Genomic DNA, 71,203 nt, shown 5'->3' with positions numbered 1-71,203 from the left:
CTGCTCCCCTCCTGCAAACACAGCTGCTGGCAGCAGAGCAAATCCTCTAATGGGAACAGTTTAAGTAAGCAAACAGGCAGAGACTTTCACGACACGCTCACAGGATGTCAGGAGTTGGAAGGGACCTCCAGAGATCATCCAGTCCAACCCCCTGCCAGAGCAGCACCATAGAATCCAGCACAGGTCACACAGGAACACATCCAGATGGGGCTGGAAAGGCTCCAAGGAAGGAGAGTCCCCAACCTCTCTGGGCAGCCTGCTCCAGGGCTCTGGGACCCTCACAGGGAAGAAGTTCCTCCTCATGTTGAGGTGGAACCTCCTGTGCTGGAGTTTCCATCCATTGCCCCTTGTCCTATCCCAGGGTGCAAGTGAGCAGAGCCTGTCCCCTCCCTCCTGACCCCCAGCCCTCAGATGTTTATAAACATTGATCAGATCCCTCTCAGTCTTCTCCTCTCCAGACTGCACAGCCCCAGGGCTCTCAGCCTCTCCTTCCCAGGCAGTGCTGCTGTCTCTTCAGCATCCTTGTAGCCCTTCCTTGGACTCTCTCCAGCAGATCCCTGTCCCTCTTGAACTGGGGAGCCCAGAGCTGGATGCAATATTCCATGTGTGGCATCACCAGGGCAGAGTAGAGGGGAAGGAGAACCTCCCTGGCTCTGCTGGGCACACTCCTCTGAATGCCCCCCAGGATACCCTTGGCCTTCTTGGCCCCCAGGGCACATTGCTGTCCCATGCAGAACTTGTTGGCCAGCAGCACCCCCAGGTCCATCTCCTTGGGGCGGCTCTCCAGCAGACCACCTCCCAGCCTGTCCTGATGCAGTTTATTCTTCCTGCCCAGATGCAAGACTCTGCACTCATCCTTGCATTTCAATTAGCAGGCTTATTCCTGACTTCAGCCATGAGCTGCTGCTGCAGAGGATCTGTCTTCACCCTTCAGATGTCACTTCCAAGAAGTGCTGCCTGCTACCACCACTGCCTGCAGTGCCTCCTTACAGCTCCTTGCAGGGCCACCAAAAGGCTCCTCTGGCCAGCAGAGGATGACACAATGCTGCTGCTGCTGTCTGTTAAACCAATTGAGGAAGATGTTAAAAGAATCAAGTGCTTAAAATATTCATCAGTTGTCAGAAGCACATATATCTCCTTAATTAGCTTTGTTGCTGGATGGGATTAACAAGGTTTTAATGACAGTTAGTAAGTGATACATTAATTAATGTAGGAAATGATTCATTTTGCCCTGACTTTGAAAATTCCCTTCCAATAAAACAAGTCCTGGCATGAGTTCTTTCACTCAGGCATGATGTCCTTATTTCACATGGTCTAATGCTGCAGCTTGAATACCACCATGGGATGAGGACATTTGAGGGGGGGTGGTGGGAAATAGTGTGATTAATTCCAAATAATTTGTGACTGCTGAAGTCTAAATTTGCTTCAATTAAAAAAAAAGAAGAAGGTGTTTGTTCACTTCTGGCTAAAGATGTTTTAGCACCTTTAGCATGGAATTCTTCTGGGCCGAACTAAAACACACTGAAGTGTCACCTGATGGACTGGCTCAAGTTGCCCAGGGAGGTGGTGGAAGCCTCATCCCTGGAGGTGTTTGCAGCCAGGCTGGATGTGGCTGTGAGCAACCTGCTGTAGTGTGAGGTGTCCCTGCCCATGGCAGGGGGGTTGGGAGTGGATGATGCTTGAGGTCCCCTCCAACCCTGACAGTTCTATGCTGATTCTATGATTGTATTTCTTAGGCACTTTCACTGGCTGGCTGTACACACAACATCAGGGCTCCATCTGGGAGTGCTGGTGGGCAGCAGGATGACTTTGAGCCTGCAATGTGCCCTCACCATGAAGAAAGCCAACAGTGCCTGAGATGCACTAAGAAGATTGTGGCCAGAAGTTCAAGGAAGGTTGTCCTCCATTTCTACTGTGCCCTGGTGAGGCCACACCTGGAGTATTGTGCCCGGTCCTGGTCTCTCCAGTTCCAGAAGGCCAATGGCATCCTGGGCTGCATCGTAAGAAGTGTGGCCAGCAGATGGGGAGAGGTGATTCTGCCAGCTCCAGAGCCTTCAGCACTAGAAGGACATGGACCTGATGGAGAGGGCCCAGAGAAAGGCTACAAAAATAATCAGAGGGCTGGAGCACCTCCCTTACAAAGGCTGGAAAAGTTGGGATTGTTCAGCCTGGAGAAGAGAAGGCTCCAGGGAGACCTTAGAGCAGCCTTCCAGTACCTAAAGGGGGCTAGAGGAGAGCTGGGAGGGGACTAGAGAAGGGCAGAGTTAGATTGGACATAAGGAAGAAGTTGTTTACTATGGGGGCAATGGAACACTGGAACAGGTTGCCCAGAAAGGCTGTGGAGGCCCCATTCCTAAAGACAATTGAAGCCAACCTTGATAGGGCTCTGAGGAACCTGATCTAGTTGAGGGTGTCCCTGCTGACTGCAGGGGGATTGGACAAGATGAGCTCTAGAGGTCCCTTCCAACCCAGTGCATTCTATGATTCTATGAATAAAGCAACTGAAGAGCAAGGATCATAACCAAGGGGCATTACTTCAGCAGCACCTGGCTGGACCAACCTCCTGTCCAAAGCAAACTGTTCACATTAGTGCCAGCTAGAGCTCAGTAAAGCCTCTGTGTTCAGATGCTGCAGCTGGTCAGTATTTCTGCAGCAGGACGGCTCTGTCCTGGCCATTTGAAACCCACAAACTATTCTGATTTGTGTTTGAGCCTCTGGTGTAAGAAAAAAGTCAGCAGGAGACAGACTGCTCTGTGAGGGTCAGGGATTCACCTGCTAACTGCAGCTCTATGTACAGGAATGTGGGGTTACTGTTTTCCAACAAATTAAATGGAGAAGAAGAAGAGAAAGGCAGGGCATTAGCCACAGCATCAGCATGGAAATAGCAGCAACACATTGTGAGGTTGCTCTGATGAGCCAGAACATTTCTGTTTGTAGAAGATGCTTTCCCTTTCACCTGCTCTGGGCTCTTTAATCAGCCTTTACTCAAAATATGAAATCTTAGCCATAAGTCTTGGCTCCAGGAATCTGCAGTACCTCCCAGATGGCTCTAAGGTAGCATCAATCATCTTTCCAGCCCTGAAAGACTCTAAATAGTTAACAAGCTCTGGTGACTGATTCCTGAGATCTTAACTCTATTTCCAGGTTTTGGTGAGTGCTTCAAGCCTAAGTAGCAAGATGTAGCCATGTGCTGATGCTTCTCCTAAGTACCTCTGGGTTTGCTTTTGGGCAGATGAGCAAGGACCTGCATCCTGACTGCGCAAAGCTGTATAGAGGCTGCTTTGTATGAAAGCCATCACATGGAAATGGGGAAGATCATTTCACCTAAGAAAGTTTAAACCTCTATGTCCTACCGTCTAGAGAAGCATCCAGATCACAGTTCATTAGAGAAATCTTTGTTACATGACTGGAGGGCTCACCTAGGTTGTGGTTCCTCACAGTGGCAACAATACAACAGTGAATTGTGCAGAGGAGGACGGAGAGGGAGAAGGAAGGGGAACAGCTGATCACCGTGGATACAGGCACTGCGGACCATAAATGTCCCTCGTACCTCCAGGCGCTTTGGGTCTGCTGTAGAACAAAAGCAATAACTTAAGAAACCAATCCAGGAGCAGAAGAGGTGAGCACAGGCTGTGTTGAGTCTGTGGTGCCTTACAATAGCGAGTAACCCAACATCAGCTCTGAAAGGGGAGTAGGAACCTCTGCCACACTTCTCTCCCTATTCTGGTTCTCAGTCCCGAGCCCTTTACTCATATTTGGGTGCTTCATTCAAGTGACAGTTTGTGGAGGGGTTCAGGACCCTGCCGCAGGACTAGAAGGCATCCAAACATTGAGCAAACGTGAACATCAAGACAATACGATGCCCTGAATGTCCTCCTCCCCGCCCCCTCCACCCATTGTACTCAAACCATGAAAAGCTCCAACTGGCAGCCCCTGCTGAGAGCTCAAACTCTGGAACAAGATCACAGGATTTTATGATCCCTTTCCAAGCAGGGACAAAGATCTTCACCATCTGAAACGTGGAGCTGCTCTGACGCTTGCTGCAGCCACACATTAGCCCTTCCAGTTTCATGGCTGCAGACTTCTCAGCAGCATCCTCACAGCAGCTCTATGCCATGCCTTCCAATGGCTTAAATGTAGCTCCTGGAAAGCAGGTCCCTTTGAGACCTTTTCTGCTGTTACAGGGACCATTGGAGCTCTCAGGAATAGAATCAGAGAATCAGAGAATTGTCAGGGCTGGAAGGGACCTCAAGGATCATCTGGCTCCAACCCCCCTGCCATGGGCAGGGACACCTCACACTACAGCAGGTTGCTCACAGCCACATCCAGCCTGGCTGCAAAAACCTCCAGGCATGAGGCTGCCACCACCTCCCTAGGCAACCTGTGCCAGTCTCTCACCACCCTCATGGGGAACAACTTCTTCCTAACATCCCATCTCAATCTACCCATTTCTAGTTTTGCTCCATTCCCCCTCAGTCCTATCCCTCCCTGACACCCTCAAAAGTCCCTCCCCAGCTTTCTTGGAGCCCCATGCAGGTACTGGAAGGCCACAATTAGGTCTCCTCAGAGCCTTCTCCAGACTGAACAACCCCAGCTCCCTCAGTCTGTCCTCATAGCAGAGCAGCTCCAGCCTTCTGCTCATCCTTGTGGCCCTTCTCTGGACACCTTCCATCATCTCCAGATCCTTCCTGGAACAGAGGCTCCAGAACTGGACACAGAGCTCCAGCTGTGGTCTCAGCAGAGTGGAGCAGAGGGGGAGAATCCCCTCCCTGGCCCTGCTGGCTCTGCTTGGCTCTCTGGGCTGCAAGAGCTCACTGCTGGCTCCTGTTGATCTTCTCCTCCCCTGGCACCCTCAGGTCCTTTCCTTCAGGGCTGCTCTCGAGCCAGTCCCTGCCCAGCCTGTGTTGGATAATTCTTGTTTCTCTCATAAAGAAAGCAGAAAGAAAACCAAATACAAATGTTGGGAAGCAAAGTAATCTCCATGCTTTCTCAGGGTAGTTTCTCCACCACAGAAGTGGAAGATATTTGTGTCCTGTAAACTGCAAGAAGCTGACTTGAAAACAATTTCCTGAAGGTATTTTATTTTTCAGTTGGGGGGGAGGGGGGGGGGCGGAGAGGGGATTTGAAGCCTCCTGAGTAGAAACAAAGCACTGCTCACGTGTGCAGCAGTGGTTGCAGCCACCTGTGACACCTTTTAGTAGTAGGTGGAGTTTTTAAAAGCCTCTTCTCCAACCACTTTGGGCAATGTACCTCAGGAGCAGCTTCACTGCACTTGGAAAGCCAGAGCTTGTAGTATGCATCTAGGGGAATGCTGGCAGAGCAATGCTGACGTAGCCAGGCAGATCAATACAGCAATAATTCTAGAAAGCCATCACTGGCTGAGCTTTAGAGATGGCTACATTTGCACCTAGTTATTAAGGAATTCTCCCTACCGATTCACCAATAAAGAAAGATTATTTTTCAGTGTTTTGCTGTGTTACATTTTCCTGTAACACCTCCACAGGGAGCAGTGAACAAGAGAGCATCTTTTTGACTGAAAGGGACACTGCTGAGAAACAAACCAGGGCTTTGTGCTTGTTAATAAAGCTTCTGCTCCTCTCCAAAGCATTCAGATGAAATTATGTTCTTCCTGAAGTACAAGTGATTGACTCTTTAATTGGGATCTTCAGGCCATCCTGTAATACAGGAGGCAAGTAAGAATGAGAACTGAGCTGGAGATGCAGAGGCACCACCATGCCTCTCAGCACAACTTGGGTCAGCTTCTGCTCAGAGATGTGAAAGCAGACCTCCAGACATCCACCAGCTTTGTCCAGATATATCTCAGTCTGCTTGAAGCTCTATTTTAACTTGCCTAACTGTAGCTATCTAATGATTAGGTCCCAGGCTCACAGGTTGTTAGGGGTTGGAAGGAACCTCAGGAGATCATCCAGTCCAACCTCCCTGCCAGAGCAGGACCATGGAATCCAGCACAGGTCACACAGGAACACATCCACACAGGGCTGGAAAGGCTCCAGAGAAGGAGACTCCACAACCTCTCTGGGCAGCCTGCTCCAGGGCTCTGTGAGCCTCACAGTGAAGAAGTTCTCCCTCCTGTTGAGGTAACTATAATCCACCTTGATTTAGCTTTTGCTTAGCCATGTAGGAGTGTGTGGTGCCTCACCTGCATCTTTCTGTACCTAACAGGTAGTGACCAGCAGGAGTTATCCTGTGCAAAGGGAACTCTCTGCCACTGTAGGATAAAACTGCAGCCTGCAGGAGTGCAGGCATGGGAGACTCAGCACCCAGCTCCTAAACCACACCGTGTATGGCTCATTCACATGCAAATTAATCTTGCAAACCAAGGAAGAAAAAGCCAGGTGTGCAGCATGCGCTCAAAGGATGCTAAGCAGATCCTGAACTAGGCTGAAGCCAGGAGCCCTGTGCTCCTCTCCACACAGGGCTCAGGGTGCTAATGGCTCCCTGCAGCCACCCCTGCTGAGTGCCACATCTAAGTGCCAGGTTCTACACATTGGCCACAACCACCCCATGCAGTGCTAGAGGCTGGGGTTGGAGTGGCTGGAGAGTGGCTAGACAGAAAGGGACCTGGGGGTGCTGGTTGACAGTAGGCTGAACATGAGCCTGCAGTGTGCCCAGGTGGCCAGGAAGGCCAATGGCATCCTGGCCTGCATCAGGAATAGTGTGGCCAGCAGGAGCAGGGAAGTCATTGTGCCCTGTGCTCAGCACTGGTTAGGCCACACCTTGAGTTCTGTGTCCAGTTCTGGGCTTCTCAGTTTAAGAAGGATGTTGAGACTCTTGAACGTGTCCGGAGAAGGGCAACAAAGCTGGGGAGGGGTCTGGAGCACAGCCCTGTGAGGAGAGGCTGAGGGAGCTGGGGTTGCTTAGCCTGGAGAAGAGGAGGCTCAGGGGTGACCTCATTGCTCATTACAGCTCCCTGAAGGGAGATTGTAGCCAGGAGGGAGTTGGTCTCTTCTTTCTAACAACCGGCACCAGAACAGGAGGACACAGTCTCAAGCTGTGTCAGGAGAAGTTTAGGCTGGAGGTGAGGAGAAAGTTCTTCACTGAGCGATTCATTCATCATTGGAATGTGCTGCCCAGGGAGGTGGTGGAGTCACCGTCCCTGGAGGTGTTCAAGAGGGGATTGGATGTGGCACTTGGAGCCACGGTCTAGTCATGAGGTCTGTGGTGACAGGTTGGACTTGATGATCTTTGAGGTCTCTTCCAACCTTGATGATACTGTGATACTGTGATGATCTCAAAGGTCTTTTCCAACCTGGTTGATTCTGTATTCTGCCACTGAAACCACATCAGGGCAAAGGGGGCAGTGGGAAGCTGAGGCTGAGGAAGGGAGAGATGCTGAAGAAGGAGAAATGCATGTTAATAACTGCCCTGATGTCACTTCTCCATGGGATCTACTCTCTCCACACCAAGGAGCAGCATCTGGAAATTACACTGCTGCATGGTAAACGTAAGGAGATCTGCAGAGGAAGGACCAATGTAATCAGAAGGTGCCTGATTCAATTTTTATTTGTTTTTATATCCAGAAGCCATAAAAAATTGAATTTTTTTAGGGCTTCTGTCCTGCAAAATGCAGGCTAGTGCTGCTGCAAATTGAATTGGACCCAGGGAAAGGAAGAAAATCTCCCTGCAAAGATTAAACAAATATGGGATAATGTTAGAAGTGACCTGCTAAATGCCTCATGAAGCCAAATTTCACGATGCATCTGCTGCTTAACCAAACAACAAGGCTGCACTGCATAGCAAAGCAGAGAGAAGTCAATCTGATCATTGTCCTGCTCTCGTTCCTCACCACCAGCTGCCTCCTGTTCCAGCACCTAAGGGCCTTTAAACCCAGAGGAAATCAGCGAAGGTTGATGCCAGGGCAATCCCTCCCCCACCCACAGGGCTCAAAGGGAGATTCTGGAGGGTAACAGTGTCAGCTGAAGGGGAAGAAGAGTGAGACTGTGACTTGTTGTAAGGTATCACCTGCAGAATCTCAGAAATTCTGGGTGAAGAAAGCTCCCCTCCCTTCCAGGCACAGAATCACAGACTGGGCTGGGTTGGAAAGGACCTCCAAAGCTCATCCAGTCCAACCCCTCTGCCCTCAGCAGGGACATCCTCAGCTAGGTCAGGTTGCCCAGAGCCCTGTCCAGCCTCAACTTGAGTATCTCCAGGGATGGGACCCCAGTAACCTCCCTGGGCAACCTGTTCCAGTGTTCCACCACCCTCATGGTGCAGAACTTGTCCCTAACCACTATGCTGATGGTAAAGAATGTCAATCCAGCAAGGCAAAAGCCTGGGTGAGAGGGTCAGAGGACAGCAGGGAAGCTTCTTGCTTTGGCATAAAGACTGGAGAAGCATTTTCCAATAGCCTGCAGAGAGAAGGTGACCTGAGGCCCCCTTCACAGGCTGGGGAAATGGGAAGCAGAGCCAGACCTGGAGAGGGCTGTTGTATCTGCAAGGCTTCTGACCTGAAGGAATTTCATGTTATGACTTTCATGGCCAGTTTGGCAGGAAGTGCCTGCTGTGAAAGAACAGCCTCTGAGGGATACCTTTGCTGCAAAACTACTTTTCTTTCCCTCACGCATTCTCACACACACACTTGCCCTCAGCTCTTTCTCTAACACCCCAGCCACACCTGTTTGAGTTGATCAAGTACAGAATTGCATCATTGTGGAGGTCTTCACATCCTTGATAAGCCCCTGTGACCCCCAGCAAGACAACAGCATTCTGAAAGCTGTGCTGGATCATGCAGCAGGGAGTCTGTGATGTGCCCATGGGCCATCAAAAGTACCAAGGCTTTCCTCTCACTGTGTTTGAACTCATTGACCTTGGCTAAGTCAGAAGAACAAATCCTGTAGGATAAAAGACAAGGGATAGCTTCCAGCATCAAGACAGGAAGGACATGGTACTGTTCCAATCACAGCTCAACAAGCTTCATAGGAACCAGCCAGATGTTTGGGGAGGCTTGGTCACACCTGCTGCTGCTGTTAGAAGACTGCTCTGGTGCCTCCTTCTCAGCACCACAAGGCAAATGTACCCAGATGGATGCAGCCCTGTGTTTGCTCTGCCCACGCTCCCAGCCAGCTGCGTGCCAACCACAGTGCAGAAGCCACCTAACTCCATTAGCACTGCCTCTGCCTGCGAGGGAGATGGGCTCCTGAGCCAGGGCTGTGCAATTACCAACAGCTTCCATCCTTCTGAGGAGCAGCAAAGAATGGCTCAGGCAGGAAGGGACCTCAGAGTTCATCTCCTCCAACCTCCCCACCATGCCCAGGAACACCTCTCAGCTAGACTCAGCTGCTCAGGGCCTCATCCAGCCTGGCCTGAAACACCCCCAGGCAGGAGGCAGCCACAGCCTCCCTGGGCAGCCTGGGCCAGAGTCTCACCACCCTCCTACTGAACAACTTCTTCCCCAGCTCCACTCTAACCATCAGCTTCAAACCATTCCCCCTTGCCCTTGGTCTCACAGAGGTCAGTAAAGAGCATCTTAGCTAAAATCCTCCCAAGTCCACAACAAAATCTCTCCAACATAAAGAAGCTTGATGGGCTAGGATGTGCCAGCAGATGATGAGATTGGACAGGAGTCTTAATGGGTGAGGTGTTTGTATTTAAAATACCAAACCATTAGCATTTTAAAAGCCCAAATTTTTATCCTGAAATAGGGAAACCATGTGAGAAATTTCTGCAAATGTGTAGGAGCAAATTGGTTTATTTGTTTGTTTGTTTTTAAAGGAAACCGTTACCTGCTGCAGCTTGAGTATCACAGGATCAGAGGTGCACAGGTTGTCAGGGGTTGGAAGGGACCCAAAGAGATCACCCAGTCCAGCTCCCCTGCCAGAGCAGCACCATAGAATCCAGCACAGGTCACACAGGAACACATCCAGATGGGGCTGAAAAGGCTCCAGGGAAGGAGACTCCACAACCTGTCTGGGCAGCCTGCTCCAGGGCTCTGAGAGCCACAGAGGGAAGAAGTTCCTCCTCATGTTGAGATGGAACCTCTTGTGCTGTGTGTCCCTACAGTCCTAGACACGAGACGTACTCATGAGCATAGATTTTGGGGTACCTATACAATGTGTAAATATCTTTAGGGCACTGTGCAAGAGAGTTCCCATTTTTGTTTGCATGGACTGCATAGAGGCTCCAACGGTCAATACAGAGGCTCCATAGGCCTACACAGAGGCTCCCCCGGGCTCATCAGAGGCTAAATAGGCCTCTATAGAGGCCCCCAAGGTCTATAAAGAGGCTCCCATGGTTTATACAGAGGCTCCATAGGTCTATAGAGTCTCCATAAGGGGTCTATAGAGGCTCCATAGGCCTCTAGAGAGGCTCCCACAGGCTCTACAGAGGCGCCATAGGCTCTGACTGAGTTAGCCGTGGTTGCTTTGTGTGTGGGGGGAGAACTGAACTTTCTCTCACCATCATACCATGGTCTACTCAGAGGCTGCAATGGTCAATATAGAGGCTCCATAGGCCTCTATAGAGGCTCCCATTGGCTCAATATGGGCTCCATAGGTCCCTATAGAGCCTCCTAAGGTCTATATAGAGGCTACCATGGTTTATATAGAGGCTCCCACGGGTCTATAGAGTCTCCATAATGCTCTATAGAGGCTGCATAGGAGGGAATACCATAAGGAACAGGTCAGCTGCTATAGTCAACAGGTGGCTTAGAGGCTGGTGCAGTCAAAAGAATTTTGGGGTTTTCAACCTTGAAAAACTTTCTACTGCACCCGGTCAGCTGGCAACAGATGGAGCACATCTGTCCCAGAGGAGGGGAAAGATCAGAGTGTATGAGAATGGCCTATCCCTCAAAGGGAAAAAGATTCTAGGAAGGGAATTGGCAGGTCTCATTGATAGGGATTTAGACTAGATTTGAAGGGGGAAGGGGCTGGAATCAGTCCCCCCAGGCAGGAGTCTGAGGGTGGTAAGCTGGAGCCAGAGGTGAAACCAGCAGCCCAGCTGCAGTGCATGTAGACTAATGCACGAAGCTTGGGTAACAAGCAAGAGGAGCTGGAAGCCTTGCTGCAGCAGTAAAGTTATGACGTAGTTGCCATCACAGAGACGTGGTGGGATAGCTCACATGACTGGAGTGCTGCAATTGATGGCTACAGGCTCTTCAGGAGAGACAGGCAAGGAAGAAGGGGTGGAGGGGTGGCCCTGTACATCAGGGAGGCACTAGATGCCATTGAGCTGGAGATCAGGGATCATCAGGTTGAGTGCCTATGGGTGAGAATTAGAGGGAAGACTGGCAGGGCAGACATCCTGGTTGGAGTATGTTATAGACCACCCAACCAGGAAGAAGATGTTGATGAAGCATTCTATAGGCAGCTTAAGGCTTTCCCAAGATCGCCTGACCTTGTCCTCATGGGTGACTTCAACCTGCCTGACATCTGCTGGGATCTCAACACAGCAGAGCTGAGACAGTCTAGGAGGTTCTTAGAGTGCATGGAGGACAGCTTCTTATCCCAGGTGCTGCAAGAGCCTACCAGGGGTAAGGCTATGCTTGGCCTCCTCTTCACCAACAGGAAAGGGCTGGTGGGTGATGTGGTGGTCAGAGGGTGTTTAGGGGCCAGCGACCACGAGATAATTGAATTTTCAGTATTTGGTCAAACTAAGAGGGGCAGCAAGAAGACCTCCACTCTGGACTTCCGGAGGGCGGACTTCAGGTTGCTCAGGAACTAACTCAGAAGGTTCCTTGGGAAACAGCCCTTAAAAACAAAGAGGTCCAGGAGAGCTGGGACTGCTTCAAGGAGGAACTCTTGAAGGCACAGGAACAGGCTGTGCCAATGTGCCAGAAGATGAGCCACCGGGGCAGATGGCCAGCCTGATGGGTAATCAACTTTTAATAGAGCTAAGGGAAAAAAAGAGGGTGTATCATCTTTGGAAGAAAGGTGAGGCAACCCATGAAAAGTTTAAGGATGTTGCTAGGTCTTGTAGGAAGAAAATTAGGGAGGCAAAAGCACATTTGGAGCTTAAACTGGCCTCTGCTGTGAAGGACAACGAAATGTCCTATAAATACATGAACAGCAAGAGGAAGGGCAAGGACAACCCCCACTCCTTGGTGGACATGGAGGGGAATGTTGTAACAAAGGATGAGGAAAAGGCAGAGGTACTTAACACCTTCTTTGCCTCAATTTTTACAAGCAGGACAGAATGTTTTCCAGACAGCTGGCCTGCAGAGCTGGCAGGAGGAGCCAGGGAGCTGCATAGTTTCCCTCTGTTCCAGGATGAGCCCGAAGAGCCAGAGTGTCATCTTGCAATTGTCCACCCTCTGGAAGGAACCATAAGCTTTGCTTGGAAGCTGAACTGTGTTTCAGTTGGCCCAGACAAGGCAACAGAGACCCCTCACTGCCTCAGCGTTGTAAAGCCCGGAGGACAAACACACGTCTTGCCGGGTCGAGAGGTGAAACCCCAGAGGAGCCGAGTCCCTGGGACAGTTTCATTTGACTGGATGTGCTAGGTTGAGAGAGGGCCTAGCTCTCTCCCCCCCACAGAGTGAGAAACCACAGCTAACCCAGTCGGAGGAGCAAAGCTGTATATTTACAAGCATATATGGAAAGCAGGTTATATATAACACAATATATACAGGTATTTACAATATATACACAGAAATACACAGCAAAGAGAAATAACACAACAAAAATCCCTCCCCGAGGAGGGATTCCCTCCCTGTAACCCCCTCTCTCCCCCCCTACCTCCCTTTTTCCCCAAAAAGGGGTTAGAGAGAAATAAAGGCAAGTTATTAAGGAAAAGAATCGTTATAAAGCTTTCAAAAGCCCATGCAGGATTAGTTTTTGCTTATCTGAAGGCCAACTCCAGCTAGTTCACGAAGAAGCAGGCAGGGAGAACAGGCTGAAACCCAAACTCCCCCAACTCCCAAACCAAACTCTCAAAAAATTCCAACTGCTCTACAATTTAAAGTTGCATTTTATCCATCCACCAATGAAATTCGTTTAGAATATCAGAATGTTTTTGTTCTAGTACCGAAAACATTTAGCCAGAGTGTCCCAGCACTGTTTGTTCCTTAAAGGCGCAGCCTCAAACGGTCACACTGGAGCAAAGAGCGAGTGCTGCTACAAAAGGATTACAGCCAAGAAACCTCCTCTCTACAAAGCTTTCAGCTACAAATCCTTAGGGAACAAATCCTGCCTCAGTAACAAGCTGCAGACACCAACAGAACGTGAAACGGTGCTCCGGCAGCTTCCACGTGGTCGATGCCTTTTTGGTTTGTCTCGATCTTAACGTGTGCCACGAGGTATCAGGATCAGTGAGGAATTACACTGATTTTTATAAGCATCTATTGAGGGTCTGTTGCCTTAGGGAATTCTGGAGCTCCCCCCACCCCCCGTTGTGGGCAATCGCCGGCTGCATTGCCGAGGTTCCTTTTCTTTACAGTTTAAAGTGCTGTTTGTTGGTTCAGGATTCTTGTACATATTGTTCAGATTGTTACTTGTTCCTGCTGGTGAGGGATCTGTTCCACAACAGAACACCTTGAACCTGGAAATAGGTTTTAATCAGTGTTTTTTGCGGGATTTTTGTGATTAATAAAATTATTAATATTTTTATTAATCGCTCCGCTTATTGAACATTAAAATATCCTTTTATAGACCACAACAGTGACCCGCCTGTGGAGTGTATGTGGGGAGGCCTGTGGATGTAGTCTACCTGGACTTCAGCAAGGCCTTTGACACCATTCCCCACAGCAAACTCCTGGCCAAGCTGTCAGCCCATGGCTTGGATGGGAGCACACTGCAATGGGTTAGGAACTGGCTGGAGGCTGAGCCCAGAGAGTGGTGGTGAATGGTGCCACATCCAGCTGGCGGCCAGGCACCAGTGGTGTGCCCCAGGGATCAGTGCTGGGCCCTGTGCTCTTTAACATCTTTATTGATGATCTGGATGAGGGCATTGAGTCCATCATCAGTAAATTTGCAGATGACACCAAGCTGGGGGCAGAAGTTGATCTGCTGGAGGGTAGAGAGGCTCTGCAGAGGGACCTCGACAGGCTGGACAGATGGGCAGAGTCCAACGGCATGAGATTTAACACATCCAAGTGCCAGGTTCATGCACATTGGCCACAACAACCCCATGCAGTGCTACAGGCTGGGGTCAGAGTGTCTGCAGAGCAGCCAGGCAGAGAGGGACCTGGGGGTGCTGGTTGAGGGTAGGCTGAACATGAGCCTGCAGTGTGCCCAGGCAGCCAGGAGGGCCAATGGCATCCTGGCCTGCATCAGGAACAATGTGGCTAGCAGGAGCAGGGAGGTCAATTCTGCCCCTGTACACTGCACTGGTTAGGCCACACCTTGAGTCCTGTGTCCTGTTCTGGGCCCCTCAGTTTAGGAAGGATGTTGACTTGCTGGAAGGTGCCCAGAGAAGGGCAACGAAGTTGGTGAGGGGTTTGAAATACTATGAGGAGAGGATGAGGAGAGGCTAAGGGAGCTGGGGTTGCTTAGCCTGAAGAAGAGGAGACTCAGGGGTGACCTTCTTGCTGTCTACAACTACCTGAAGGGAGGTTGTAGACAGGCAGAGATTGGTCTCTTCTCCCAGGCAACCAGTACCAGAACAAGAGGACACAGTCTCAGGCTGCGCCAGGGGAGGTTTAGGCTGGAGGTTAGGAGGAAGTTTTACACAGAGAGAGTGATTGCCTATTGGAATGGGCTGCCTGGGGAGGTGGTGGAGTCACCATCACTGGAGGTGTTCAGGAGGAGACTTGATGGGGTGCTTGGTGCCATGGGTTAGATGATTAGGTGGTGTTGAATGACAGGTTGGACATGACGGTCTACATTGAGGCTCCAACGGTCAACATAGAGGCTCCATAGACCTCTGCATGGGCTCTTCAGAGGCTCCATAGGCCTCTATAGAGGCTCCCACAGGCTCTATAGAGGCTCCCACTGGCTCAGAATGGGCTCCATAGGCCACAATAGAGGCTCCCAAGGTCTATCTAGAGGCTCCCATGGTTTGTATAGTGGCTCCATAGCCTCTCTAGAGGCTCCCACGGGCTCTACAGAGGTGCCACAGGCTTCTGTAGAGGCTCCATAGGTCTTTACAGAGGCTTCCACTGTCTATATAGAGACTGCATTGGCCTCTATAGAGGCTCCAATTGCCAATATTGAGGTTCCTTAGGGTTCCATAGAGACTCCCAAGGGCTCTACAGAGGCAACCACAGTCTATCTAGAGGCTCCATCAGCCTCTCTAGAGGCTGCCATGGTCTACATAGAGGCTCCAACAGTCAATATAGAGGCTCCAAAGACCTCTATAGAGGCTCCAACAGTCTCGATTGAGCCCCATGCAGCCTCTGTAGAGCCTACATAACCTCCATAGAGCCTGTAGGGAGCACAACACAGCCTCTATATTGCCCTATGGAGACTCTATAAAGCCTCTATAGAGCCCAATAGAGCCCTACGGAGCCTGATAGCACCCTTTGAAGCCCTATGGAGCCTCTATAGAGTCTATAGAGAGCCTAATGCAGCCTCTATAGAGCCCTATAGATCCCTATGGGGCCTCTATACAGCCTCTGTAGGGGCTCCATCAGGCTGTATAGAGGTTCCTTAGCGCTCTATAGAGGCTATCGTGGTCTATATAGAGGCTCCAAGAGTCAACATAGAGGTTCCAAAGGTCGATATAGAGGCTCCAGAGGCCTCGACAGAGGCTCACACAGGCTCTATCAAGGGTTCCACAGTCTATAGACAGGCTTCACTGGTCAATGTAGAGGCTCCATCGGCCTTTACAGAGGCGCCTTAGACCACTATAGAGGGTCCATAGGCCTCTATAGAGGCTTCCACAGTATATATAGAGGCCTCAACAGTCAATAGAGAGGCTGCAACGGTCAATAACGATGCCGCGGTTAAGAGACGGGATGCAACCTGGTTCAGGTCACGTGTCTGTTTATTGTACACAGTCTTGTCTTTATGAAGGCTAACACCAGACAGAAGCAGTTTGTGACTGGTTATGAAACCCCTTCGAGCAACAGTTGTAAACTTAGGAGCTGGCAACAGAAAATGCATCACACTAATACCAATATCTTCTCAGGGTTTTTAGGAAGTGCCAGAGAAAAGAGATCAGGGACTCTGGGACAACCATCTATGATACTTGCGAGTTCTTGCACTTTCAGGTCACAATGACCATTTGTCATCAGCTCTCTGTGCTCTTTCACCTACCCTGCTGCATTGTGCTCCCATGCATTACCACCCAGCAAGGCTAAAACGACTCCTTCCACCAGCCGGGTGGTGCCTGGAGCTCTGCTCTCCAAGTTTAACCCTTCACATAGAGGCTCCATAGGCCTCTAGAGAGGCTCCCACAGGCTCCATTGGGGCTCCATAGACCTCTAGAGAGGCTCCCTGTAGGGCTCTATAGAGGCTGCATTGGGCTCTATAGAGGCTCTGTAGAGGCTCCATAGGATGCTCCAGAGGCTCCATAGGGCTCCACAGGGATCTATAGAGGCTCCCTTAGGCATTACAGAGGCTTCATTGGCCTCTATAGAGGCTCTATTGAGGCTCCATAGGGCTCTACAGAGGCCCCTTAGGGCTCCATAGAATCTCTGTAGAGGCTCTATAGAGGCTCCTTAGGGAACTATAGAGGCTGCATTGGGTTCTATAGAGGCTCTATAGATGCTCCTTAGGCCTCTAGAGAGGCTCTATAGAGGCTCCATAGGGCTCCACTGGGCTCTATAGAGGATTCTTAGGGCTCTATAGAGGCTCCCTTGGGCTCCATGGGGCATTATAGAGGATACATAGGACTCTATAGAGACTCATTAGGGCTCTATAGTGGCTCCATGGTACTCCATAGGGCTCCATAGAGACTGCATTGGGCTCTATAGAAGCTCCATGGAGCTCCATAGAGGCTCCATAGGGTATTATAGAGGCTGCATTGGGCTCTATAGAAGCTCCATGGAGCTCCATAGAGGCTCCATAGGGTATTATAGAGGCTGCATTGGGCTCTATAGAGGCTCTATAGAAGCTCCATCGGATTCTACAGAGGCTCCATAGGGCTCCATAGGGATCTATAGAGGCTCCATTAGGCATTATAGAGGCTTCCTTGCGCTCTGTAGAGGCTCTATAGGGCTCTATAATGGCTTCTTAGGGCTCTGTAGAGGCTCTCATGAGGCTCCATAGGGCTCTACATAGGCCCCTTAGGGCTCTATAGAATCTCTGTAGAGGCTCTATAGAGGTTCAACAGGGCATTATAGAGGCTCTTTAGGGCTCTATAGAGGCTGCTTTGGGCTCTATAGAGGCTCTATAGAGGCTCCTTAGACCTCTATAGAGGCTCTAGAGAGGCTCTATAGGGTTGCACAGAGGCTCCATGGGGGTCTATAGAATCTGTATAGAGGCTCCATAGGGCTCTATAGAGGCTCTAAAGTGGCTCCATAGGGATCTGTAGAGGTTCTGTAGGGCTCTTTAGGGCACAGTGGAGGCTTCATAGGGCTCCATAGTGGCTCCTTAGGGCTGTATAGTGGCTCTCTGTAGAGGCAGAGATGTTAGCAGAGGGAGATTGGCTCAAGAGCTGAAACTGACTGCGAAATATTTTGCCAACTTACTCACCTGTGCCAGTTCTAGGCAAGTTTCATCCTGCCTCCCTTCACTCTGCATTTGCTTCTACCCCACTGTACTCCCAGTCACTGCCCTCTCCTCTGCTGCCCTTCCAAGTTGTGTTTAGGTCCTGCAGCTGGGTCTGGGCAATCCCAAGCACTGATATAGGCTGGGCAGGGACAGGCTTGAGAGCAGCCCTGAAGAAAAGGCCTTGGGGGTGCTGGGGTATGAGAAGCTCAACAGGAGCCAGCAGTGAGCACTTGCAGCCCAGAAAGCCGACCAGAGCCTGGGCTGCAGCAAGAGAAGTGTGGCCAGCAGGGCCAGGGAGGTGATTCTCCCCCTCTGCTCCACTCTGCTGAGACCACACCTGGAGCACTGTGTCTAGTTCTGGAGCCCCTAGTACAGGAAGGATCTGGAGGTGCCTGAAGGTGTCCAGAGAAGGGTCATGAGGATGAGCAGAGGGCTGGAGCTGCTCTGCTATGGAGACAGACTGAGGGAGATGGGGATGTTCTGTTCGGTGCAGAGAAGGCTCCAAGAGACCTTCTTGTGGGCTCCCAGTAGCTGAAGGGGGCTACAAGAAGGCTGGGGAGGGACTTATGTGGGTGTCAGGGAGGGTGCCTCAGTGCCACTGTCCATGGCACCAAGAAAGATGCTAGCCAAGCCTGGTCCCAGTACTGATCCCTGAGGCACTCCACTTGTCACTGGCCTCCACTTGGCCATTGACAGCCACCCTTTGGGTGCAGCCCTCAAGCCAGTTCTGTATCCACTGAATGCTCCATCCATGGAACCCATCCTGCACCAGCCTGGAGACCAGGCTGTGATGCGGGACAGTGTTGAAGGCCTTGCTCAGCTCCAGGTCAATGATGTCAGTATGAAGAAGTTAGAGAAAACAAACAATGGCTAAGTTTAGTTTAGCTTCTTGGGACTGTTTTTTTATTCCATTTGTGTGAAGCAGTACATTCCTTTGTGAGATGGGAAGTGACAGTTAATGCTGAACATTTTCACATGCCACCTATTCTAGTGTGCTAACACAGAGGCCTGCAACATTTCTCTGCAGTGTGTTGGCCAGTTTAGGACTCAGACTCAGTCAGTAGGTTTCTGAACAAAAGCCCACCTGGATGTAAAAATTCTTTCTGATGTGTTTCATGAGTTTATCCTCTCCGCTGATCTCTCGTTTGGCATTCTAGCCTACAACACTTTAAGTCAATGTTAATCTGCCATCAGCTTCAGAAACAATGGCATTAGCTGTATATGATACAGACAGTATAACAGTGAAAAATCCTCCTTTTCACATGCCTGAAGCCCACTAGTATCACAGCATCACAGTACATTACAGGTCGAAAGGGACCTCCAGAGATCATCCAGTCCAACCCCTCTGCCAGAGCAGCATCACCCAGGGCAGTCTGCACAGGAATGCATCCAAGTGGGGTTGGAAAGGCTCCAGAGAAGGAGACTCCACAACCTCTCTGGGCAGCCTGCTCCAGGGCTCTGGCACCCTCACTCTAAAGAAGTTTCTCCTCATGTTGAGCTGAAACCTCCTCTGGTCAAGTTTGTCTCCATTGGTCCTTGGTTTATTGTTGTGCATCACCCAAAAGAGCTTGGCCCCCTCCACTTGACCCCCAGCCCTCAGCTATTGATAGACATTGATCAGATCCCCTCTCAGCCTTCTCTTCTCCAGACTAAACAGCCCCAGGGCTCTCAGTCTCTCTTCACAGGGCAGATGCTCAAGTGCCCTAAGCATCCTCCTGGCTCTCCCTTGGACTCTCTCCAGCAGGTCTCTGTCTCTCTCGAACTGTGGAGCCCAGAACTGGACACAGGATTGCAGCTGTGGTCTGAGCAGGGCAGGGCAGATCAGAGGGGGAGCAGAACCTCCCTAGCCCTGCTGGACAATATTTACTCATTTATTAAACAAACAAACAAACAAAGCAAAACCAACCAAAAAATCCCTCCTTGTTTAATATAAACAATATTTACCACAAAAATGTGATGTGAAGAGCCATCGACTTCCTTGCAGGTTATTAACTACTTGTATGCCATGAATCTCCTCTGAAGAGACAAAGTGCTAAAGCAGCCAGGGCTTTATTCTTAGCACTGACTTGTTAAGCCAGCGGTGAAGAGTCACCCTTTCAAGTACAGAGCCGTTAGGATCCATATTCAACCAAGTCTGTAACTGAAGGTGCTCTAAATGCTACTACAGGAGATAGTGTAGGGTTTAGCAGGGAGCATCGTGCATGTCTATATTCAGAGCAGGTAAGATCAATACTTCTAGCACTGAACTCCAGGCAGTCCCTTCCCCAGGTCCACCATCAGCTTGTTTACAACTAGCAAGCTGCCTATTTAGAAAGAAAACCAAACCAATGCTGAAAATAACTTGATTAAAGGATGGCTCAGATCATCTAACTCCCTGTGTTGCCACTGGGACTGGTGGAAGCTGTGGGCCCATGGCACATCACAGAATCATAGACTTGTCAGGGTTGGAAGGGACCTCAAGGATCAGCCAGTTCCAACCCCCTGCCATGGGCAGGGACACCTCACACTACAGCAGGTTGCTCACAGCCACATCCAGCCTGGCTGCAAAAACCTCCAGGGATGAGGCTGCCACCACCTCCCTGGGCAACCTGTGCCACTGTCTCACCACCCTCATGGGGAACAACTTCTTCCTCACATCCAATCTCAATCTACCCATTTCTAGTTTTGTTCCATTCCCCCCAGTCCTAGCACTCCCTGACATCCTCAAAAGTCCCTCCCCAGCTTTCTTGGAGCCCCCTTCAGCTACTGGAAGGCCACAGTAAGGTGTCCTTGGAGCCTTCTCTTCTCCAGACTGAACAACTCAACTCAGTCTGTCCTCATAGCAGAGCAGCTTCAGCCCTCTGCTCATCCTCATGGCCCTTCTCTAGACACCTTCCAGCACCTCCAGTTCCTTCCTGTAACAGAGACTCCAGAATTGGACACAGTGCTCCAGGTGGGATCTCACCAGAGCAGAGCAGAGGGGGAGAATCCCCTCCCTCGACCTGCTGGCTATATCCCCCTTGCCCTGCTGGCTATGCACCATTCTCCAGCAGAGAGCTGCCCAGACAGGAATGCTGTCCCATGCACTGGTGGCAGAAACATTCAGCAGCTTTCCCTGCTCTTGTTTGGACATTCTTCCTTCTGATGGCACCTCCACCTGTGTGGAGGACTCCACAAGTCAGGGCCCCAGGAGCAGGGGGCAGGGTTGGCTGATGCCACTCAATCATGCTGACAGACCTTCCACTGCTCTTTTCCTGCAGCACAATACAACAGAAAGCCTCTTCCCATGCTTGAGATGGTGTTACAGTTCAAAGGGGGAACTTTAACCTAGTCCCTGACTGCAAAAACTGAAAGTAAAATAAATTACCATTGGATGTAAAAGGAAAATCATGCTGACGTCTGTAGAATTCATTGGCTTCCTAATGAGGATATAAAGCAGTGGCAGAAACAGTTCTCTTCTGTAATTCGTGCTTGCAACCTTGCTCTCTCTCTCCTGTGGCCTTGCCAGGGGATCTCTGTTCTGACATCTGTGTGAGGTAACAGGAAGGAGGGAGGGAGTGGTGCAGGAGGTGAAAAGTCCCCCTGGATCCACCCAGGGGGGTCTGAGGAGTTTCTGTGTTGTTTATCAATGGTCAATATCTATCTGTGGTCCACCTATTGGATATTCTGTACATAGTCACAGCATTTCCTATTCCTAGGTTGTAGTTTGCTTGTAAACAGAGCTTCATTTGCTTCCACCCCAAACTGAGCAGCTCTGAGTGATTTTATTGTGGGGGGTAGATCTCCAAATCAGTTTGGGGGATGGTGGGTGGTGGTGTTAATTTCAACCCACCACAGATGGTCTGTACAAAGACAAATCTGAAGGCTGCCTAATGACTACCATATGAACATACACCAAGTTCTGATGACCTCACCTACAATGCTTTGGTTATCTGGAGTCACTCAGCAGAGAAGATGCCAAGAAAACGACTACCGGAAAGCTCGCTTGCGACAAAATCAGGACAGGAATTTCTCGAGCACATCAAGGAAGTCCATGGATGAGCTAAGCCCTTCCAAGTCCAGGAGATTGCTCTTTTTGTCCTGAAAGTGGAATAATTCGTTCTCCTCCTCTCTCAGTTCCTCCTGAAACAGGTTGGTCTCTGAGGTAGGGATGATGACAATGCGGGGGACGGTGGGGCTGACGATGGAGCCCAGCAGGCCGTTAGCTGCGCTCTCCTTAGTTGCCATCTCCGAAGCAGCTGAGTCTCCTCCTCTGCTGACACTGTGGCTGTTCAGACCAAGAGGCAGAGAAGCTGTTCTCAGGGAGCAGGTCACCAGTGTCTCTGGGAAACTGTGCACAGCTGGCTGCTCAAGCACCTTCTCCAAACAGCTGGAGGAGAGTGAAACCTGAAGCAGAGATGTGAACATTAGTGCTGTCATACAGGATATAGAGTCATAGAATTGTCAGGGTTGGAAGGGCCCTCGAGGATCAGCCAGTTCCAACCCCCCTGCCATGGCCAGGGACACCTCACACTATCACAGTATCACAGTATCACAGTAACTAAGGTTGGAAGAGACCCCAAGGATCATCAAGTCCAACCTGTTCCAACAGACCTCACAACTAGATCATAGCACCAAGCGCCACGTCCAATCTCCCCTTGAACACCTCCAGGGACGGCGACTCCACCACCTCCCTGGGCAGCCCATTCCAATGACGAATGACTCGCTCAGTGAAGAACTTATTCCTCACCTCGAGTCTAAACCTCCCCTGACACAACTTGAGACTGTGTCCCCTTGTTCTGGTGCTGGTTGCCTGGGAGAAGAGACCAACCCCCACCTGGCTACAACCACCCTTCAGGTAGTTGTAGAGGGCAATGAGGTCGCCTCTGATCCTTCTCTTCTCCAGGCTAAACAATCCCAGCTCCCTCAGCCTCTCCTCATAGGGCTTGTGCTCAAGGCCTCTCACCAGCCTTGTTGCCCTTCTCTGGACACGTTCAAGTGTCTCGATGTCCTTCCTAAACTGAGGGGCCCAGAACTGGACACAGTACTCAAGGTGTGGCCTAACCAATGCAGAGTACAGGGGCACAATGACCTCCCTGCTCCTGCTGGCCACACTATTCCTAATACAGGCCAGGATGCCATTGGCCTTCTTGGCCACCTGGGCACACTGCTGGCTCATGTTTAGGCGGGTGTCAATCAGCACCCCCAGGTCCCTCTCCGTTTGGCAGCTCTCCAGCCACTCTGACCCCAGCCTGTAGCTCTGCATGGGGTTGCCGTGGCCAAAGTGCAGCACCCGGCACTTAGACTTATTAAATGCCATCCCACTGGACTCTGCCCATCTGTCCAGTCGGTCAAGGTCCCTCTGCAGAGCCTTTCTACCCTCTAACTGACTAACATCTGTTCCCAGCTTGGTGTCATCTGCAAACTTGCTGATGACTGACTCAACCCCCTCATCCAGATCATCAATGAAGATGTTAAAGAGGATGGGGCCCAGCACTGATCCCTGGGGGACGCCACTGGTGACTGGCCGCCAGCCGGATGTGGCACCATTCACCACCACTCTCTGGGCTCGGCCCTCCAGCCAGTTCCTAACCCAGCACAGAGTGTTGTGGTCCAAACCACGAGCTGACAGCTTAGCCAGCAGTTTACTGTGGGGGACGGTGTCAAAGGCCTTGCTGAAGTCCAGATAGACTACATCCACAGGCCTCCCCACATCCACCAGACGGGTCACCTGATCATAGAAGGAGATCAGGTTGGAGAGGCAGGACCTGCCCTTCCTAAATCCATGTAGGCTGGACCTGAGCCCTTGGCCATCCACTACAGCAGGTTGCTCACAGCCACATCCAGCCTGGCTGCAAAAACCTCCAGGCATGAGGCTGCCACCACCTCCTGGGCAACCTGTGCCAGTCTCTCACCACCTTCATGGGGAACAACTTCTTCCTCACATCCAATCTCAATCTCCCCACTTCTAGTTTTGCTCCATTCCCCCCAGTCCTATCACTCCCTGACACCCTCAGAAGTCCCTCCCCAGCTTTCTTGTAGCCCCCTTCAGATACTGAAAGACTACAACAAGGTCTCCTTAACTGATATGGAAACCAATATTTGGTATATTCATTGCTACCAGTCACTGAGCCAAACACTTGAGTTATTGACTACAGAGAGGGACAGTGTCACTGGGGCATCCTCAGCAAGCTTGCTGACAACACCAAGCTGTGTGATGCAGCTGAGAGGCTATGAAGGGAATGGATCCATTCAGAGGGACCTGGACAGGCTGCAGAGCTAAGCCCATGACAACTTCATGAGGTTCAACAAGACCAAGTGCAAGGTACTGCAGCTGGGTCAGGGCAATCCCAGGCACTGAAACAGGCTGGGCAGGGACTGGCTGGAGAGCAGCCCTGAAATAAAGGCCCTGGGGACACTGGTGGATGAGAAGGTCAACAGGAGCCAGCAGTGAGCACTTGCAGCCCAGAAAGCCAAACCAGAACCTGGGCTGCAGCAAGAGAAGTGTGGCCAGCAGGGCCAGGGAGGTGATTCTCCCCCTCTGCTCCACTCTGCTGAGACCACACCTGGAGCACTGTGTCCAGTTCTGGAGCCTCTGTTCCAGGAAGGATCTGGAGATGCTGGTAGGTGTCCAGAGAAGAGCCACAAGGATGAGCAGAGGGCTGGAGCTGCTCTGCTATGGAGACAGACTGAAAGAGTTGGGGACAGACTGAAAAGCTGGGGAGGGACTTTTGAGGGTGTCAGGGAGTGATAGGACTGGGGGGAATGGATCCAAGCTAGAGGAGAGGAGATTCAGATTGGATGTGAGGAAGAAGTTGTTGCCCATGAGGGTAGTGAAAGACTGGCACAGGTTGCCCAGGGAGGTGGTGGCAGCCTCATGCCTGGAGGTTTTTGCAGCCAGGCTGGATGTGGCTGTGAGCAACCTGCTGTAGTGTGAGGTGTCCCTGGCCATGGCAGGGGGGTTGGAACTGGCTGATCTTTGAGGTCCCTTCCAACCCTGACAATTCTCTGATTCTGTGAAATTCAGGTTCTGTTGATATCTACAGCTTGGGAAACATTTTTTTAGATGTTTTTTGAGGTGGTTTTCTTAATGAAAACAAATGAAATAATTGGTTTTTGTTAAATGCAAAGGTTAGGTGACTCCCCACCAATTTCACACTTACATTTCTATAACCAAGCATTTTTGGAAGTGCTATAACTGGAATTCAGTTTTAGACTGAATAGTCATGCTATTAAAACTTAAGAATTGGTGGACAAGAAGTTGTGCATGGGACAGCAATGTGCCCTGGGGGCCAAGAAGGCCAATGGGATCCTGGGGTGCATTCAGAGGAGTGTGTCCAGCAGAACCAGGGAGGTTCTCCTCCCCCTCTGCTCTGCCCTGCTGAGACCTCACCTGGAATACTGCATCCAGTTCTGGGCTCCCCAGTTCAGGAGGGACAGGGATCTGCTGAAGAGAGTCCAAGGGAGGGCTACAAGGATGATTAGGGGACTGGAGCACTGTCTGGGGAGGAGAGACTGAGAGCCCTGCAGCTGTTCAGTCTGGAGAGAAGACTGAGAGGGATCTGATCAATGTCTATCAATATCTGAGGGCTGGGGGTCAAGAGTGAGGGGACAGGCTCTGCTCAGTTACTCCCTGTGATAGGACAAAGGGGCAATGGATATAAACCACAGCACAGGAGGTTCCACCTCAACACCAGGGGGAACTTCTTCCCTGTGAGGGTCCCAGAGCACTGGAACAGGCTGTCCAGAGAGGTTGTGGAGTCTTCTTTCCTGAAGAGTTTCAAGGCCCTATCTGGATGTGTTCCTGTGTGACCTGTGCTGGATTCTCTGGTCCTGCTCTGGCAGGGGGGTTGGACTCAATGATCTCTTTGGGTCCCTTCCAATCCCTGACACTCTGTGAGATATAGGTAGAGATATAGATATAGATATAGATATAGATATAGATATAGATATAGATATAGATATAGATATAGATATAGATATAGATATAGATATAGATATAGATATAGATATAGATATAGATATATGCAGCAGTGTTTCTTTAGGGTTGGTTGGTTGCTGTTTTATTTAAGGGTGCATGGGTGGCCTCAAACACTCTGACCTTTGACAAGTAGATATTTATTCTCCTAGGATGAATAGGGATGCATTGCACGTAGCTAACACACCACACAGAAATCTTTGCTGAAAATACCATGTAAAGTAAATGAGGCTTTGAACACTCAGAGCAAACAAAGTCCATTCACCACTGAAGGCCTCAGCATGAAGGGACTCTGTCAGAAAGTTACTTATCAAGATGATCCAACAGATGTCTTGCAAAGACAGAGTTTGCTGTTTGAGCCTCCTGGTGGGCTAGGCAGTTATGAAATTCCAGAATGCTGAAAGATTTCATTACTGAACATGCAGACCTCCTCAAACTTGTTTTCATCCTTCCTCCCTGAGAGAACAAAAGCTGGTGGTTCTCCAGGAGCTGGATACAGCATCTGGGCTTTGCCACTTACCTACAGTCTTGGACACATTGGGCTACTGATGGAAGGCAACAGTTGGGACATAGGTTTTAGTCCATGTTGCCTGCCACCACACTTGAGGTTACTGCTTTTCCGTCAATAGTATTCATAACAATTGCAGAAAAGGAGCAAGGTTCCTGAGAACTTGATCTTAAGGAGAGACATGAAAGAAGGTAGGGCAGATGTGTGCAGGGTTATCAGAGGGCTGGAGAAGTCCCGAACAGCTTCTTCTTTAACTATGCTGTCTCTAGACAACTAGCTTCAGAGCTGGAAGGGAGCACAGGGCACAGAAGCAGATACTGTGCCTGCCCAAGATGTGAGTGCTTGGTTGCACAGATCAGAGCAAACCCACGAAAGGGTGCCTTGAGCAAATAGTGCATGCTCCTCAGCCCAGCCACACACAGGGGCTTGTAGGCCTACATCTGTCTCAAAGATGCAGCACTGGTATGCGCCGGACCTTCTGCCACCCCTGCAAATCCTCATTTTGGACCTGGTGTTACAGTTATGGCAGAAGCTGACTGACAGGTGACCTACTGCTGCTCTCCTTGGCATTTCCTCAGGACTGAGGCATTCCTCAACAGCATCATGCCAAGCACCAGCAAGGAGCATGATGCATCCACAGAAGGTGCACCGAGTACTCACCGACTCCTCTTTCAGTGAGGGAAAGGTGGCAGCTGCCAGACTCCCCCACCCTTAGGGAGGGATGGGAGTTTCTTTCTCATCTTCCACCTCAACAAAAATAAAACATTTTAATGTACACTGATAAGAAGGAAAAGGGTGGCTTCTGTCACATCAAGCTCTGCTTTGCAGCCCTGGCTACAGAATAAACAGAGACTGTCACAACGTGGGAAGATCCAGAGCTGGGTGTGACCGTTTGACACTGTGCCTTTAAGAAAGGGGCACACTGGCTAAATGTTTGTAAAATATTTTGGTATTCTAAACGAATTTCATTGGTAGGATTGTGGGAGGTGAGATTGTTAGACCCAGCGCAGCTGGAACTTTCTCTCAGTCTTCCTTCCTTCGCTGTCCCTTTCGGGTGGATCTGCTTCTGGGCTTCTTGCCAAGAGATAAGAACTAACTTCTCCCTGTAACAGGCCTGTCCGCTTCTTCCCCTGTCCTGCTAACCATCCTCGTCTCTTCTTCTACCTCTCGGGGGGAGAAGGGAGGTAGGGGGTGAAGGGGGGCTCAGGGGGAAGCCCCCTCTGTGGGGGGTCTGGTTTCTGGTTGAGTTCATTTGCCGTATATTCCTGTATATATTGTAAAATACCTGTATTTGTTGTGTTACATAGAATCTGTTTCCTTGTAAAATATAATCTCTTTTCTCCGACTGGGTTTAGCTGTGGTCTCTTTCTCAGTGGGGGAGGGAAAGCGGAGCCTTTCCTTTCAAACCACCACACTGGGGTAGACAAAGAAGGCAGCTTCATAGAATCACAGAATCAACCAGGTTGGAAAAGACCTCAGAGATCATCAAGTCCAACCTATTACCTATCACCCAACACCTCCTGATAACTAAACCATGGCTCCAAGTGTCACATCCAAGCCTTTTTTGAACACCTCCAGGGATGGTGACTCCACCACCTCCCTGGGCAGCACATCCCAATGGCCAATCTCTCTTGCTGGGAAGAACTTTATCCTCACCTCCAGCCTAAACCTCCCCTGGCACAGCTTGAGACTGTGTCCTCTTGTTCTGGTGCTGGTTGCCTGGGAGAAGAGACCACCTGGCTACAACCTCCCTTCAGGGAGTTGGAGACAGCAAGAAGGTCTCCCCTGAGCCTCCTCTTCTCCAGGCTAAGCAACCCCAGCTCCCTCAGCCTCTCCTCACAGGGCTGTGCTCCAGACCCCTCCCCAGCCTCTTTGCCCTTCTCTGGACACCTTCAAGTGTCTCAATGTCCTTCTTAAATTGAGGAGCCCAGAACTGGACACAGGACTCAAGGTGTGGTCTAACCAGTGCTGAGCACAGGGCAGAATGACTTCCCTGCTCCTGCTGGCCACATTGTTCCTGATGCAGGCCAGGATGCCATTGGCCTTCATGGCCACCTGGGCACACTGTTGGCTCATGTTCAGCCTACTATCCACCAGTACCCCTAGGTCCCTTTCTGCCTGGCTGCTCTCCAGACACTCTGACCCCAGCCTGTAGCTCTGCATGGGGTTGTTGTGGCCAAAGTGCATCACCTGGCACTTGGACTTGTTGAATGCCATCCTGTTGGACTCTGCCCATCTGTCCAGCCTGGCAAGGCCCCTCTGCAGAGCTCTCCTATCCTCTAACAGATCAACTCCTGCTCCCAAGTTGGTGTCATCTGCAGACTTACTGATGATGGACTCAATGCCCTCATCCAGATCATCAACAAAGATACTGAACAGGATGGGGCCCAGCACTTCTCACATTTGATGCTACTGACTGTTTGCATACTGCTATAGAGTTACGAGTTGATGCTGGCTTCCCAAAAATGGGCAACATGTCACAGTGAAAAAAACAAGTATTATTGACATGTTCTTGACAGTCTCATTAATAGCAACAAAAGAAATAACAACAAAGATGAAGATCACATTGGAATGAAGCCTACAGAGGAAACAGGCATAAAGGCTATCCAGGTTGCCCAGGGAGGTGGTGGAAGCCTCATCCCTGGAGGTTTTTAAGGCCAGGCTGGATGTAGCTGTGAGCAACCTGCTGTGGTGTGAGGTGTCCCTGCCCATGGCCGGGGGGTTGGAACTGGCTGAGGTCCCTTCCAACCCTGACAATTCTGTGATTCTATTCAGGAACTGATGTACAAGATTAACATGGAAATGGAAAGTCCCTAGCAGGGACTTTTTGTTCCCTTACCTTTTCTGCTGTTGCTGCATCACAGCTGCAGGTCTTTGGGAGCAGGTCTTTCTTCTCCTGTCTCAAACTCGTTGAGAAAGAGTGGCTTCGGCGAGGCTGCAGTCTCCTATGAGCTGGCTCCACAGGATCAAGCTCTACATCACTCCATGTCTAGTCACAGATGATGAAGCGTTTCAGCCAGTTGCAGCCTCTCTCAAACACTCAAACACTCAAAGTTCTCTGGCAGAAGCCATGCACAGCCACAGAAAACAAAAGCTGCTCTAACACAGGACTCACAGTCAAAAATTTCCTGGGGTGAAGCTTGAATGTTAAGCACAGAATTGTCAGGGTTGGAAGAGACCTCAAGGATCATCCAGTTCCAACCCCAACTACCATGGGCAGAGGCACTTTCCACCAGATCAGTGGATGGATCACTTTCCACTAGATCAGGGAATGGATTGAAGCTAGAGGAGGGCAGATTCAGATTGGATGTTAGGAAGCATTTTTTCACTAGGAGGGTGGTGAGAGACTGGCAGAGGTTGCCTAGGGAGCTGGTGGGAGCCTCATCCCTGGAGGTTTTTGCAGTCAGGCTGGATGTGGCTGTGAGCAACCTGCTGTAGTGTGAGGTGTCCCTGCCCTGCTGATCATTGAGGTCCTTTCCAAGCCTGACCATTCTGTGAAAACATTTCTCTGTCACTACACATTGTCCACAACCAGCAAACAAAGCACAAGTGTAAGCAAACAAGCAGACCCACGATCTCAAGGGGGATCCAGGTGTGTGTAGGTGCTTTGTTGGCTCAAAGAGCCAAGCAACCCCAAACAAAATATACTCTCGCTTTAGTGCTAGGCTATGGCTACAGTGTGTTTACTAACCTCATACTGCAAGGACAACCTGGGGGTTTTGCAGCTGATGAAATCATCACAGCTGATAATGTCATGCACCATTGTGTAACCAGTGACCTGTGAATGGAATTGAATCAGCAGGGCAGATTATCTCATTTCCACTTACAGTGGAGCAGAAATAGTTATCTGAAAGGATCTGGAGGTGCTGGAAGGTGTCCAGAGAAGGGCCACCGGGATGAGCAGAGGGCTGGAGCTGCTCTGCTATGGACACAGACTGAGGGAGTTGGGGTTGTGCAGTCTGGAGAAAAGAAAGGTCTGGGGGGACTTTCTTGTGGCCTTCCAGTATCTGAAGGGGGCTCCAAGAAAGCTGGGGAGGGACTTTTGAGGATGTCAGGGAGTGATAGGACTGGGGGGATGGAGCAAAACTAGAAATGGGTAGATTGAGATTGGATGTTAGGAAGAAGTTGTTCCCCATGAGGGTGGTGAGAGACTGGCACAGGTTGCCCAGGGAGGTGGTGGCAGCCTCATGCCTGGAGGTTTTTGCAGCCAGGCTGGATGTGGCTGTGAACAACCTGCTGTAGTGTGAGGTGTCCCTGCCCATGGCAGGGGGGTTGGAACTGGCTGAGCCTTGAGGTGCCTTCCAACCCTGACAATTCTGTGATTCTATGATTCTGTATGGAGACTGCCTGGCAATGGCTCTATTCATTTTATGTTAAAGACTTAACTTGAACATCCATGGTCCCAGTAAGCATGTGAACAGCCTACATGCTGCTCTCAATGCCCTCAGCCAGGTTGTTGATAAAGATATTGAACAGAACTGGACCCACTACTGATCCCTGAGGAACACCACTGGCTACAGGTTGACTCTGTGCCACTGATGACAACTCTCTGTACTCTGTTGTGGAGCCAGTTTGTAATCCACCTTATGGACCAACCCTCTGTGCCACATGTCCTGAGCTTTTCTATGAGGATGTTATAGAAGACAGTATGGGGGAGTTGCACAAACAATTAGCCTCACTTTCCTTCATGGAAACAAGAAAAGACTTACAGCTTCTCCAGCAGAAACTGATGAAATGCCAGTGCTCTTAGTTCTGCCAGCAAGGGACTGATGGCTGGAGAGAGAGGTCCTGAATGATGACTCATTGATAGAGCCTCGCAGGAGGTCATTCTTTGAGACTCGTATTAAGCACCTCAAGCAGGGCACAGCATTGTGGATGGTTCTCCTGAAGGACAATGGGGGAGGGAAATGGGAGAGGAAAGAAACAAAAAGACACATTAGTGATGTGGCTTTTGTGACCGTTTGAGGCTGTGCCTTTAAGAGAGAGACAGTGTTGGGAACACTCTGGCTGAATGTTTAGGTACCAGAATGAAAACACTCTGATATTCTAAACGAATTTCATTGGTGGATGGGCAGAATGCAACTTTAAGTTGTAGGGCAGTTGGAATTTTTCAGAGTTTCAGTCTGTCCTGCAGTTTTCAGTCTGTTCTGCAGTTTCAGCCTGTTCTGCTGTGCCAGCCTGATCTGCTTCTCTACCTGCCTGCCTGCTTCTCAGCAAAGTAGCCGGAGCTGACCTTGAGATAAGCAAACTAATTCCTGCATGTGCTTTTGAAGCCTAGCAACATCTCTTTTCCTTACTAACTGCCTTTCTTTCTCTCTCTAACCCCTTTTTGGGAAAAAAGGGAGGTAGGGGGGAAGAGAAGGGGTTACAGGGAGGGAAACCCTCCTCGAGGAGGGAATTTTGTTGTGTTATTTTTCTTTGCTGTATATTTCTGTATATATTTTGTAAATACTGTATAAATTGTGTTATATATAACCTGCATTCCATATATATGCTTGTAAATATAGCTTGCTTCTCCGACTTAGTTAGCTGTGGTTTCTTTTCCTGTGGGGGAGGGAGAGCTAGGCCCTCTCTCAACCTACCACAGCTTTGAAAAATTATGTGGCAACATGACCTCAGCATGACTTCTGTTTTGATTAGGACTCTTCAAACTACCTGGAAACGGTGTGGTATGCCTAGTGGAAACTCCTAAATAGCAAAGTGGGGCACTGACTGAGCAGTGACTGGCTGAGAGCAGCCCTGAGGAGAGAGACTTGGGGGTGCTGGGGGAGGAGAAGCTCAACAGGAGCTCTCAGTGTGACTTGCAGCCCGGAATGCCAATCAGATCCTGGGCTGCATCAAGAGAAGTGTGGCCAGCAAGGGAGGTGATTCTCCCCCTCTACTCAGCTCTGCTGAGACCACACCTGGAGTACTGCCTCCAGTTCTGGAGCCCCTATTACAAGAGGGATCTGGAGGTGCTGGAAGGTGTCCAGAGAAGGGCCATGAGGATGAGCAGAGGGCTGGAGCTGCTCTGCTATGAGGACAGACTGAAGGAGTTGGGGCTGTTCAGTCTGGAGAAGAGAAGGCTCTGAGGTGACCTAATTGCGGCCTTCCAGTATCTGAAGGGGGCTACAAGAAGGCTGGGGAGGGACTCCTCAGGCTCTCAGGTAGTGATAGGACTAGAGGGAATGGAATGAAGCTGGAGGTGGGGAGATTCAGGCTGGAGGTGAGGAGGAAGTTCTTCCCCATGAGAGTGGTGAAGCCCTGGAATGGGTTGTCCAGGGAGGTGGTTGAGGCCCCATCCCTGGAGGTGTTTAAGGCCAGGCTGGATGAGGCTCTGGCCAGCCTGATCTAGTGTGGGGTGTCCCTGCCCATGGCAGGGGGGTTGGAACTAGCTGATCCTTGTGGTCCCTTCCAACCCTGACTGATACTATGATACTGATACTATGAAACTGTGATACTGATACTATGAAAGTGGCTTCTGGGCCTTGCAATGAGCCTAGAAGAGCTGGGTGGGTAAGTAGGATATTGAAGCTCATGACTTAATTGAACCAGAAAGGTTTCAGGTTGGCTGGTACAGATGCCTTCACTGTGCAAAGGCACAGGATGAGCATTAAAAAGGAAGGAGAAGAGGTCCACAAGACTCAGATTTTGTTATTCATTTGTGCTGTAGGATCTCAGGGGACAGAGCACAGAAAAGAAAGATGATCTAGACCCCAAGGAACTTAAAACCTGCCTTATTCATTAAATAATAATCTTCATCATAGCTCTGTGGGTCTATTCCTCCTGGCTCTATGTGGAGCAGAAGAACCCCAAAGCTTTCCCTGCCAGCTTTATATTCCCAGCTGAGAAGCTGAACCACTTCTCTCAGACATAGACATCAGTCTGCCACAGTCTTCCTGAGGATGGGAACTACTCAAGTTGCCTTCTCTCCAGAGAAGGAGACTCCACAACCTCTCTGGACAGCCTCCTCCAGAGCTCTGGCACTCTCACTCTAAAGACGTTTCTCCTCATGTTGAGCTGAAACCTTCTCTGGTCAAGCTTGTACCTGTTGTTCCCTGTCTTATTTCTGCACACCACCCAAAAGAGCTTGGCCCCCTCCACTTGACCCCCAGCCTTCAGCTATTGATAGACATTGATCAGATCCCTCTCAGCCTTCTCTTCTCCAGACTGAACAGCCCCAGGGCTCTCAGTCTCTCTCCGCAGGGGAGATGCTCAAGTCCCCTAAGCATACTCCTGGCTCTCCCTTGGACTCTCTCCAGCAGGTCTCTGTCTCTCTTGAACTGGGGAGCCCAGAACTGGACACAGGATTGCAGCTGTGGTCTGAGCAGGGCAGAGTGGAAAGGGAGAAGAATTTCTCCAGCCCTGCTGGCCACACAGAGTAAAAACTTTCTTCCTTCATGAGGCAGCATTTCATGAATTAAAACCTCACCTACATTGCCTTACACCCCTACATTTGTTACTTCCAGTGATACTTATCAGGGAGATGAGGTTTTTTGCTGCTTTATACTGGTGGGGAGTGAGAGAGCAAGGACTATATCTAGACACTGAAACAGGCTGCCCAGGGAGGTGGTGGCAGTCTCATGCCTGGAGGTTTTTGCAGCCAGGCTGGATGTGGCTGTGAACAACCTGCTGTAGTGTGACGTGTCCCTGCCCATGAGCAGGGGGGTTGGGACTGGCTGATCCTTGAGGTCCCTTCCAACCCTGACAGTTCTGTGATTCTAAGATGGAGTCAGCTCCAAGGGCATCAGCTCCAACAGCAGGTATTTCCATCAAAGTACAGATGCTCTCACCACTCCTGGGTGTATTTCCAGCAGCCTTCTGAAAACCTCTGCCTGTTCTGAGAGCTATAATCGTCACACATCAAACTCTCCAAACAGGGAGCTCCGTTTCCATCTCCTAAACCCTAATTTTCAGGACATCTAAACTGGTAGCTTGTCCACTCCTGGGGTGAGACAAAGCTCCTCGCGGTGGCAAACTCTGCCCCCTAGTGGCACTTAGGCATCCAGCACCTTAGACATCTAGACTCTTACCCAGGTCTTCTCTCACCCTTTGATGCAGCAGCCCTTTGGGGTAGATAAGCTTCGAAAGACTTGCAGAATAATCTATTGAGAAGCTCCCCTTGAGCCGGCAGAGCCCTCATGCAGCCCAGAAGGCCAACTGTATGCAGCAGGAGGAGTGTGGCCAGCAGGGCAAGAGAAAGGATTCTCCCCCTTACTCTGCTCTGCTGAGACCCCACCTCCAATACTGCATCCGGTTCTGGTGTCCCCACTTTAAGAGGGACGTAGATCTGCTGGAACAAGTCCAGAGGAAGGCCACAAAGATGATCCAGGGGCTGGAACACCTCTGCTCTGAGGACAGGCTGAGGGAACTGGGATTGTTGAGCCTGGAGAAGACTCTAGGAGGATACCTTCCAACACCTGAAGGGAACCTACAGGAAGGCTGCAGAGGGACTTACAAGGACAAGGGGAATGGATTAAATTGAAGGAGAATAGGTTTAGATTGGATCTTAGGAAGAAATTCTACACTAGGAGGGTGGTAAAACTCTGGAATTGATTGTCCAGAGAGGCTGTGGCTGCCCCTTCCCTGGAGCTGTTGAAGGCCAGGTTGGATGGGGCCTTGAGTAAGCTGGGCTAGTGGAGAGGTGTCCCTGGCCATGGCAGGGAGGTTGGATTGGATGACCTCTAAGGTCTCTTCTAGCCTAAGCCATTCTCTGATTCTATGATATGCTGAAGTTCTGCTACAAGTATTTCCCCTTCTGTACAATGAAGTGCTGTTCACTGCAAGTGCTTTGAAAACACATTGCATACAGCCATGGCAGAAAATGGCAAGCTCCAAGTTTTATCTGTCTTGTGAAGTACAGCTTCTTCTGAGTATATCACTGTGAGTTGTAGAGACAAAACCCAAAAATATTTAGGAGCCCACATAATGCTGGGGATAGAGCTGAGAACACAATGGAGCTGAGGAATTCACACTGACACTATCACAGAATGTTAGGGGTTGGAAGGGACCTCCAAAGCTCATCCAGTCCAACCCCCCTGCCAGAGCAGGAGCACACAGAGATCACACAGGAACACATCCAGGTGGGGTTGGAATATCTCCAGAGGGGGAGACTCCACAACCCCCCTGGGCAGCCTGCTCCAGGGCTCTGTCACCCTCACAGGGAAACAGTTTCTCCTTCCCCTTTCCATGGAACTTCCTCTGCCTCATCTTCCACCCCTGCCCTTGTGCTGGCATTGGGCATCACCCAGCAGAGCCTGGCTCCAGCCTCTGGGCACTCACCCTGCACAGCTTTATCAACAGCAGTGAGGTCATCCTCAGGCTCCTCCTCTCCAAGATGCAGAGCCCTCAGCTCCCTCAGCCTCTCCTCATAAGGAAGATGTTCCACTCCTCATCATTTTTGTGGCTCTGCGCTGGACTCCCTCAAGCAGTTCCCTGAGGACCTTCTTGAGTTGAGGGGCCCAGAACTGGACTCAATACTCCAGATGAGGTCTCAGCAGGGCACAGTAGTTTATAGTAAATTATTTTAGAAATGTCTGGCTTTTTTTTTTTTGAAGGCAAGCACTTCTTGACCAAAGTTAGCAAGCCTGGGAGTGAAAAAAAGAAGCATTTTCAGCAGAACTGGAAAACTTCCTTACTTGCAGGGAGCTCTGTCCAGATTCCCAGCTTCCTACAGCTCTCACCTCACACAGAGCTTCCCTGAACATGCTCTTTGCTTCTTACAGAGCTGCTCCCAAGGGCCAGCAACTTTTGTTACATTAAGTCCTGAAGCTGGTGTGATGAGAACAACTTAGGCATTTCAGGAAATCAACCTCTGAACAAATTGGGTGCTCCTGTGAGCTCTCTGAGCCTCCCTCTTGGCGCCTGTTATGCGGAGAGTGGTCTTCAGCAGCTGTCCTTGATGTGGCAAAAGAGGCCCCTGAGCATCACCTCCTCCTCTGGGGTGTTGAGCAGGCTTGTGAGGGCCAAGAACGAGGACTCTTCTGCAGTATTGGCCACCACTGAGGCCACAGCTGGAGCTTTCACGTGCACTCTGGTCTGTCCTGCACCTGTACACAGTGCAGCAGCTGAACACCCAAGTCCAGAGAAGGGCAACAAGGCTGGGGAGAGGCCTTGAGCACAGCCCTGTGAGGAGAGGCTGAGGGAGCTGGGGTTGCTTAGCCTGGAGAAGAGGAGGCTCAGGGGTGACCTCATTGCTCTCTACAACTCCTTGAAAGGTGGTTGTAGCCAGGAAGGGGTTGGTCTCTTCTCTCTAGCAACCAGCACCAGAACAAGAAGACACAGTCTCAAGCTGTGCCAGGGGACGTTTAGGCTGGAAGTGAGGAGAAAGTTCTTCACCGAGAGAGTCATTCGTCATTGGAATGTGCTGCCCAGGGAGGTGGTGGAGTCCCCATCCCTGGAGGTGTTCAAGAGGGGATTGAATGTGGCACTTGGAGCCATGGTCTAGTCATGAGGTCTGTGGAGTCAGGTTGGACTCGATGATCTTTGAGCCTTAGTGATACTGATCTTCCAACCTTAGTGATACTGTGATACTGTGATCCCGTCAGGGGGTGGCCAAGGAGGGGGCAGGATGAGGCTGAGGGAATGAGGGTATTTAATTGATTGTAAACCACCTCCCCCTCCCTCCCCATGTGCAGGAGCAGTTCTAGACATACCTACATGTGTACTGTACCTGTATCTTGGGTGAATGATGGCATATATGATGGGGTTGTAGATGGCAGAGGCTTTGGCAATAACTGCTGGCACAGATTTGGAATATGGCGTTAGGGTGCTGCCTTGACTAAAACAAAGCAAAAACATTACACACAGCTATGCCATGGGTTACTGGGGTCCTGCTGTGACCTCTTGAGAAGAAACATTCTTGCAACCCAGTCATTCATTCACTCACTCACTCGTTCATTCCTTCTTTGCTCAGATGAAAGGCTTGCATTTGCCAGAGAGCACATTCATTTGGAGAAGATGAAAGCCACGCAGGTCATTGGTTAGCTGTTTGAGGATGACCATCAACACAAATAATCACAGAAATACTCAGGTTGGAAAAGCTCCTCAGGATCACCAAGTCCAACCTAGAAACCTACTCTACAAGAAACCTACTCTAAACCAGAGCCCCAAGCACCACATCCAAATCACCCTGAAACACAGCCAGGCTTGGGGACTCCACCACCTCCCTGCCCAGCACATTCCAATGCCTGACCACTGTGGCTGGGAAAAAATTCTTCCTGATGTCCAGTCTAAACCTACCCAGTCACAGCTTGAGGCCATTCCCTCTTCTTCTGTCACTAATTACCTGTGAGAAGAGACCAGCACCAACCTCTCCACAAGGTCCTTTTAGGTAGTTGTAGAGAGCAATGAGGCTTCCCCTCAGCCTCCTCTGTTTCACACTAACCATCCCCAGCTCCTTCAGTTGCTCTTCATCAGATTTATTCACCAGGCCCTTCACAGCTTCCTTGCCCTCCTCTGCCCTGGCTCCAGCACCTCCACATCTCTCTTGTGCTGAGGTGCCCAGAACTGGACACAGCACTCCAGGGGTGGCTTGAGCATAGCTGAGTGCCAGGGGACAATCCCCTCCCTGCTGCTGCTGGCCACAGCATTGCTGATCCCAGCCAGGATGCCTTTGGCTTTCTTGGCCACCTGGGCACACTGCTGGTTCCTCTTCAGCTGCTTGTCCATGAGCACCCCCAGGTCCCTTTCTGCCAGCAGCTTTCCAGCCACACTGCCCCAAGCCTGTGGCATTGCTTGGGGTAGCTGTGCCCCAAGTGCAGGCCCTGGCATTTGGCCTTGTTGAAGCTCCTCTTGGTAACGTTGGCCATGGATCCAATCTATCCAAGTCCCTCTGTAGAGCCTCCCTACCCTGGTGCAGATCAACACTGCCACCCAACTTGGTGTCATCTGCAAACTCACTGCTGACGCACTATATGTCACCTTCCCTGCTTGTACACTGGACAAGAAAAGCCCAAACCCCCACCAAAACCACCACCACCGTGATCATCTGGGAGAAGGGAATGGCAATAAAAGAGAAAACAGCATCAAACCTAAAAGTCCTTCAGTGGCAATACAGAATCACAGAATCAGCCAGGTTGGAAAAGACCTTTGAGATCATCAAGTCCAACCTATCACCCAACACCATCTGATCAACTAAACCATGGCACCAAGTGTCTCTTCCAGACTTTTTAGACACTTCCAGGGATGGTGACTCCACCACCTCCCTGGGCAGCACATTTCAATGGCCAGTCTCTCTTTTGTGCTACCCAATGACTCAGCTGCAAACACTACAGAAGGAAAAGTGGACTGGAAAAGGTTTGAAACTAATATTTTCTCCTTGACGTGAAGCTCCCACAGGCAGCCATGTGTGACCAATGTCAGCAAAGGATAGCCAGAATCAATATACCATAGAATCAACAAGTGTTTCGGGGTGGAAGAGACCTTGAAAGGTCATGGACTTCAACCTCTCTGCCATGGGCAGAGGAAGGGCTTAGGGAGCTGGGGTTGTTCAGTCTGGAGAAAAGGAGGCTGAGGGGAGACTCCATCACTCTCTACAGCTACTTGAAGGGAGGTTGGAGTGAGGAAGGGGCAGCCTCTTCTACTTGGTGGCAAGAAATGGGACCAGAGGAAATGGTTTCAAGCTGCAGCAGGGGAGGTTCAGGCTGGATGCTAGGAAATATTTCTTCCCAGAGAGAGATCTCAGCCATTGGAATGTTCTGCCCAGGGCAGTGCTGGAGTCAGCATCCCTGGAGGTGTTGAAGCAGTGTGTGGAGCTGGTGCTTAAGGACATGGTTTAGTGTTAAGCCTGCAGTGCTGGGTGGAAGGTTGGACTGGATGAGCCTGGAGGTCTCTTCCAACTGGATGTGTTCTGTGATTCTGTGATCTTTCACTAGGGGTGAGGTTGTTCAAAGCCCTGTTCAACCTGAACTTGAAGTCAAGAACATGCAATGACAAGAAAACACATCCCTTTGGAGTGGAAAATGGTTGAAGGAACACAGGAGCTCAGAGGACATTATCAGGGAATATAACGTCTCCTCTGGCCTCTGTCAGAGGCAGCATTGTATGCTGGAAGCCTCTCGAGAGAAGAGGTTTTAGGAGGAAAAAAGGCAACTCCTCCAATTCACACCCACAAAGCATCATGGGGGAGTGGAGAAAAAATGAAAGTGTACCAAAAATGCAGAGAAAAAGTCAGAAAGGTTTTAAAATAAAGAAACAAATAGCCTCTTTGGTGGCTTCATCCCTGTGGTCGTTTGAGGCTGTGCCTTTAAGAACAAACACTGCTGGAACACACTGGCTAATGTTTTTGGTACTAGAACCAAAACATTCTGATATTCTAAACGAATTTCATTGGTTGATAAACAAAAATTCAGCTTTAGATTGTGAAGCGGTTGGAAAATTTTTTTTCCTCAGTTCAGTTCGGTTTGGGAGTTGGGGGAGTTGGGTGTTTCAGCCTGTTCTCCCTGCCTGCTTCTTCTGCGAACTGCTGGACTTGGCCTTCAGATAAGCAAACACTAATCCTGCATGGGCTTTTGAAGCTTGCTAACAACTCTTTTCCTTAGTAACTTGCCTTTCTCTCTCTCTAACCCCTTTTTGGGGAAAAAGGGAGGTAAGGGGGGGAGAGAGGGGGTTCCAAAGAGGGGATCCCTCCCTGAGGGAGGGATTTTTGTTGTGTTATTTGTCTTTGCTGTGTATTTCTGTGTATATATTGTAAATACCTGTATATACTGTGTTATATATAACCTGCTTTCCATATATGCTTGTAAATATATAGCTTTTGCTCTTCGACTGAGTTAGCTGTGGTTTCTTATTCTGTGGAGGAGGGAGAGCTAAGCCCTCTCTCAACCTACCACATTTATTGGCTGCCCAACTCGGGGCTTGCTGACAAATTAGTTTGATTTATTGCTTGCTTAAGTCGAACGAGCAAACATGAAGGTGTTTTGGCTTTTTGAGCGTCTGTTCTTCTCGGTCTTTGGTGTATTGATCTACAAGTATTGCCTGGGTATGATTATCGATAAGATAGGTAAATATATAATGCAAAAATTATATTTGTGGTTTAAGTACAAGATTCGGCTTCTGTATGATCAGTACCTGGAATTCTTTTATGTTAAAAAGTGCAGGAATGTTACATCTAGCACACTCCCTATTGAGATAAAAGAGTTTAAGATTCCGCTCGGTGAAAGGGTAATTTTAAGTGATGGCTGGGATCCAAAGCTGATTTTCTTGATGTGTGTAGTCCTGCTGCTGGTGATAAGTAATGTGTATTTGCTAGTGACACTGTACCGGGAGAGAAAAGTTTATAAGGCATGTTTTGTTATTAGACGGAGGACAAAGAGACGAAAACGCCACCCTGGCTCTGTTTCAGGAACATCCAGTGAGGATGATAATGGAGAATCTGTGTCAGTTAAAGATAAAGCTAAAAAGTCAATCGGCAAGGCAGCTCTGAATAGCAATGGTGATGATTCTGGCAAGCAGCCAGGGGCTACAGTAGCCCCAAACATGGCGGCTCCTGTGTCCCAGGCAGCCACCATTAACGAGGCAAAGTCATTTCCTCCTTCTTCCATGGCAGGAGCGGAAGCGTCCTCCAAAGCAACTAATCTGTCTCAAAGCTTATCAGCTTCTGATAATAAGGCAGCTGGAAACCCAAACACAGCTCCAGTAAAGCAAGTAGCAGTTTTAACAACAAGGAAGGGTAAGACTAAAGCTGATTCAGGAGCTGACGGGGATGCACAGCAGGGTTCTTCTGCTGGGGAGGAAGAAAAAATTTGTCTTAAAAATATAGCTGAGTTATTGAGATCATCAGAGGATCGAGATGCATCTCTTGGTAGGACAGCAGCTAGTGGTGGTGCTTCTCAGCTTAAAGGGATCTTTGAGAGGTTGTTGGGACCACAAGTTGAGGAACAGGAGGCAGAGGAGCAAGAACAAGATGACATAACCGACTGCTCTTCACCCCGGGAGGAGCTTAGAAATGTAAGAAAAGACTATCTCAGAGCAGATAAGGAGCCAGTTCTCGCTTGGCTTGGTAGATGCTATGATACAGGTGCTCCAGCTCTAATGGTTGGAGACAAGTCAGCAGCCCAGCTAGGAACTCTCTCAAAGGATAATGGAATAGATAGACATCTAGGCAAGGCTCTCGGTAAGGTTAATCTGTGGATACGCCTTCTGATGGCGGTTCTCATGAGATACCCTTCCCGAGATGATCTTCCATGGAATCCTAAGCCCTGGACTACCATAGATGAGGGAATCAAGCGTCTGAGAGAATTTGCTGTTAGAGAGGTACTCTATGGTGAACATGAATCTCTGAATCCTGATGATGTTCCTGTAGGAAATGGTCTTACTAAAAAGCTCATCAAGCTTGCTCCTTCTAATTATGCAAACATTCTGGCAAGCAGAATTGTAGCAAGAAATTATGGTGGAGCTCCTCTTACGGTTGGCCAATTCACTGATCAATTGAGACAATTGGATGATAGCATGACACGTGTTTCTTTGGTTTCAGCCATTGAAACTCTGTCTGGAAAACTGGAGAATTGCATGAAAGAGCTGAAGGATGAATTTAAAAACACCATCTCCCAATTGGCACAAAGAGATGATTCCAATTCTTCCTCCAGGTGGGTACAGGTTTCATCTGTGAGGAATAGACATCCTCCAAGGAGGTCATTCCAAAACAGATCAAACCAAAACAGACCACCAAGGCAGTCACGTAGGACTATTTGGATTACCCTGCGTGATCAGTTTGGTGAGAACATGAACAGGTGGGATGGTCAACCAACTTCTAATCTTTTCAGGAGACTGAGAGAACTGCAAAGTGGCAGAACCCGAGGTAGCAATACCAGAAGGGTAGCTGTTACTTCTACAGTTCCCCAGGACAACTCTAGTAGCTCCAACAGTGGCTCCAGTTCTAACACTGCACAGTGTGCTCGTTGCACCTGTGGACATGTTCCCCATAACTAGGGGTGCCCTGCCTCCCGCCAGGGGGAGGAGAGGGGTAATACAGATAACAGAATCTATTGGGATGTGTACATCCAGTGGCCTGGCACTTCACACTTTCAGAAGTACAGGGCCTTGGTTGACACAGGAGCTCAGTGCACCATATTGCCATCAAATTATCAGGGATCAGAGTCCATAACTATTCTGGGAGTCACTGGTGGATCTCAAGAGTTAAGTAAAGTGGAGGTTAATATAAGCTTAACTGGTAAACAATGGAAAAAGCATACAGTTGTGACCGGACCTGATGCACCTTGTATTTTGGGAATTGATTTTCTGAGAGAAGGGCGTTTCAAAGACCCTAAAGGTTACAAATGGGCTTTTGGAGTAGCTTCTGTAGAAATTGATGGACAAAAACTGAAGCTGTCTGCTAGACCTGAGCTTTCTGATGAATCTGCAGTTGTGGGACAACACAAGATTCAGGACATTAAGTTGCCGGTTGCTTCTCGGACTGTGCATCACAGACAATACAGAACCAACCGTGACTCTTTGTTGCCCATTCAGAATCTGATTCGTCAGTTGGAGAGTCAGCAAGTCATCAGCAAAACTCATTCACCTTTCAACAGTCCAGTGTGGCCTGTGCGAAAGCCGAATGGAGACTGGCGTCTGACAGTGGACTACCGAGCCCTGAATGAAGTAACTCCGCCTATGAGTGCAGCAGTACCAGACATGATGGAACTCCAGTATGAGCTGGAATCCAAAGAGGCCAAATGGTATGCTACCATAGACATTGCTAATGCCTTCTTCTCTATTCCCATAGCAGAGGAATGCAGGCCTCAGTTTGCTTTCACCTGGAGAGGAATCCAGTACACTTTCAACAGACTGCCAATGGGCTGGATCCACAGCTCCAGCATCTGTCATGCAGTAATCCATGATGCTCTGGAGGAAGGTGGTGCTCCAGAACACATCCAGTTCATCGATGATATCATCGTCTGGGGTAAAACTGCTGAGGAAGTCTTCGAGAAAGGTAACAAAATCATGGACATTCTCCTGAATGCAGGTTTTGCCATCAAGAGAGACAAAGTGAAAGGTCCTACCACAGAGATCCAGTTTCTGGGAGTGCAGTGGCAGGATGGACGCCGACACATTCCAGTGGATGTGGTAAATAGAGTCTCTACCATGGCAAATCCCACGAACAAGCAAGAAACTCTACGTTTCTTGGGGATAGTGGGATTTTGGAGACTACACATTCCTGGATACAGTCAGATTGTGAAACCTCTGTATGATGTGACTCGAAAGAGGAACAGTTTCCACTGGGGACCTGAACAACAAGCAGCCTTTGACCAGATAAAGCAAGAAGTAGTCCAAGCCGTGGGTCTGGGACCTGTGCGAGATGGTCCAGACATTAAGAACATTTTGTACACGGCTGCAGGTGACAATGGTCCAACCTGGTGCTTGTGGCAAAAAGCTCCAGGTGAGACACGTGGACGACCTCTTGGTTTCTGGAGTCGAGGTTACAGAGGTTCAGAGGCTAATTACACTCCAACAGAGAAAGAGATTCTAGCTGCCTATGAAGGAGTGAAAGCAGCTTCTGAAGTAATTGGAACTGAGTCACAACTTCTCTTAGCTCCCAGATTGCCAGTTTTGAATTGGATGTTCAAAGGCAAAGGTTCCACACCACATCATGCCACAGATTCCACCTGGTCTAAGTGGATGGCCCTGATAACACAGAGAGCTCGAATGGGAAATCTTGAAAGACCTGGTCTGATGGAGGTGATCTCAAGTTGGCCTGAAGATACCAACTGTGCTAAACCTCCAGAGGAGAGAGTAACTCGTGCTGAGGAAGCTCCTCCTTACAATGACCTTTCAGATGATGAGAAGAAATATGCTTTGTTCACAGACGGTTCCTGTCGTCTCGTCGGGAACAAGCGAAGGTGGAAGTCTGCAGTGTGGAGTCCAACACGCCGAGTTGCAGAGGCGAAGGATGGAGAAGGAGAATCCAGTCAGTTTGCAGAGGTAAAAGCTGTCCAGCTAGCTCTCGACGTAGCTGAACGTGAGAGATGGCCAAAGCTTTATCTCTACACCGACTCATGGATGGTAGCCAATGCTCTATGGGGTTGGCTAAAGAACTGGAAGAAGAATGGCTGGCAGAGGAAAGGAAAACCCATCTGGGCAGCCGACCTGTGGCAAGACATTGCTGATCGAATCGAGAGAATTCCAGTGAAAGTGAGACACATTGATGCTCACATTCCTAAGAGCAAAGCTACTGAGGAACAGCAGCACAACCATCAGGCAGATCTAGCTGCAAGAGTTTCTCAAGTAGACAAGGACTCTGAACTTGATCTCAACTGGAAACACCGAGGTGAGATATTCTTAGCTCGGTGGGCTCACGATTCGTCAGGACATCAAGGCAGAGATGCAACATACCAATGGGCTCGTGACAGATCCATAGACATTTCCATGGATGCCATCACACAAGTCATCCATGACTGTGACATTTGTGCTGCTATTAAGCAGGCAAAGAGAATTAAGCCCTTGTGGTATGGTGACAGATGGTCCAAATACAGGTATGGTGAAGCTTGGCAGATTGACTACATCACTCTACCACGTTCTCGTTCTGGTAAGCAGTACGTGCTTACTATGGTAGAGGCAAACACTGGATGGCTGGAAACTTACGCAGTCCCACATGCAACTGCACGCAACACCATTCTCGGTCTGGAGAGACAGATCCTGTGGAGACACGGAACTCCAGAGAGGATTGAGTCAGACAACGGAACTCACTTCAAGAACAACCTTGTAAAGAGCTGGGCAAAAGAGCACGGTATTGAGTGGATTTTCCATATTCCTTACTATGCACCAGCTGCAGGGAAGATTGAACGCTACAACGGTTTGTTGAAGACCACTCTCAAAGCCATGGGAGGTGGATCTTTGAAAAACTGGGAGAAACATTTAGCACAAGCAACCTGGCTGGTGAACAGTAGAGGTTCAGTGAACCGAGCTGGACCTGCACATTCTGATCTGCTACAGAAAGTAGAAGGTGATAGAGTTCCTGTTGTTAGGGAAAAGAATCTGTTAGGTAAAACTGTTTGGGTATTTTCGCCCTCAGGAGAGGCTAAACCTGTCCGAGGGGTGGTTTCAGCAGAAGGTCCGGGTCACACTTATTGGGTAATGCAAGAGAATGGTGAAATTCAGTGTATTCCACAAAGAGATTTAACTTTAGCTGAGAGAGTTTAATTTCAGAATGTTGTACAGCTACAGCGCGTCCAAAGGAAAGAGTCCCTGAGGAATCTACGGTGCACGGACCCTGAGAACCCTGAGAGCCCTGAGTCAACTGAGAGTCCCTGAGTCCCTGTTTCCTTTTTTATTCGCTTCGTCTGCGGAGAGACAAACTGTTTTCCATTTTCTTGATTTTGGATTTTCTTGGACTTCTGAATCATCTACATCTGAGTATAGCCGGAATGGACGATGAACTTAACTTACGAACTGTAAATATTGTTCTGGATTGGATGGACAGTACGAACAGCCAATGAAATTGTTTAGAAAGGGGTGGACTGTGGTCGTTTGAGGCTGTGCCTTTAAGAACAAACACTGCTGGAACACACTGGCTAATGTTTTTGGTACTAGAACCAAAACATTCTGATATTCTAAACGAATTTCATTGGTTGATAAACAAAAATTCAGCTTTAGATTGTGAAGCGGTTGGAAAATTTTTTTTCCTCAGTTCAGTTCGGTTTGGGAGTTGGGGGAGTTTGGTGTTTCAGCCTGTTCTCCCTGCCTGCTTCTTCTGCGAACTGCTGGACTTGGCCTTCAGATAAGCAAACACTAATCCTGCATGGGCTTTTGAAGCTTGCTAACAACTCTTTTCCTTAGTAACTTGCCTTTCTCTCTCTCTAACCCCTTTTTGGGGAAAAAGGGAGGTAAGGGGGGGAGAGAGGGGGTTCCAAAGAGGGGATCCCTCCCTGAGGGAGGGATTTTTGTTGTGTTATTTGTCTTTGCTGTGTATTTCTGTGTATATATTGTAAATACCTGTATATATTGTGTTATATATAACCTGCTTTCCATATATGCTTGTAAATATATAGCTTTTGCTCTTCGACTGAGTTAGCTGTGGTTTCTTATTCTGTGGAGGAGGGAGAGCTAAGCCCTCTCTCAACCTACCACAATCCCCAAGGACACAGTGCAGCCTGTAGTATCACCTCTAACGCAACAGCTATTTAAAAGCCTTTCCAAAGGGAGATCCCCTGGCGGGCAACAGGAAGCAGCATATTCATATTCAGATTGCATTTCCACTTACCCTGCCCAAGCAATCAAGGTGACACAGGCATATGGAGACCAGGACAAGACATACACAATGATGACCACAAAAGCAATTTTTGCCAGCTTCCATTCATTCCTCATGGACTGGGAGAGGTAGGATCTGCGGCTGCAGGATCCCAGCCGTTGAACATCTCTGGGAGGGGAGAAACATGACAGGTATGTCACAGAATTGTCAGGGTTGGAAGGGACCTCAAGGCTCAGCCAGTTCCAACCCCCCTGCCATGGCCAGGGACACCTCACACTACAGCAGGTTGCTCACAGCCACATCCAGCCTGGCTGCAAAAACCTCCAGGCATGAGGCTGCCACCACCTCCCCTGGGCAACCTGTGCCAGGCTCTCACCACCCTCATGGGGAAGAACTTCTTCCTGACATCCAATCTGAATCTCCCCATTTCTAGTATTTTTTCTATTCCCCTCAGTTCTCTCACTCCCCGACACCCTAAAAAGTCCCTCCCCAGCTCTCTTGGAGCCCCCTGAAGATACTGGAAGGCCACAAGGTGTCCTCAGAGCCTTCTCTTCTCCAGCTCTCAGTCTGTCCTCATGGGAGAGGCGCTCCAGCTCTCTGCTCATCCTCGTGGCCCTGCTCTGGACACCTTCCAGCACCTCCAGATCCTTCCTGGAACAGAGGCTCCAGAACTGGACCCAGAGCTCCAGGTGTGGTTTCAGCAGAGTGGAGCAGAGGGAGAGAATCACCTCCCTGGCCCTGCTGGCCACACTTCTCTTGCTGCAGCCCAGGCTCTGCTTGGCTCTCTGGGCTGCAAGTGCTCACTGCTGGCTCCTGTTGAGCTTCTCCTCCCCCAGCACCCCCAAGGTCCTTTTCTTCAGGGCTGCTCTCCAGCCAGTCCCTGCCCAGCCTATATCAGTGCCTGGGATTGCCCTGACCCAGCTGCAGGACCTTGCCCTTATGAGGTTGTCATGGGCTCAGCTCTGCAGCCTGTCCAGGTCCCTCTGGATTGATGTCTTCCCTCCAGTGTGTTAGCAGGAGGGTGAAAAAATGAGGACCAATATCTCTAAAATCACATAATTGTTATGGTTGGAAGGGACCTCAAGCATCATCCAGTCCCAACCCCCCTGCCACGGACAGGGACACTTCACACTACAGCAGGGTGCCCAGATCCCAGCAATATGCCAGATTAAGCAGATTTAATCTTTCTCTGCTCTAAATTTCCTTTGTCCTCTGATAGTTAAAACTCCAAATGATAATTAGTGCAGTAGAATGCTCCAGGCATTCTGTCTGAGGTTGGTTTGGGTGTGTGACTGAGCCAGAAGCCCCCCTGGGATTCCAGGACTGCTGTTGGCCTTTTCCTAACACAAGGGGGATTTCAGGTTGGGAGATGAAGAAATTCATATTCTTTGCTCTTTGTTGCTCTCAGAGGTGGAGAAAGGTGGGCATAAAAATCAAATCTTGTGGCTTTTCCTTTTCAAGGGAGAAACAGTTCACAGGCGCTCCAGCTCACAAGGTAGGATGTGCTGGAATACTACTCGCTCCAAATGGTTGCAGGGGCATTTTTACTTCCTTGCAAGTTTATTCACTGGAGAATACTGGGTTGGTTGTTTGTTTGTTTTCTGGGGAGGGGGGGGGGATTACAACAGGCAGCCTTAATAGTTTTGGCAAAACCAAAAGTGTCATGAAATTCTCTTGTCACATCAGACAAACAAGCCCAGAAAGTGAGCTTGATGTGTTAGTGAGCAAAGGGCAGAGGGAAATCTTGTGGCCACTCTGGGTCACAGGTATGCAGGACACCATTTTCTGAAGGATGCATTCTTTGCTCCTTTGCTTGGTGTCAAGTATGGATGCACAAAGCACAGCAGGACACAGGATGGAGTTCAGTAAGAACAGCATTTTAGGCATACAGCTAAACATGATGGTGGTTGAGGCCTCATCCCTGGAGGTATTTAAGACCAGGATGGACGAGGCTCTGGCCAGCCTGATCTAGTGTGGGGTGTCCCTGCCCATGGCAGGGGGGTTGGAACTAGATGATCCTTGTGGTCCCTTCCAACCCAGACTGATACTATGATGCTAAAGGACATTGCTTAGCACCAGTGGTGGTAGAGTTAGGTAATGGCTGGACTTGATTTTGAAACTGTTGTCCAGCTGAAAGGATTCCAGGACTGGGAAAATGTAATTGAGCCTTGTGAAGCCAAATGACTTCCACAACTACCTGCAGGCAGGCACAGAGGAAAGCCACTGGGGGCTGATGATGCTGCCAGCAGCAGCAAGGATGGTGCTGGCTCAGACCAAAGTCATTAGGAGAAAGCTAACTGAACCAAGTTCCTTTCCAGAGCTTCTATAGCCAAGTACAGACCAAGATCTTGGAAAACAGCCTGAGCCCTAACAAGCACAACCAGATGTTGTGCATACAGCTGTGATGCTTGAGTGAAGCACAAGGCTTTGTGGGATGCCCGCCTTAATTGAAACCGTCAGAAACACATGAGGAATATTATGCTTAGAGGGCAGCCCAAAGGCAGGTGATGGTCCATTGATACATGGGGTTGGAAACTGTGCTGGAATGCACAAGGACTATATCCTCCTTGTATTACAAAGCTGAAATGCAAACAATCAAAGCTAGCAAATTAGCTGATGCCCTGCTAATTACCACGCTCTGGGATAAAGCTATGGCCACCAAAGGCTTCTTTCCCTCCTCCAAAAATACATGCATCCATTCCAGCTTTTACACTGACAAAAGCAGCTTTCCTTTCACTCTTCCTGATGTGGCACCTCATTTCCAAATGGAATTCAGGTTAATTTCTGATTCAGGCTTTTTGCAGCTAAAGAAAATCTTCTAATGAAAGGGAAAAGGAGATTGACTTCTTTCAGCTACATTACTTACCTGCCAGTACGTCTGATGGCCAGGAACATAAACAGATAGCAATGGAATATTATTATCAGGGGAATAAAAAACACACAGCAGCATAAAATCATGGTGTAGCTTCTGTTGGCAGGGGAGTAGGTTACATAGTCCCACGTACAGGATATCATCAAACCCTCAGGCACATAGGAACCTACGAAAGACAGAGAATCATAGAATCAATAAGGTTGGAAAAGGCCTCAGAGATCATCAAGCCCAACCTGTCACCCAGCACCTCCTGACAACTAAACCATGGCTCCAAGTGTCACATCCAAACCTTTTTTGAACACCTCCAGGGACAGGGACTCCACCACCACCCTGGGCAGCACATTCCAATGGCCAATTACTCTTACTGGAAAGAACTTTCTCCTCACCTCCAGCCTAAACCTCCCCTGGCACAGCTTGAGACTGTGTCCTCTTGTTCTGGTGCTGCTTGCCTGGGAGAAGAGACCAACCCCTACCTGGCTACAACCTCCCTTCAGGGAGTTGGAGACAGCAAGAAGGTCTCCCCTGAGCCTCCTCTTCTCCAGGCTAAGCAACTCCAGCTCCCTCAGCCTCTCCTCACAGGGCTGTGCTCCAGACCTCTCCCCAGCTTTGTTGCCCTTCTCTGGACACCTTCAAGTGTCTCAATGTCCTTCTTAAATTACTCACACATGCACCCAAATGTTGCCCAGTTGCTGATCCAATAACTGAGCACTTCAAATAAATACTGTACTACATGGGATAATAGAATTAGAATTGTTAGGTTTGGAAGGGACCTCAAGGATCAGCTAGTTACAACAAGCCTGCCATGGGCAAGGAGACTTTCCACTACATCAGGTTACCCAGAGCCACATCGAGCATGGCCTTAAAAACCCCCAGTGGTGAGGCTGCCACCACCTCCCTGAGCAACCTATGCCTGTGTCTCACCACCCTCATGGGGAAGAATTTCTTCCTAACATCTAATCTAAATCTCCCCTGTTCTAGCTTGGATCCATTCCCCACAGTTGCATAATTACCTGAAACCCTAAAGTCCCTCCCCAGCTTTCTTATAGGGTCCCTTCAGATACTGGAAGGCCACAATAAGTTCTCCTCAGAGCCTTCTCTTCTCCAGACTGAACAGCCTCAACTCCCTTAGTCTGTCTCCATAGCAGAGCAGCTCCATCCCTCTGCTCATCCTTGTGGCCCTTCTCTGTACACCTTCCAGCACCTCCAGATAATTCCTGTACTAAGGGCTCCAGAACTGGACACAGTGCTTCAGGTGTGGTCTCAGCAGAGTGGAGCAGAGGGGGAGAATCCCCTCCCTGGCCCTGCTGGCCACACTTCTCTTGCTGCAGCCCAGGCTCTGCTAGGCTCTCTGGGCTATACTGGGTTACACAGCATGACAACGAACCACGGATGGTGGCCAGGCAGCCACTGAGGAACTTCTCAAAGCACTGAGTGAAGCTAAACAAGAGCACAGAGCGAAGAGCAGAAGAGAGAGAGAGGAGGCGACATACTCCAGCCCAAGAGGGGAGCCACGCTCCACCCCAGGGAGTAGAGCCAGACGAGAGCGATGAGCTGCAGGGTCCGCTTCTTGGAGCTCCAGCGGATGGACCGCAGAGGGTTGGTGATCACCAGGTAGCGGTCCAAGGCAATGGCCAACAGCGTCATCATCGAGGTGATGCCGAAGAGCGCCCCGCAGAAGGCGTACGCCTTGCAGCCTGAAGCAGAAAGCGTCCTGTCAGGCACTGCCTCCAGACACATGCACGGCTTCTCTCACAGCATGGCACAACAGACTTCCCCTTGGCTTTTTGCATCACAGAATTGTCAGGGTTGGAAGGGACCTCAAGGATCAGCCAGTTCCAACCCCCCTACCATAGCCAGGGACACCTCACACTACAGCAGGTTGCTCACAGCCACATCCAGCCTGGCTGCAAAAACCTCCAGGCATGAGGCTGCCACCACCTCCCTGGGCAACCTGTGCCAGTCTCTCGCCACCCTCATGGGGAACAACTTCTTCCTAGCATCCAATCTGAATCTACCCATTTCTAGTTTTGCTCCATCTCCCCCAGTCCTATCACTCCCTGAAACCCTCAAAAGTCCCTCCCCAGCTTTCTTGTAGCCCCCTTCAGATACTGGAAGGCCACAATTAGGTCTCCTTGGAGCCTTCTCCTCTTCAGACTGCACAACCCCAACTCTCTCAGTCTGTCCTCATAGCAGAGCAGCTCCAGCCCTCTGCTCATCCTGGTGGCCCTTCTCTGGACACCTTCCAGCACCTCCAGTTCCTTCCTGTACTAGGAGCTCCAGAGCTGGAAACAGTGCTCCAGGTGTGGTCTCACCAGAGTGGAGCAGTAGGGGGAGAATCCCCTCCCTTGCCCTTCTGGCCACACTTCTCTTTTTCTCCTGTCTCAAGACTTCAAGCCCACTAGAAGGTGGGTTTTTTTGTTGGTGTTTTTAGGCTCATAATGTCACAAATATGAATAAATCACAACCATGCATTTAACAAGTCCTGCTCTCCACTGTGGGCTCTGACTGTGTTCTTTCTGCCAGTGGAAAACTGCCCCAAAGAAAAATCCAATCTGATTCAATGTACATTTTCCTGGCCTGCTGCCCAACCTATTGACCTTACCAGGCTGCTGCAGACATCTGTCTGGTAATGATAGATGAACATTTCACAAAATGACTTTGGTTTATGGAGCTTAAAAACACAGAAGCAGTTTAAATTTGATGACCAGCTCAGAGAGATAGCTCCAGCTCCTACAATTAATATAGAATCACAGAATTAAATGGGTTGGAAAAGACCTTTGAGATCATCAAGTCCAACCTCTCACCCAATACCGTCTAATCCATGGTACCTAGTGCCACATCCAGGCTCTTCCTAAACACCTCCAGGGATGGTGACTCCACCACCTCCCTGGGCAGCACATCCCAATGGCCAATCTCTCTTGCTGGGAAGAATTTCTTCCTAACATCCAGCCTGAACCTCCCCTGGCACAGCTTGAGACTGTGTCCTCTGGTTCTGTTGCCTGGGAGAAGAGACCAGCCCCCACCTGGCTATAACCTCCCTTCAGGTAGTTGTAGACAGCAAGAAGGTCTGCCCTGAGCCTCCTCTTCTCCAGGCTAAGCAACCCCAGCTCCCTCAGCCTCTCCTCACAGGGCTGTGCTCCAGACCCCTTCCCAGCTTTGTTGCCCTTCTCCGGACACGTTCAAGAGTCTCAATGTCCTTCTTAAACTGAGGGGCCCAGAACTGGACACAAGACTCAAGGTGTGGCCTAACCAGTGCTGAGTTCCGGGCAGAATGACCTCCCTGCTCCTGATGGCCACACTATTGCTGATGCAGGCCAGGATGCCCTTGGCCATCTTTGCCACCTGGGCACACTGCTGACTCATGTTCAGCCTTCTATCAACCAGTAGCCCCAGGTCCCTTTCTGCCTGGCTGCTCTCCAGCCACTCTGACCCCAGCCTGTAGCACTGCATGGGGTTGTTGTGGCCAAAGTGTAGAACCTGGCACTTAGGTACATTTATGACTTAATAAAACATTTCTAGCCATAGCATCTGCCCTTACAAGCTAAAGAGTAATGTGACAACACCTTGATGCTGACTCCTCTCTTTCCCAAATAAATAAGATTAACCAAATCCCTGACACAAATGCTGTGCTACCACGTAGCCTGATGAAGTTGAGACCCCAGGCTGTCACTTGAGAACCTGGTGCTGCTCTTTCCATAGCACAAACCAAGACTACCATGGCTAAAATAGGTTGTAGAGAGGGTAGAGCTGGTGAGGTACAAATGAGTGTTGAAAAAGTACCTATGTCTCCGAGTATCCACTTTCTGTGCAAGCTGTTGACAAAGCACATGGGCGCCTGAGAAGCCGACATCAGGAAGTCACTCACAGCTAAGTTCATGATAAAGTAGTTTTGGGGTGTCCTCAGCTTCTTGTTGCTTGAAAACATGAGAAAGAGATTTTAAGGAGAGAAAGTGAACAGTCAACATTATGGCTTGTCTTGCTAGCATAAATAAATGCTGTCCAGGTTGGAAATCATAGAATTGTTAGGGTTGGAAGGGACCTCAAATTCCACCTCAGCCAGTTCCAACCCCCCTGCCATGGCCAGGGACACCTCACACTACAGCAGGTTGCTCACAGCCACATCCAGCCTGGCTGCAAAAACCTCCAGTGATGGTGACTCCATCACCTCCCTGGGCAGCACATCCCAATGGCCAGTCTCTCTTGCTGGGAAGAATTTCTTCCTCACATCCAGCCTAAACCTCCCCTGGCACAGCTTGAGATTGTGTCCTCTTGTTGTGGTGCTGCTTGCCTGGGAGAAGAGACCAACCCTCACCTGGCTACAACCTCCCTTCAGGGAGTTGTAGACAGCAAGAAGGTCTCCTCTGGGCCTCCTCTTCTGCTGGCTAAGCAACCCCAGCTCCCTCAGCCTCTCCTCATAAGGAAGATGTTCCACTCCCCTGATAATTTTTGTGGCTCTGTGCTGGTCTCTTTCAAGCAGTTCCCTGAGGTCTATCTTGAGCTGAGGGGCCCAGAACTGGACACAATATTCCAGATGTATCCTCACCAGGACAGAGTAGAGAGGGAGGAGAACTTCTCTCAGCCTACACAGCCCTTCTAATACAACCCAGGATACCATTGCCCTTCTTGGCCACAGGACCACATTGTGCTCTCAGTTATCTGGAGTTTGAATTCAGGACTTTTCAGTGTTAGGTAGCTACAACACAAAAAGAAAGGCCTGACCCAACACTGTGAGACACAGGGGGAAAGCAGGATTTTATCAAGAGCTTTCTTCTTGCAACCTCCATGCAATAATTCTCAACAGTCTGAAGTCATCGTCTTCCCTTCCCCTCTCACCACTCGCCCCCACCAAAAAGGTTCCTTCAGCAGACAAAGTTGAACAACTGAGGCCTTTCTGATGTGCTCTGAAGTATCAGTATCTGCAGCTAACATTAAGACCTTCCCTCATGCTGGTAAAGAAATGCTCAAAAGGAAGTGGAGAAAGCAATACCAACTCTACTGCAATGCTGACAACAGTGCTGGATCTCATAGCTACCTGCAACAGCTAAGTGAGAGAGGATGCAGACTTCACACCTTCACAGGTGCTTGCCTGCCCATGGAGGTTTCCCCATGCTGACAACTTGATGCTTTTATTACACCAGCAAAGCCAAATAAATTTCAAGACACAGAGAGAGAGGTGTCTACAGCAGCAGGGAATTCTGTTACTTCTCTACCTGAAATTAAAAGCCACTCTTCAAAATAATGGATTTGCTTATCTGAGAATCATTGAATCAACCAGGTTGGAAAAGACCTCAGAGATCATCAAGCCCAACCTGTGACCTAGTACCTAACACCTCCTGACAACTAAACCATGGCTCCAAGTGCCACATCCAAGCCTTTCTTGAACACCTCCAGGGATGGTGACTCCACCACCTCCCTGGGCAGCACATCCCAATGGCAAATTACTCTTTCTGAGAAGAACTTTCTCCTCACCTCCAGCCTAAACATCAGGAACAGTGTGGCCAGCAGGAGCAGGGAGGTCATTCTGCCCCTGTACTCAGCGCTGCTTAGGTCACACCTTGAGTCCTGTGTCCAGTTCTGGTCTCCTCAGTTTAGGAAGGAGGTTGTGCTGCGGGAAGGTGTCCAGAGAAGGGCAACAAAGCTGGGGAGGGGTCTGGAGCACAGCCCTGTGAGGAGAGGCTGAGGGACCTGGGGTTGCTTAGCCCGGAGAAGAGGAGGCTCAGGGGAGACCTTCTTGCTGTCTCCAGCTCCCTGAAGGGAGGTTGTAGCCAGGTGAGGATTGGTCTCTTCTCCCAGGCAAGCAGCACCAGAACAAGAGGACACAGTCTCAAGCTGTGCCAGGGGAGGTTTAGGCTTGAGGTGAGGAGAAAGTTCTTTCCAGAAAGAGTAATTGGCCATTGGAATGTGCTGCCCAGGGAGGTGGTGGAGTCACCATCCCTGGAGGTGTCCAAAAAAGAATTAGATGTGGCACTTGGAGCCAATGGTTTAGTAGTCAGGAGGTGCTGGGTGACAGGTTGGACCTGATGATCTCAGAGGTCTTTTCCAACCTGGTTGATTCTATGATGATTCTGAGATTTTGCCAAGTGTTTCTGCAAATTCTACAGGATGAATGGAGAAGTCTTGCAACAGGCTAAATACAGCTTCTGTCATTAAACATATTACACTCTTCTTTAAACATTCAGAGTCCTTTGCAGAACAAGGAGTTTGTTTTCTCATTTACTCTGACTTCTTAAAACCTGAGGAATTTACACTGGTGTTATCACAGTCTCAGTGTGTTAGGGGCTGGAAGGGACCTTAAAGGATCATCCAGTCCAACCCCCCAGAGCAGGAGCACCTAGAGCAGATCACACAGGAACACATCCAGGTGGGGTTTGAGTATCTCCAGAGACGGAGACACCACAACCCCCCTGGGCAGCCTGTTCCAGGGTTTTGTCGCCCTCACAGGGAAAAACCTTTTCCTCCTGTTTCCATGGCACTTCCTCTGCCTCAGCTTCTGCCACTGCCCCTTGTGCTGGCATTTGGCATCACCCAGCAGAGCCTCGCTCCAGCCTCTGGGCACTCACCCTGCACATCTTTATAAGTTATCAGTGATGTTCATGGATTTGTGGGGGAGGAGATTGCTTTTCCCCTCATTTGCTTGGAGATTTAATTCAAGAGGGAACCACAGTACAGAACATCAGCACACAGGCACGTGTGAACCCCATGGCCAGCCAGGTCACCCTCAAAGGATGTTTTGTACCTGTAAAATGCGTAGAGAACCAGGAGATTTCCAATCATGCCAATGGAGCCAATAACAAGCACACAGGTTCCCACAGTGTAGAGGACATAGTCAGGGATCTCTGCCTTGCTCACAGTGTGTGGCTGGGTGCCCATGTTCAAATCCTGAATGGAAAACAGACAGAAGAATAAAACTTAGTCCATTCAGGACATTTATTCCAGAGGACACACACTGAGCCCTTCGAAGCAAGGCAGAGCATTGGCTTCCACAGCTTGTGCAGAGCAAATACCTCTGAGCTCTTTTAACATGTCCTGTTATCAAGTTTATCTCAAGCAGACATCATTTCTTCAACAGTGCATATTTATATTAAGAAAAGAACCGGGGGGGGTGGGGGGGGTGGGGGGGAAGGAAGTGATGATGATATGAAAAAGACAAAGATGTGCTAGCATAAAACTTGCTCTGGGTAGCTGACACGTTAGGGACCAGAGATAATGACCACATAGAATCATAGAATTGTCAGGGTTGGAAGGGACCTCAAGGATCAGCCAGTTCCAACCCCCCTGCCATGGCCAGGGACCCCTCACACTACAGCAGGTTGCTCACAGCCACATCCAGCCTGGCTGCAAAAACCTCCAGGGATGAGGCTGCCACCACCTCCCTGGGCAACCTGTGCCAGTCTCTCACCACCCTCATGGGGAACAACTTCTTCCTAACATCCAACATGAATGTACCCATTTCTAGTTTTGCTCCATTCCCCCCAGTCCTATCACTCCCTGACACCCTCAAAAGTCCCTCCCCAGCTTTCTTGTAGCCCCTTTCAGATACTGGAAGGCAACAATTAGGATCACTAACATCAAATCCCACGCTTAGTAAATTGCTCTGCTTTCCCTAGGCTCCCCACCCACTAACTCACAGTGCTCTGCCCAAGAGGCAGAAGACAAGAGATAAGGTAGCAGCAGGAGTATCACCTCTGTGAGCTCAAACACAGTAAATAGCCTTGACACGTCTTTGGTTGCCCTTTTTCTCCAGCATGTGAATAAAACTCCACCAACTCTCTATGTTTGGTAGGTTGGGCCTTTTAAAACTAATTCAGATTTGTCACTGGCTGAATTCAACAGCAGGGCAGAATCACCGAAACATCTGGTTGGAAGAGACCTCCAAGCACATCCAAGCCCAGCCTTTGACCCATCACTCAAGGCTCAAGACTAAATCATGTCCCCCTCCTCGCTCCAGCCTCCCTTCAGGGAGCTGTAGATAGCAATGAGGTCTCCCCTCAGCCTGAACACCCCCAGCTCCCTCAGGCTCTCCTCATAGCCCAGGTGCTTCGGGCACCTTCAGCAGGTGTTACTGGGAAGTCTCATCACTGTATCTTGATAAGGAGATTACTGCTATGACCTCCCTCTCTGCACATGCAGTTCTCCACAGTCTTGTCCTGTAGTTTGTTAGTTCAGCTGTGTCTGTGACAGCCTCCCCCATAAGGCAGGCTTAGTTCCATGCTTGCCAGCAAGGCTTGTGGACATAACTAGGGCCTTGTTACACTTCTCAGGACCTGCCCACTTTACTTACTGAACACCCCCAGCTTCCTCAGCCCCTTCTCTTAGGCCAGGTGCTCCAGGCCCTTCTCCATCTACCGCGATTGAGAGATGGAGACGAAGCTTGATGCAAGCAAAGTGTCTACTTTATTGTACCAAGTCATTTCTTTATAGAGGCTAACATGTTCAGAAGGCTACTTGTGATTGGTAATTAGATGTGTCCCTGCGAGAGTTACAGAATCGTGGCTGGCTGCCGAGGAAATGCCAGGGAACACACATCCCTGAGCAAGGCTCAGACAGGTGTTAGACCAAAGGCAAACTACCACGGTCTCTTATCTAAGTTCAGAGAGAGAACAAAAGGCTTTCCTGCAATGCTTACCCGCTGTCGTTAACAGGTAGTTGTGTGCTTTCCTGAGTCACAATGGCCGTTGGTAATTAGCTAAATGCTTTTTTCTCTTCTACATAATTGCAGTTTGCTCACAGGGTTTGTGGCCCACAAGAGCAAAAACGTTTCTTTCTATCAGCTGATCATTGCTTGAGATTATTCCCTAAATTCAGTGCATCATCCATCCTTATTGTCCTTCTCTGGACACACTTCAGCACCTCAATGTCCCTCTGGTAGTGAGAGGCTCAGAACTGAACACAATGCTTGAGGTGTGGCCTCAGCAGTGCTGAGCACAGGGGGATGATCACCTCCCTGTTCACAGCCTACAGCTAATTCACTCAGCTCTCATTAGCATTACCAACAAGAAAGGACCAAATGGCCTGATGGAGATTCTTACCTACCAAGCCAAAAGTAGCTGAGCCATGCAGGTATGGTCAGATGTGGACTGCTTGGCACAGCTGAGCACCTGCTTCACATCAGCACATTTTGCTGCTGCACAGCTCAGCAATGTGTGGGGTGTAGGACAAGGCTAATTTTGGCCTGTGGGAGAGGAACTGGGTGACAGAACAGGTCCAAGATCATAGGATTTTAGAGGTTGGGAGGGACCTCCAGAGATTGAGTCCACCCCCCCCCTGCTAGAGCAGGACCAGAGAATCCAGCACAGGTCACACAGGAACACATCCAGACAGGGCTGGAAAGTCTCCAGAGAAGGAGAGTCCACAACCTCTCTGAGCAGCCTGTTCCAGCGCTCTGAGACTAGCACAGAGAAGTTTCTCCTGATGTTGAGGTGGAACCTCCTGTCCTGTAGTTTCCATCAATTGCCCCTTGTCCTATCCCAGGGTGCAGCTGAGCAGAGCCTGTCCCCTCTTGACCCTCAGCCCTCAGATATTGATAGACATTGATCAGATCCCCTCTAAGTCTTCTCCTCTCCAAACTGCACAGCCCCAGGGCTCTCAGCCTCTCCTCACCAGGCAGTGCTGCAGTCCCTTCAGCATCCTGGGTGCTCTCCCTTGGACTCTCTCCAGCAGACCCCTGTCCCTCTTGAACTGGGGAGCCCAGAACTGGATGCAATATTCCAGGTGAGGTCTCACCAGGGCAGAGTAGATAGCTATTAGCCTACTGGCAGTATTTAAGATGTCATTTAAAACTCATGAGAGTGGCTTGGGGTTTGTTTTGTTTGGTTGGGTTTCTTTCTCCCCCCACTCTTGCTAGGTCCTCATCTCCCCTACTGCTGCTGGGGTGGGGCTTACTCGGTGATAGGGAGTGCACGGTGGGGATGAGCAGTACCTAGAGCAGCATCCACAAAACAGCAGGTCTGGAGCAGAAGCACTGAAGGCAAAGCTGTAAGTGATGTAGTACAAAAAGCTATGGCCTCAAAGGAGAAATCTGCTTTCAAGCCTTCTCATCAGTTTGGCAGAGTCTACCTGTAGTAGGATGACCACTGCCAACATAACACTTCACCAAAGACACCACCACTGTAAACATAGAATGAAATAGAAGGGAGCATCTGCTGGTGTGGGCTGCACCAGCAGGGGTGTCACTACCATTCACAGTGATTAGGCAGCAAGAAAAGTCACCCTGTGTGGCATTTACTCTTGAAGAAGATGGGAGGGGTAATGTAAAGAGAGATTGACCATGGGAATGGGCTGCCCAGGGAGGTGGTGGAGTCACCATCAGTAGAGGTGTTTAAGAAGAGCCTGCATGAGGAACTTAGTGCCATGGTTTAGTTGATTAGATGGTGTTGGATGATAGGTTGGACTCGATGATCTCAAAGGTCTTTTCCAACCTGGTTAATTCTGCATTCTGTAAGACTGGGCAGTGCACAGGGAGGTGGAGATGCAGCTGTGGCTGCTCAGCGGCACCCAGCACTGTCCTTCCAGAGAAGGGCTAATTGGGAACACAAATTAACTCCTTTCCTCTTCCCTCAAACCTGATCTTGGCAGGGTCTGCACACTAAATTGTAACTCTGCCTCCACAGAATCACAGAATTAACCAGGTTGGAAAAGACCTCAGAGATCATCAAGTCCAAGCTACCAGCCACACCATCTAATCAACGAAACCATGGCACCAAGTGCCTCATCCAGTCTGGTTTTAAACACTTCCAGGGATGGTGACTCCACCACCTCCCTGGGCAGCACATCCCAATGGCCAGTTACTCTTTCTGGAAAGAACTTTCTCCTCACCTCCAGCCTAAACTTCCCCTGGCACAGCTTGAGACTGTGTCCTCTTGTTCTGGTGCTGCTTGCCTGGGAGAAGAGACCAACCCCCTCCTGGCTACAACCTCCCTTCAGGCAGTTGTGAAGAGCAATGAGGTCTCCCCTGAGCCTCCTCTTCTCCAGGCTAAGCAGCCCCAGCTCCCTCAGCCTCTCCTCACAGGGCTGTGCTCCAGACCCCTCCCCAGCTTTGTTGCCCTTCTCTGGACACCTTCCAGCATCTCAACATCTTTCCTAAACTGAGGGGCCCAGAGCTGGACACAGGACTCAAGGTGCGGCCTAGCCAGTGCTGAGAAAGAAATCAGTTTCCACTAGCGGAAAGGTTCTGCCTTCCAGCCTTCACAAAGCACAGACTTGTGACCCATCTCATGCCAGCACTCCCTGAGTGCAGTGATACCTCAGGCTACTGAATCACAGAATCATGGAATCACAGAAAATTTAACAGGTGGGAAAAAATATTGTACAAGTTATAGCGATGAAATTATATCCAAATATCTAGACCTGTCTCCTCCTGCTTTCCAGCTGGTCAGATGAATGTGGTGGTTCAAATTTGAGGGAAAGGACAGGTCCTTTTTAATGGGCAGGGGTAGAAAATGGATCAAATTCAGGAATGGTTGCATGATTGGCATTAGGTGGGTACTGAGTATCTAAGGCTTTGATTTTAGGCATATGTGGTAGTTTTAGGCTATGCCTTTAACATTTTTCCCAGATCTTGAGCAGAAGAGTAGTTCAAATGTAAACAAATCACTGTTGGGTGTGAAAAGGGAAATAAATATCATTCTACACAATTCCATTGGGGAGATAAGGGACTAAACCTGGTTGTACCCAAACAATTTCCTCTTCTCTTCTCCCTTCTTCACTATGGAGAGATATTAACTTGCTTCTGCTTGACCTTGGCTGCATTGCTTTGGTATTTACATTCCTCTGCTCCTTTCTCCTTTCTTTTGTACAAGAGAGTAGGGGAAGGTAGAAAGGGAGAAGTTAGTAGCTTCCCCATGTCTTTGGCCAGGGGAGGTCCTAGTAGCTGCTTATTAATTATAGTAATATAATTAATTTAAGAAGGACACTGAGACTCTTGAAGGTGTCCAGAAAATGGCAACAAAGCTGGGGAGGGGTCTGGAGCACAGCCCTGTGAGGAGAAGCTGATGGAGCTGGGGTTGCTTAGCCTGCAGAAGAGGAGGCTCAGGGGAGACCTTCTTGCTCTCTCCAACTCCCTGAAGGGAGGTTGTAGCCAGGTGGGGGTTGGTCTCTTCTCCCAGGCAAGCAGCACCAGAACAAGAGGACACAGTCTCAAGCTGTGCCAGGGGAAGTTTAGGCTGGAGGTGAGGAAAAAGTTCTTTCCAGAAAGAGTAATTGGCCATTGGAATGTGCTGCCCAGGGAGGTAGTGGAGTCACCATCCCTGGAGGTGTTCAAGAGGGGATTGGATGTGGCACTTGAAGCCATGGTTTAGTTAGTCATGAGGTGTTGGGTGACAGGTTGGACTTGATGATCTTTGGGGTCTGTTCCAACCTTATTCATTCTATGATTCTATAATTGTAACTACCTGTAAATATTGTAAATCCTGGATATTTTGTACATATTCATTGCAGATTGTAGTTTTGGCTTGTAAGTACAGCTTTCATCTGCTTCCAGCTGGGCTGGGCTGGGCTGCCAAAGTTAATGTTGGAGGGAAAAATGTCAACGACAGGGAAAGCTCAGATCGTGGAAGTGATTTACACTGAAATGAGCTTAAGTAAGGGCTTGCTTACATGAGACATTAATGTGGACTAATGAGGGAGGGAATGAGCAGCACAGCAGCCTCCCTGTGCTGACCTGCCACATGGATTCACAGTCCAGAACTTTGATTTTTGCCTCACAAAAATATGCTGGGAAATTTTAAAGAAAAATAGCAAACAAGACTTAGATGTGATGAGACTGAAGAAATCCACAGGTGCCACCTACCTCCTAGTGCTTGACAAGTCCTTTGGAACAGGTTGCCTAGGGAGCTGGATGAGACCACCTCTGCTATGAGGAGCGGCTGAGGGAGCTGGGGTTGTTCAGCCTGGAGAAGAGAAGGCTCCAGGGAGACCTCACAGCAGCCTGCCAGTACCTGAAGGGGGCTACAGGAAGGCTGCAGTGAGACTGATTGCAAAGGCCTGCAGGGACAGGATGAGGGACAATGGCTTCAAACTAGAGCAGATCAGATTGAGATTGGATGTTAGGAACAAGCTCTGCGCCATGAGGGTGGTGGAACACTGGAAGAGGTTGCCTGAGAAAGTGGATGAGGCTCCTTCCCTGGAGATATTGAAGGTGAGGCTGAGTGAGGCCCTGGACAACCTGATCTAGTTGGGGATGTCCCTGCTGACTGCAGGGAGTGCAGACTGGATGAGCTTTGGAGATCCAACCCAGACCATTCTATGATTCTGTGATTAGTGATAAAAATTCCCATGCCTTTCTCTAAGTAACAAAAAGAAACAACAAAACCTACCAAAAAAACCCCCACTCCAAACCAACCAACCACCCACCCTCCATCCCCCAAAACAAACAACAGCACCACCAGAATCATTCCAGATGATAAACACGCTGGCTTCTGTTCCAGCTTGAGCACTCTCTGTACACTTGTGATCCTGATCACAGAATCACAGAATCAATAAGGTTGGAAAAGACCTCAGAGATCATCAAGTCCAACCTGTCACCCAACACCTCCTGACAACTAAACCATAGTACCAAGTGCCACATCCAATTCTTTTTTGAACACCTCCAGGGATGGTGACTCCACCACCTCCCTGGGCAGCACATTCCAATGGCCAATCTCTCTTGCTGGGGAGAACTTTCTCCTCACCTCCAGTCTAAACCTCCACTGGCACAGCTTGAGACTGGGTCCTCCTGTTCTGGTGCTGGTTGCCTGGGAGAAGAGACCAACCCCCACCTGGCTACAACCTCCCTTCAGTAGAGAGCAAGAAGGTCTCCCCTGAGCCTCCTCTTCTGCAGGCTAAGCAACCCCAGCTCCCTCAGCTCTCCACATACATCCTCCCAAACTAAGCACTGACTTCCAGCTGAGGATGCCCCTGATGACTGCAGATGGGTTTGAACAGGATGACTTTTGGAGGTCCCTTCCAACCTAGACCATTCCATGATTCTGTGATGACTTAGTCCAAGTCATTCTACTGAGCACACCTGCACAACTAGCCTGGGAAGGAGCTCTGTGGTACTCACTCCAAGTTTTTGTGGGGAAGCAATGACAAGTAATAGCACATCTTTCTCCCTGCCTTAATATGAGTTACTGCAATCAAACCTTCAGGCAATCAAGTTTTCTTCCAACACCTGAAAGTTTTAAAGTGAAATTTGTCCAGTTCTGGGCTCCTCAATTTAAGAAGGACATTGAGACACTCGAACATGTCCAGAGAAGGGCAACAAAGCTGGGGAGGGGGCTGGAGCACAGCCCTGGGAGGAGAGGCTGAGGGAGCTGGGGTTGCTTAGCCTGGAGAAGAGGAGGCTCAGGGGAGACCTTCTTGCTCTCTATAACTCCCTGAAGGGAGGTTGTAGCCAGGTGGGGGTTGGTCTCTTCTCCCAGGCAACCAGCACTAGAACAAGAGGACACAGTCTCAAGCTGTGCCAGGGGAGGTTTAGGCTTGAGGTGAGGAGAAAGTTCTTCCCAGCAAGAGAGATTGGCCATTGGGATGTGCTGCCCAGGGAGGTGGTGGAGTCACCATCACTGGAAGTGTTTAAAACCAGACTGGATGAGGCACTTAGTGCCATGGTTTAGTTGATTAGATGGTGTTGAGTGACAGTTTGGGCTTGATGATCTCTGAGGTCTTTTCCAACCTGGTTAATTCTGTGATTCTATGAAATACCAAAGTTGTGTTCTCTGAGGGCATTTCTGCTCCAGTCCTGGTGTACTTGTATTATCAACCAGGTCTCCACAACATTTTCCTCTACAGAAATCCTGTGCCCTAGTCAAACACATTCAAATCTAGCCCAAGAGTGCAATACCTACAAGAACCAAGTTCCACCATGACTTAAGTGCTTTTGAAAAGCATGCAAACAAAATCCCACTACCAGAAGCTGGCACTCAGGTGAACTGAGTGTTAAGTCCATCTTAGAATCATTGAATCACAGAATGCTCTGGGTTGGAAGTGACCTCTGAAGATCATCCAGTCCAACCCCCTCTGCAGTCAGCAGGGACATCCCCAACTAGATCAGGTTGCCCAGGGCCTCACTCAGCCTCACCTTCAATATCTCCAGGGAAGGAGCCTCAACCACCTCCCTGGGCAACCTCTTCCAGTGTTCCACCACCCTCATGGTGCAGAACTTGTTCCTAACATCCAATCTCAATCTGCTCTGCTCTACTTTGAAGCCATTGTCCCTGGTCCTGTCCCTGCAGGCCTTTGCAAACAATCTCTCTGCAGCCTTCCTGTAGCCCCCTTCAGGTACTGGCAGTCTGCTATTAGGTCTCCCTGGAGCCTCCCTTCTCCAGGCCGAACACCTCCATTTCCCTCAGCCTGTCCTAGTAGCAGAGATGCTCCAAGCCCCTGTTGATTTTCATGGCCCTCCTCTGGACCCTCTCCATCAGCTCCATGTCCTTCCTGTATTGAGGGCTCCAGACCTGTACACAGCACTCCAGGTGAAGTCTCAGCAGAGCAATGTGCCAGAATCACCTTTCTGGATCTGCTGGCAGTGCATCTTTTGAGGGGTCCTGACCTGGATCTTCTTCTCATCCCTCACAGGCTTGTGTGTCAACACAGCCAATTCCTTAATGCATTCCCTGAGATACCCACCATACTGCCCCCTTGGCCATAAAATGCCTTCCAAATCCTCTGAAGCTGTGTGCACATGCACCACAAGTTCCAACATAAGCCATGCATGCTTAGGCAGGCAGGCAGCATGCTGAGCAAACCTGATCAATGCTAACCCTGCATTAAAATGCACTGTTACAGTTCAGTGCATATTTGCTTTGGCCACAAAGGGATGACCAACTGTGAGCAACAACAAAGCAGCAGGCAGAGATCTCAGGATATAGTTTTAGGGCACATTCAAAGCATGGTGGTGTTGTGATTTCCTTCCACATGAGAAATATTGCAGTCTTCAGGAAGAAATCATTCATCTGCTGCAGTAGCAATGCTCTCCATTCATGTGAAATGTATGAAAACTGTTCTGAGAAGCAGGCTCTGCATTTTAAATGGTTGGAAAAAACCCCACCTAAATCATCAGCTAGCATCAACTCTTCAGTGAAAATCATAGAACCACAGAATAGCCAGGGTTGAAAGGGACCTCAAGGATCTTCCCATGCTGACCCAGTACTGTCTCTGGGGGTCCCCCCCCAAGGTGGGGGTTGAAGGCCATTTAAAGCAGCCTCCCAGCTTCTTGAGGCCATTTGCATGACTTCACCATGTATGTTTATAATTGTGAAAACTGCTAAAACTGGTCAGATTAGAGGCTCATCAACTTCCATGGCTTACACCTAACAGTGCCTGGCAACAGATGCTTTTAGGGGAAGACAATGGGGAATACAGCAAGTGCACACAGAGTAAAGACTTGTCAGGGTTGGAAGGGACCTCAAGGATCAGCCAGTTCCACCCCCCCTGCCATGGGCAGGGACACCTCACACTACAGCAGGTTGCTCACAGCCACATCCAGCCTGGCTGCAAAAACCTCCAGGCATGAGGCTGCCACCACCTCCCTGGGCAACCTGTGCCAGTCTCTCACCACCCTCATGGGGAACAACTTCTTCCTAACATTCAATCTCAATCTACCCATTTCTAGTTTTGTTCCATTCCCCCCAGTCCTATCACTCCCTGACACCCTCAAAAGTCCATCCCCAGCTTTCTTGTAGCCCCCTGAAGATCCTGGATGGCCACAATAAGGTTTCCTTGGAGCCTTCTCCTCTCCAGACTGAACAATCCCAGCTCTCTCAGTCTGTCTCCACAGCAGAGGTGCTCCAGCCCCCACATTCTCATTCTATTAACTTCCATCACATTTGTGATATTAATATGAACGCTGTAACATTCAGTTTCTGGCTTGATCAAAGAAATATCTAATCCCTCTAAGCTGAGGATTATTCTCATGTGCTATCTGCTTGCTTCTGTTTAGTACTCCTCTACTCATGGGAAAGAAGCACACAGCAGGCAGAGCTGGACTTTACCCAGAGGTATCCAGTGAATGGACAAGGCACAAGCCACGAAGCCATTCTCAGTCTATTCACTTCCAACACGTTTGTGATATTAGTATGAACACTATAACATTCCATTTCTGGCTTGATCAAAGAAATATCTAATCCCTCTAAGCTGAGGATTATCCTCATGTAATATCTGTTTGCTTCTGTTCAGTGTTCCTCTCTTGATGGGAGGGAAGCACACAGCAGGCAGAGCTGGACTCAGTGAATGGACAAGACACAAGCTGCAGCTGGCAAAGCTGTCAATGAGGTTGGTGAAGCACAGAAAACAGGGGCCCAGAGAGGCTGCACAACCTTCATCCACGGAGAATTTCAAAGTGTTAAAGCTGGCCCTTCTGGAGCAGGAAGGGAAGCTTGGTAACTACTCTTCCAGTCTAAAATATTCCCTCCCATGGCAAGAATAAAACCCTTCCAGAAGGATTTTACAATGTGGGCTTAAGCCCCAAGTAAAATGAAATATCATTTCAGTTACCTGAGCACAGGTCTCAGTAAAGCGAAAATCTTTCTCCCTACCTTATGCTACTTTTACAAGGGACTGGGGACAGACAATAAAAGCCAGATAAACCTCTAGGTTCAACACAGGAAGGCTGCAGTAAGTGCTCCCCTTCCTTTGTAACAGTTTCTCCCACTGTGGCTTAAAGTCCTACAGGAGAAGACAGATTTGCAGAGTTGTTTAGCCAGCTCACACCTATTGATTGCACTGGTGGCAATATGCCTGCCCTTTGCCTCTGTTGTTGGGTATATTCTTCGGTGTTTATCTGCACTGTTAGACGAGGAAGATGTGTTACAGTTGGAAACTAAAATCCAGTTGTCAGCAGAACTTTCCTGAGGTGTTGGACAGCTCGAGAGAGGTGAACTGCTCAGAGTTTGCATTAGAATAAGTCTCAGAAGATCACAGAATTGTCAGGGTTGGAAGGGACCTCAAGGATCAGCCAGTTCCAACCCCCCTGCCATGGCCAGGGACACCTCACACTACAGCAGGTTGCTCACAGCCACATCCAGCCTGGCTGCAAAATCCTCCAGGGATGGAGGGTTGGGTGATCTTTCCAAACAAACAAAAGGAAGCCTAACAAAGCTCTGTGTGCCTCCAGTCACAGCCATAAGAGATTTAAGCACAAACAGGGCCTTCCTCAGCCCACCCAACTCCAGAGAAGCATGGCACTACAGAGCATCTCTTCATGGAAAAATGGGTGAAGGGATATTTTGCTCACAACAGCCGTGGAGTTAACAGAGATACTCATTTAAGATTGCTCCACAAATAAAGGGAAGGGCCACGAGGATGAGCCGAGGGCTGGAGCTCTTCTTCTATGAGAACAAACTGAGAGAGTTGGGGCTGTTCAGTCTGGAGAAGAGAAGGCTCCGAGGAGACCTTCTTGTAGCCTTCCAGTAGCTGAAGGGGGCTTCAAGAAAGCTGGGGAGGGACTTTTGAGGGTGTCAGGGAGTGATAGGACTGGGGGGAATGGAAAAAAAAAATAGAAGTGGGTAATAAGTTGGACTTGATGATCTCTGAAGTCTTTTCCAACCTGATTGATTCTATGATTCTATGATTCTGCTTCTTGGGGACAAAGACAGCTACACAAACCACAAGCTCCCTCTTGGCTCCCCCTGTACCTGTAGAGAAGTAAAAGAAAGAGGCCCAAGGTCAGAAGGACTACAGCATAGCCTGAAAGCTAAAGCAGAGCAAGCAGCCCTGTAGTGAGAAAGCAAAGAGAGGAGAGCAAACAAACTCTGCTGCAAGATAAAAGGCTTTCAGTATTCCAATGGAATTATTTTAACCTATCTATTGTTACTGTTCTTCAGACCAATTGAACTACATGGACTTAGATGGATTAGATAGAGCAAAACTAGAAATGGGGAGATTCAGATTGGACGTCAGGAAGAAGCTGTTCCCCATGAGGGTGGTGAGAGACTGGCACAGGTTGCCCAGGGAGGTGGTGGCAGCCTCATGCCTGGAGGTTTTTGCAGCCAGGCTGGATGTGGCTGTGAGCAACCTGCTGTAGTGTGAGGTGTCCCTGGCCATGGCAGGGGGGTTGGAACTGGCTGATCCTTGAGGTCCCTTCCAACCCTGATAATTCTATGCTAAGTTACTGTTAACTGCAAACTTGCATTTGACTACAATGGTGATTATTGCTTGTAGTTTTGTTGTGAGCAAATGTTAAATGCTGAGCAAGTAACAGAGTTGAAAAGCAATTTCTCCGCACTTGTTTCAGTTGGGTACAAAACAATTCTACTCCAAGTGGTCCTGAAGCACCACCCCAGTCACCATCATAGAATCATAGAAAGTTTAATGACAAAAAAATCCCCTCACACAGCCACATGATAGAGACAAAAATCAATCAAAAGTGAAGACCTTCAGCAGCACCAGAATGAACTCAGAGCATTAAATAATTCAGAGTGATGTTACATGCCCCAGCTCCTGTTCATTTGCCACTTCCTTGCTACTTAAGAGAACTCTACAATAAGCTTGCCCAATGTTTTTTCCTTTCTGACTCATTCTAGGACGATAACCTGTGTGGTGGGTTGAAATTACCTCCCAGTTACTTTGGACAAATACCCCCAAAATAAAACTGCCAGAGCAGCTCAGTGTGGGATGGAAGCAAATGAAACTCTGTTTCCAAGCAAACTACAGTCTAGGAATACGAAATGAAATGCAATGAATAGGTACAAAGTATCCAACAGATGGTCAATAGAGAGATATTGACCACTTATGAACAACACAGAAACTCCTCAGCCCCTGCTGGATGGAACCAGGGGGACTGTTCACCTCCTTCCCCACTCCCTCCCTCCTTCCTCACACAGAAGTCAAAACAGAGATCCCCTGGCAAGGCCATGGAAGAGACAGAGAAGAGTTGCAAGCAGAAGTGACAGTAGAAGATAAGAGAACAAGAACTGTTTATGCCTCTACTCTATATCCCCATTAGCAATCCAATGAATTCTACAGACCTTAGCATTATTTTCCTTTTGTGTCCAAGGGACTTTCAGTCTTTGCAGTCAGGATCTAGGCTAAATTTCCCCCTTTGAACTGTAACAGACCTGTTGCAATGAGATGAATTCCACAGCTTCCTTCCAAAGCTGAAGCTTCTCTCATACCATTCCCCTAACTCTTTCTCTTCACAGGCTCACAGGATGTCAGGGGTTGGAAGGGACCCAAAGACATCATCAAGTCCAACCCCCCTGCCAGAGCAGGACCATAGAATCCAGCGCAGGTCACACAGGAACACATCCAGACAGGGCTGGAAAGGCTCTAAAGAAGGAGACTCCACAACCTCTCTGTGCAGTCTGTTCCAGTGCTCTGTGAGCCTCACAGGGAAGAAGTTCCTCCTGATGTTGAGGTAGAACCTCCTGTGCTGTAGTTTCTATCCATTGCCCCTTGTCCTACCCCAGGGTGCAACTGAGCAGAGCCTGTCCCCTCCCTCCTGATCCCCAGCCCTCAGATATTGATAGACATTTATTAATTCCTCTCTCAGTCTTCTCTTCTCCAGACTAAAAAGCCCCAGGTCCCTCAGCCTCTCCTCATCAGTCAGTGCTCCAGTCCCCAAATCATCTTCCTTAACTTAAGACTAGAAAAAGAAACTGATATTCTTGGTAGACTTCTTGGAATGCCAGGACTGGGCTGGCTAATGAAATAAAGTCAGGCAAACGATCAGAGATTCAGGAGGCAATCCTTCTATCCCACAATCTATACAAATCATTGTACTGGCATAGGGTCAGGGGCACACAGGGACAGGGGGGACACAAATTGATCATCTTTAGTTTTTTGGCCTGGCTCAGTCTTCTGCCCTGAATCACCATAACTCATTTTCAATGCACAAGGAAGTTCTCTTTCCTTTGTGAATATGCTCAAATCATCTTAGCTAAACATGTAAACACAATTGCTTGTCAGTTCCCAGCACTTCATTTAGGTCAGATTGCATTCCATTAATCAGCTCCACAAAAGGATAATGACTCTGAAATCTGCTTTAGGACTTCATTTAAAAGTCCCCCTTTTCACCCACATTTCCCTGCTGTTAACGACCAGATCCCAACAAGATTTATCCACCAGACCTCGATGATGCAACGAGTACCATCCTCAGCAATCACTGTCTACATCTCCCCCCCTACACAGTCTGGTTTTGCATTAGCCAAAACTCCAAATTCCTCCTAAAAATATGTATATATATAGCCAAAATCAAGCACAAAGGAAACACACAGCCCTTGGTTTCTGGGTCAGCTGCACAAAAGAACCCTAAATCAGAATTCAGGACATTAAAACAACTCCAATTAGATCTTTTTTAAGGAGGAGAATTCAATTTAAATCATTCCTTAGAAAACAAAGCAGAAGAGAAACGCTCTCCCATTCCCTTCTCCCTGCCCAGCTCCCCCTCTCTGAAGCCTGCCTCCAGGCACATACTTTTAGGGTTCAGGCGAAAGCATCTCCCTTGCTGCCGCACACCCGCTCCGTCCAGGGCTGCTGAGCTGCGACTCGTGCAGAGGAGCGTCGGAAATCCCAGGGTTTAAAAAGCCACTCAGCATCAAGCCCTCCTCCCCTGCAGCCTGACAGCTCCGGGAGCATATCGAACGGCAGCGCTAGCCCCCAGCAAAGCACCGATCCTGGTCTTCAGCCTGGCTGGCCCCATCACCGCTCTTTCAAGTGCAAAACGATCAGCCCCCAAAAGAATAACCCACTCATTTCTTTCTTTGCTTTTCGAAGGATGGACGCTTGGAGGAGCTTGCTTCCAGGGCATCCCAGCCAGCTACCTCTGCCCAGTTCAGCCTGGGAGCATCCCAAGTCCCCAGGGGTACCATGCTGAGGCTGGGCAGCCTTGAGCTCCCTGCAGCCCCAGGTGGGCATCATGGGCAGGCAGGGATGGAGGGTGGTATCTGTGATTTCCCACACAGCAACTCCTGCCCATGGCCTCTTATGCTTTTACTTTGAGGACCCTGACTCTGCTCTCCTCGGAGCCTCCCTTTAGGGGGCTGAAAACAGCATCCAAGCACCCCCTGTACCCTCCCCCCCAATCTCTTCCCTGGCTAGTCAAAGCTGGCCCTGGCTTTCTCTATGCATATTCTGTGCTCCATCCCCATGAAACCCAGGTCAGGCTGGCTCTGCCACGCTGCACATGTGAACAACGACATGCTTAAACCCACAGCTGAGTTTCTTGTAGGACTGTCAAGAACCAGGCACTGGGTATAAAGCC

The 71,203-nt window shown here is 49.4% G+C and overlaps 1 protein-coding gene across 1 annotated transcript; it reads right to left on the bottom strand.

The window, feature by feature from the left end:
• Positions 1–21,524: 21,524 nt before the first annotated feature.
• On the bottom strand, positions 21,525–55,900 carry LOC104299134 (melanopsin). Its single transcript, XM_054163326.1, has 10 exons — positions 55,766–55,900; positions 52,810–52,943; positions 50,520–50,723; positions 49,024–49,195; positions 46,170–46,325; positions 36,645–36,752; positions 30,703–30,877; positions 29,685–29,771; positions 28,833–28,982; positions 21,525–21,914 (listed from the first exon to the last, which is right to left on the bottom strand). The coding sequence occupies exons 1-10, from the start codon at positions 55,897–55,899 to the stop codon at positions 21,525–21,527; spliced, it is 1,710 nt and encodes a 569-aa protein (XP_054019301.1). The 5' UTR covers position 55,900.
• Positions 55,901–71,203: the final 15,303 nt, after the last annotated feature.

This window comes from Dryobates pubescens, chromosome 1 (genome assembly GCF_014839835.1).
Source record: "Dryobates pubescens isolate bDryPub1 chromosome 1, bDryPub1.pri, whole genome shotgun sequence".
Lineage (NCBI taxonomy): Eukaryota > Metazoa > Chordata > Aves > Piciformes > Picidae > Dryobates > Dryobates pubescens.
Note: the sequence above shows the minus strand (reverse complement) of the source record. Positions and strands in the feature narration are given on the sequence as shown.

Bases quoted from the DNA above. Each gene is read 5' to 3' on its own strand.
- LOC104299134 (XM_054163326.1), bottom strand. From the start codon at position 55,899: ATGGGCACCCAGCCACACACTGTGAGCAAGGCAGAGATCCCTGACTAT. The intron at 49,196-50,519 runs GTATGTCGCCTC...TGTCTTTCGTAG, and splicing joins GGCTCCCCTCTTGGGCTGGA to GTTCCTATGTGCCTGAGGGT. The intron at 21,915-28,832 runs GTAAGGGAACAA...TCTCTGCTTCAG, and splicing joins ATGCAGCAACAGCAGAAAAG to GTTTCACTCTCCTCCAGCTG.